The 72,028-nt window shown below is 30.2% G+C and overlaps 6 protein-coding genes and 3 non-coding genes across 10 annotated transcripts in view; 2 read left to right on the top strand and 7 right to left on the bottom strand.

Annotated features, from left to right (window-relative positions):
• LOC125859762 (uncharacterized) overlaps nucleotides 1–1,618 on the bottom strand; it is a 3,046-nt gene extending 1,428 nt beyond the window's left edge. Inside the window, exons 1-2 of the mRNA XM_049539578.1 lie at nucleotides 1,514–1,618; nucleotides 750–850 (exon numbers count right to left, since the gene is read on the bottom strand). Coding sequence (XP_049395535.1) covers nucleotides 750–824 — 75 coding nt within the window. The 5' untranslated portion in view covers nucleotides 825–850; nucleotides 1,514–1,618. The remainder of the gene's footprint in view (nucleotides 1–749; nucleotides 851–1,513) is intronic.
• Nucleotides 1,619–11,619: 10,001 nt separating this feature from the next.
• On the bottom strand, nucleotides 11,620–15,756 carry LOC125860083 (serine/threonine/tyrosine-protein kinase HT1-like). 2 transcript variants are annotated; one of them, XM_049539979.1, is made up of 5 exons: nucleotides 15,735–15,756; nucleotides 14,362–14,419; nucleotides 13,240–14,221; nucleotides 12,519–12,974; nucleotides 11,620–12,151 (listed from the first exon to the last, which is right to left on the bottom strand). In XM_049539979.1, exons 3-5 carry the CDS (start codon nucleotides 13,969–13,971, stop codon nucleotides 11,885–11,887), a joined length of 1,455 nt encoding a protein of 484 aa, XP_049395936.1. In that variant the 5' UTR covers nucleotides 13,972–14,221; nucleotides 14,362–14,419; nucleotides 15,735–15,756; the 3' UTR covers nucleotides 11,620–11,884. The 2 variants fall into 2 exon arrangements, with proteins under 2 accessions (XP_049395936.1, XP_049395935.1); XM_049539978.1 differs by lacking the exon at nucleotides 15,735–15,756 and adding an exon at nucleotides 15,468–15,686.
• An 11,851-nt stretch (nucleotides 15,757–27,607) lies between these two features.
• On the top strand, nucleotides 27,608–30,217 carry LOC125859309 (uncharacterized). Its single transcript, XM_049539021.1, has 3 exons — nucleotides 27,608–27,948; nucleotides 28,620–28,839; nucleotides 29,676–30,217. The coding sequence occupies exons 1-3, from the start codon at nucleotides 27,694–27,696 to the stop codon at nucleotides 30,116–30,118; spliced, it is 918 nt and encodes a 305-aa protein (XP_049394978.1). The 5' UTR covers nucleotides 27,608–27,693; the 3' UTR covers nucleotides 30,119–30,217.
• An 807-nt stretch (nucleotides 30,218–31,024) lies between these two features.
• TRNAF-GAA (transfer RNA phenylalanine (anticodon GAA)) lies at nucleotides 31,025–31,097 on the bottom strand. The gene has a single exon. It is a non-coding gene; the product is annotated as a tRNA-Phe (tRNA).
• A 358-nt stretch (nucleotides 31,098–31,455) lies between these two features.
• TRNAF-GAA (transfer RNA phenylalanine (anticodon GAA)) lies at nucleotides 31,456–31,528 on the bottom strand. The gene has a single exon. It is a non-coding gene; the product is annotated as a tRNA-Phe (tRNA).
• A 532-nt stretch (nucleotides 31,529–32,060) lies between these two features.
• LOC125859128 (origin of replication complex subunit 1A-like) lies at nucleotides 32,061–40,452 on the bottom strand. Its single transcript, XM_049538847.1, has 16 exons — nucleotides 39,580–40,452; nucleotides 39,334–39,469; nucleotides 38,757–38,909; nucleotides 38,517–38,657; nucleotides 38,278–38,429; nucleotides 38,098–38,197; nucleotides 37,857–37,979; nucleotides 37,619–37,780; nucleotides 37,476–37,533; nucleotides 37,209–37,387; nucleotides 36,968–37,082; nucleotides 36,748–36,818; nucleotides 35,124–35,219; nucleotides 34,764–34,840; nucleotides 33,896–33,979; nucleotides 32,061–32,491 (listed from the first exon to the last, which is right to left on the bottom strand). The coding sequence occupies exons 1-16, from the start codon at nucleotides 40,362–40,364 to the stop codon at nucleotides 32,428–32,430; spliced, it is 2,496 nt and encodes an 831-aa protein (XP_049394804.1). The 5' UTR covers nucleotides 40,365–40,452; the 3' UTR covers nucleotides 32,061–32,427.
• LOC125861047 (small nucleolar RNA snoR28) lies at nucleotides 38,772–38,849 on the bottom strand. The gene has a single exon (XR_007445918.1). It is a non-coding gene; the product is annotated as a small nucleolar RNA snoR28 (small nucleolar RNA).
• A 15,437-nt stretch (nucleotides 40,453–55,889) lies between the features above and the next one.
• Nucleotides 55,890–62,672, top strand: LOC125860114 (probable hexosyltransferase MUCI70). Its single transcript, XM_049540015.1, has 9 exons — nucleotides 55,890–56,983; nucleotides 57,693–57,935; nucleotides 58,052–58,262; nucleotides 58,452–58,561; nucleotides 58,646–58,845; nucleotides 60,404–60,507; nucleotides 61,302–61,489; nucleotides 61,616–61,815; nucleotides 62,119–62,672. The coding sequence occupies exons 1-9, from the start codon at nucleotides 56,734–56,736 to the stop codon at nucleotides 62,344–62,346; spliced, it is 1,734 nt and encodes a 577-aa protein (XP_049395972.1). The 5' UTR covers nucleotides 55,890–56,733; the 3' UTR covers nucleotides 62,347–62,672.
• Nucleotides 62,673–68,799: 6,127 nt separating this feature from the next.
• The window catches only part of LOC125859166 (1,4-dihydroxy-2-naphthoyl-CoA thioesterase 1-like), a 5,725-nt gene continuing 2,496 nt past the window's right edge, over nucleotides 68,800–72,028 (bottom strand). Inside the window, exon 5 of the mRNA XM_049538874.1 lies at nucleotides 68,800–69,148. Within this exon, the coding sequence (XP_049394831.1) occupies nucleotides 68,800–69,148 (349 nt within the window). The remainder of the gene's footprint in view (nucleotides 69,149–72,028) is intronic.

Raw genomic sequence — 72,028 nt, 5'->3', positions numbered from 1 at the left:
TTCAGAATGTTGGAGGAGTTTACAGCTACAAGTGAAGAAGCAGACTTTGGCGGAAATTAGATAGCAATGGCATATTTAAGGTGAACTCTGCTTACAAGTTATTGAACCAAGGAAACCAACAGACACAATATTGGCCATGGAAGCATATATGGAAGACCAAAATCTCCTTCAAAGTTGTCTGTTTTACTTGGTTATTGGCAAGAGAGGCTGTTTTGACACAAGAGAACCTCAAGAAGAGGAAATTCTCTTTATGTTCCAGATGTTTCCTTTGTGATGAAGAGGTTGAGACAGTTGGTCATCTATTTCTGCAATGCAGGATAACTACACAGCTGTGGAGGATTTCTGTTAGCCTTAGGAGCATTAGTTGTGTCATGCCTAACAAAATAACTCACTTGTTATATAGTTGGGAGGAAGCAGGAGTAGGAGCTGCAACCAGAGACAGATGGAGAATTTGTCTCAGCTTGCATTTGGTGGACAATATGGAAGAAAAGGAATTCAAGATGTTTTGAGAGCAAAAACCATAATCTACAGATGATGAAACTAAATTGCATTAGACTTTTTTGTTTCTAGTGCAAACAAATATACTTAGAGGATACTGACTCGATTAAATATATCCTAGGATATCAGCTTTTTCGATTTTGCTGTAAATATGGTTTCAGTGCAACTCATGTACTGACTTGTCAATATACACAAATGTTACCTTCTCAAAAAAAAACGACAAATTTAATTTAGAAAAGTTAACGGAATACCTCAGAATATGGCTCTTGGGCACGCTTGGCCTGATTAGAGCTGAACTTTTCATAGAACACATCCCACCATTCCATTAGCAATCCCTCCGGGGATTCAATAGCTAAAACAAATCACATAATTAAATAATACTACATTAGCACATCACCACAAATAAAATGATCAATCAATAAATTTGTCACATCCCTCCAATCTATTTTATGAGGGCAGACTTCTCTTTATAAACCGTTTTTAAAAAGAATTAACAAAATTCTATATCTACGTCCAGTCAATCAAACAACATATAAGAATTTTGAGTAATGAAAAACACACTTAAAAACTGTTACCTTTGTCAAAAAAAAAAAAAAACACACTTAAACTACAGCTTTTGCACGAGCTTCAGGTCCTAACTATCATTATTCCTTTTTTTCTATCTAAATTATCATCATTTATAAATTAAAACACATATCAACTATTCTCTTTCCCTATCTAAACCATGATAATAGTTCAGGTAGAAAAAGAAAATGATGCATAATTTGGGTATAAAACCCCAAAAAGGTGATAGACAAATTCTTTTATCCCAAGCACGAAGCATCCTGCATTCACGCGAGCCAACGAGATATGACCTAGACAATCTACCCTAACACAAACATCAATAAGCACCGATAGCTAATTTCACGGCTACCCATGAGTTATAAATCACACGAAAACAACTTTTAACAATTATAATCGTGATTAAAGCAAATAATCAGTTCAAATTAACCATAAATTTAAGAAAAAAACTTACCAACAGTATCGGGATTCACAACATTAGCTTCGATGGCGAATAACTCAGCAGTCAGATGCAACCCCTTTTTAACCAAGTAGTTGTAGAGGTATTTGTCCAGCCTGAATTTTTTTCAAAATTGAATCATAAACTGTTTAATTACAACTTTGGTCTTAATTTACTGACACAATTTGAAATATGTGATTTAAATTTTTAAATTTCGACATGAATATGAGAAGACATTAGAATTTGCCCCTCCACTATTTAAATTGGTTAAATGTATCCTTAATTAGACTTTTGTGTTTATTCAAGGTTTTAGAATTAATGAATTGTGTTTTATTATCAATATGGATTGTGGTGCACTGGTAGTAGTGTTTCACCCTTAACCAGAGGTCTCAGGTTCAAGACCTGCAGAACGTGATCCATATATAGTCGGAGCTCCAATTTGGACATCGGACACCGGATGAAAACCAAAAAAAAGAATTGTGTTTTATTTACTCCAAATATTAATTGGGGTCTTGTGTGAATAAATGGACTTTTAAGTGTTAAAATTATTTGAGAAAAAAGAGTTACTTATATTTACTTATTTAAATTTTTGACTAAAATTTAGTATTTAATATAATTTCACAAGTAGATAGTTTTTTTTCTATCTTATAAAGGTGGAGGAATTAGTTTTAATAATAGATCATCGTCTCAAATAAAGTAAACTAATTTTAATAATACCTTAAATTGAATTAAATTTAAATTTTAATAAGAGGCAAAGTTTTGAGGATTATATAAGGGAAAATAATTTTTTTTTTCACTTTATTAATATCGAAATTCATCTAATTTGTCTAGATTTGAATTAGGTTTGTAAGCCAAATTAACTTATAAAAATTATATCTAAAAAAAAAACACATTAATTTGATTAGTCGTGATAAATAAAAAGAAAAAGTATTTAATAGCTTGATTTCGTAATAAACAAAATAAACTAACAAATAAAGAGGCGAATAATAATTATGAGTTCGACCGCTTGATTTATGACCTATTATTTGAGCCTAGGCAAAAATTGAGAAATTGAAATTCCTTGATCACTAACAACGAAATAAAATAAAATAAAATAATCTTTTAAACCTTTTAAGTGTAAAAAGCTTGTAAAAAGAACATCAAATTTTTAAAAATAAAAACGTAAGTGACCTAAAAAATCTATTTATCTGCCAAAATTGAACATGTTTTGATCCAATCCAGAAAAGCTTGTAAAAAAAAATCAAATTTTTAAAAATAAAAACGTAAGTGACCTAAAAAATCAATACATCTACCAAAATTGCACATGTTTTGATCCAATCTAGTTATTAATCTGATCTGATTTAATCCGTTCAAATATAGCCAAAAAAAATTCTTAAAACTCCTAGTGAAAATCATTTTATTTTGTTCTACGTTTATTCTATATCACTTGTTTCAATCAAAACTTACGTTTTTTCTCCTATTTTTACAACATTAAAAAGTTATCAAAACACCATCGAAAGATTCTCTAATAAATATTTTTCAAGATAAAACATGTTTTTACATAAATTTCTTTGATTAGAAAAATCACTCAAACCTAAAATAATGGCAATGAAAAAAGAGAAAACAACATTAAAAAAATAATTAGAAAACAACTTTTACTTAGAAACTCACATTATTTGGGGATTCCATGACTCCATGATCCTTAAAGACTAATTTTTTTTTTAAGAGAATAGAGAAGAAAAAGAGAGGAAAATGAAATAACAATGAAGAAAGAGGAAAAATAAAAAGTGAAAATAATTTGTAAAGAAGTTAATAGCATGTAAAACTCAAATGGGTGTGAAAACACACAAACAAAAAATTAAGTTGACTTGAAAATAGTGATTAAAAAAAAAGTCAAGATTAAAACTAGATTTTCTTTAAAATTAAAGAACTTATTTATTAATCAACCAATTCAAATTACACCCTTTTTTTTTTCTCTTTAAGAATTTTCATTTTATACTTTTTTTTTTACAATGTGGAAATAATTTATATTATTCTTATGCCTCTAATTCGTAAATCCATTTGAGAATTTTAATCAATTATAGAGTTTTGCTTGTGAGATACAATTTTATTTCTAGATTTTTTAAAAAATTTCTTGACTTGAAATGGGGGGAAAATAATTTTTTAAGAGGGGGATCCAAGCGAAATCGATAATTTGAAAATGCTAATACAGATAAAGTAAACCGTAAATATATAATTACATAAAATACTGAAAGACCAATAACTTCTTTAAATTTACGAAAATTTAAAGATTAATAGAATATGATTGATAAAAAGGTGTATGTAGGCTATGTATCAATTAATTATGTCAATACGTTTACTTGTGGTTCATTGAGAGTCTTTTAATCTAGTTAGACTTATATGATCATTTAGGAAATATGAAGAATTTATAATGTAAGAGAAATTAATAATTTAAAATATTGTAAAGAGACTAAATTTTTTACCGGAATTAACAATACATATTTTTTGTTAAAACAACAAATATTCATCATTGATCTTATTTAACGAGGAATTAGTGATAATCATATTATCTATATGCGACTTAACAAAAATTAGTGACAAAACGTGTTAAGTCTTTTTTTTCTCAACGTAAGTTTGCTTGAATTGATGCAAAGTAGATTTATTTTTGCAGACAAAATTAAATAAAAGAACAGTCAATTCGTACAACTAAAGAGGAATATTGCAATGAATGAGTTCTTGTCTAATCATAAATTTAGTTGACAAAAGACAATATATTTTTGCACCTAAAAAAGAAGAAGCAATTTTCATTAAATGACCTCACTTAAACCAAAAAATATATAAAATCAATTCTAGTGATATTACCAAATTAATTTGTACAAATCCTTAACATCTATATATCTATATAAAGGAGGACCATAGACAAGGTGACGTGATACCTCTCTATGGCCTCCTGCCTCCATTTGCATTTAGCTTTTTTCTTTTCTTTTTTTTGGCTTTTTTTTAAAAAAAAAAATATTATATTATAAAAATAAATTACTTAAATTTATTACAAATAAATATTTTATTAATGGAGGAACATTTATAACAAAAACTCTTCATATTCTTTTTTTATTATTGTCTCACTTATAATAAAAGGAGAAACATAATTTATCTTATGACTTGCCCCCTTTAATTTTTACTTTTAATAATATTCATAACTCTCATAATTTTTATGTCCATAACCTTCAAACTTAAATTTGTAAGCTTATGATGTCTTATGGTATTCTTTTATTTTGCCTATAAATTCATTTTAGTTTCACAAAGATTCACATTCACAATTATCCTTTCTCTTTTCATCATATTGGTTTGATTTGTAACAAAAAGGAAGTACATGAAGATAAGAAATAAATATTTCATTGAAAAATTTATTTTTTATTTCCTTTATTTTTGTCTATATAAATTCGTAGTTGGTTTGTGAATGAAACTAACATGTAACAAAAAAAGTACATGAAGTTAATAAATATATCAGTCATATTTATTTTCAAGAAGATTCACATACAAAGTTATAATTTCTCTTTTTCATCATAGTTGTTTGTGAATTAACTAACATGTAACAAAAACAAAGTATATGAAGGTAAAATATATTTCATTCTCAAGTCTTTCTTTTTATTTTTATGTACTTAGACATGCTTTCTTAATATTTTTTTATGTTTGTATTATCATTCATCAAGCAAGTATGATTTTAAAAAATCTATCTAATTCTTAACAATGTGTTGTCTGTTTGCATTGCTCTTTCTAATAGTTAGTTTTCTGGATATAATATAGTTTGATTATAATATTTGTTAAAATCAAGAAATAATTATTATTTTGTATCGTTGGCACTATTGAAAAGATAATATATAAAGATATTACATATAGTTTAAATTTTGTTCTTTCTTTTGACATAATTACTTTTAATTGGTATATGATATTTTTTTTTATTCAGTTGGTTGAATATAATGAAGTGTTTGACATATGGATCAAAACATGATGACGGATCTACTTGCAAAGGAAGATGGTAAAAGGAAAAAAAAATGAAGCATAATTAGAGATTATTTTTTCACTTTGAATTGTATTAGCAACTTAGTTACTTTTGTTAGAATTTTTTAAATTTTGATTTGTATAAATAATATAGCTAAATGTATTATATTGTCAATGCTAATCATTTGATCCTTTATTATTCTACTTTTTCTTTGTTATGAAGCAAAATTAATATAATTATCTCATTTTAACAACAAAAAAAATTATGATGATTAGGAGTTTCATTTTTATTATAATTATTAAAAAAGTAATTGAAAAATAAAATATTATTTTCATGATGCCATTTTTTGCGTATGTAACAATCTGTTTTTGTCACCGTTCTTTTTGCTTTGAAATGTATTTATAATTTTTATGTAGTCACCAATTATTATATTTTGTCTGTTCATTTTTTGTATTTTCACCCCTTATTTTTATTTATTTATTTTACTAATAAAATCAATGCATAATTAGTAATGCATTTAATGTCTAATAAAATTATACATTTGAATTATTTATAACTCATGTCTCTTCATCTTACTTGTAACTTTTAATATTAAATATTATTCATAACTTTTGTATGTTTCATTTTTCATAAATCTTATAAATATTTATTTAATGTTTAAAAAATTATAATAAGCAAATATAATAATAAGGACATAATAAAAAAATCAATTTTATTTTGACGAAATCAGAGTTTGAATAGAAAATTAGTACTCCTACAAAAGATAGAAAAAATTAAAACATATAAAATATTTTCAACGTAATACAATATATTGTTATTTCAACATATTATCTCTTATTCTATTTACTTCACCACAGTGAATATTTTTCTATACTATATACATATACAAATAATAATTATATTTTATATATTTAAAAAAAATGAAAAACCCTATGATATCGCAGATGAAGAGAAATATTAATATTATCTATATATTCGATACTAACCTAAACATTACATATTTCATACTATTATCTTATAAATATTTCATATAGCCGCGCGATGCGCATATAATTTCACTAGTTTTTAAATGTGCAAATTTCTAATATGACATATATTATACTAATATTTTTGAGTTATAGCAGTAGATTTAGACTTTCAAGTTATAACATTAAAAATTTCAGGTTGTAACATATTATTAAAATAAAAAAGTATTTCTAATAATTAAAAACATTTGATTTGAAAATAATAAATTGATAAAAAGAAATTAAAATAAAACGTTTAAGAATGAAAAAATGAAAAAAAGGGAAATAGGGATGGCTTTTAAATTTGAATTAAATTAAGATAACTATTAATTAGCACGAATTAAGGAATTTCAAACTAATTAAGAATATTCAGTTTCCTTAATTCACTCCAATTTGTTAAAATTAATTTAAAAATCAGATTTTATCCATTTTTCTTTTATGTTTCTCTCTCTTCGTCTTTTCTTCCAGAAATTGAGACTGTCGACAATTTTATTTTATTTTTTTGTTGAAAAAACGTGTTTTTTTTTGTGATGGACAACTACGTATCAATATTAATTAAACATGGCGGAAGATGGATTGCTTCAGGTTAGTATTTTTAATTGTTTACTGTTTTTATTTGGATTTCAATGAAATAGAAAAAAATGAAACTGTAAAGCGTAACTATATTGAATGTGATATTTTTTTTTTGTATAAACAATACGTTTTGTTCATAATACTTATTATTTGTTGTGAAATTGTAATATTAGTGATTTTTTTGGTAAATTTCTGTTTTTTGGTAGTGGTTTAGTGAAATTATAATTAATTTGGTACGAAAGTGTATTCAGTAAGGTGAAAAAAAGGTTGTTTAGACTTTTGAAGAATTAGATGACAGTTGTTTTAAGTTAATATGAAAGTGTGTTAACTAGTTAGAAAAAAAAGTTATTTTAAAGTTTGAATATGTGTATTAAAAATGTTTTAAGTTGGTATGAAATTCAAAATGCTGTTATTTATATAAGTTTTATCAATTATGTATAAATTTGTGCGAAAGGAATGAACAATTTGGTATGAGAAATGTATAAATTTTGGTATAAATGATGATTGGATATATGAATGTTGTATTAAGTATGTATGAAATCTGTTGTATTTTTTTTAAAATGAAATATGTTTGTAGTTTACTGTATGAATGATTCGTGAATGAAAAAATAATGACAAGTATGTGTAATTTTTTATTTATTTATTATGTAAGACTAATTTTAGTTTTTTTAATGAAACAGGGAAATATGTTGATTTTCAGATGGAGGGGATTATATATGAGTATTCTAGTCTTTATAGTGGTCTAATAAGTGTGATAACATCGCAACTAATGATAGATGCTAATATTCACAATATAGAGATAAAATATATAATTAGTGATAGATGTCCCCCTGTTAGTATCCACAATGATATAGGTGTGCAGGTTTTTTTAGATCAAAAGAAATCTAATGTAGATTTCTTTACGAAATATCCATTGTGCATAACTTTGAAGAATATAGCAATAGATAATCAGGATTTTGTAGTTGTTGTGGATAGGAGACATTCTGATGTTAGTAGAACACTAACTAACTTTGATTTATACTCTAGCAACTCCATCCGCTTGATAGGAGTGAATTTAGATGGAGTTGTTGATGAGAATATTGATGAAGGAAATAGAGTAATCAGTGACCTTTCTAATTTATTTATAGCTGAAAACCAGATTTACAATGATAAAGAAACACTTATGCAGCAAATTCCTTGATTCCAAAACGTAATTCTGTACCATTTATTTTCACAACAAACATGTCGTCTCTGACATTTTCAGATTCAAGAATCATCAAATGTCGCAATAGTTGACATTGAATCTTTATGTGGTGTTTGTCATAAAATACACCAAAAGGTGTTTGTTCGAGAAATTGTTGAAACCTCTCTTGCCCAAGGAAATCCAATAGATCAGCAAAAACATTCATGTTTGTACATGAAGACCAGTGTGTGTATATCTTCCTTGCCTATAAAATAAAAATTGTTTATACTAAATTAAAACACACTTCATACAAATGTTATTCAAGTTTCATTCCATCAGTAACTATAGTTTTAAAATGTTTATAATTAAATTATATCATATAAATAAAAAATAAATCAAAATCATATAAACATTGATAAAAAATAATATAAAAGTATGTGGATACAAATATTATTCATGTTTCATACACATGCATATACATAATTTTAGTACTGCCTTATGCAATATTTATAAAAAAATTCACACCAAACTTATTCAAACATCATACCAGCTTCATTTGCATTGTTGCATTCATCAATCTATTTTCATAAATTTATCGAAATACGCTAACAATAATTTAACAATTTTAATACATTAATGGATAAATTGAATAAAAAACCTTCTTAATAGGAAAAATCCCAATTTCATATTAATATTATTCTAAATTTATACAAAACAGAGTAATTAAATAATTCATATCATATACAAAATTAATAGACCACCCCACCAATGTTAACACACAATTCATACCATTTCCCATACCAATATTGTATCAAAGTACATACAAAATTCAACAATCAAACATTAACCTCATATCCATACACATTTTATTCATATTTCGAACTATTTTCACACATACAAATGTTTCGAAAAAAACAATAAGCATAATGTGATATAAAAAATCACTATTTTGGCTAATGTTGAATAAAATTAAATAAAGTACTTACCCTAACAACTTTTTTGTGTTTTTTGGATGTTGGTTCTTCTGATTCCTTCTTTTTTGTTGTACTTCTTGTTGATGGTTTTGAAGATTGAGCAACTTCTACATTTGTTGTTTTTTTTCTTTTTTTCTTTTTTGTTTCACTAACAAAATCAGATTCGGAAGGGGTTTCACAAATTTTCCCCTTCCTCTTCTTCCTCTTTTGATTTGTCGAAATCGGCCTTTTCTTTGCTTCATTTTTTTTCTCTTTTTTATCTTTCAACCGAGATGAACCACACACCGCCGGAATTTCAGCCCTTTTAGGCGGGGGGGTTTGAGTTAATATATTGAAAGTTGGAACATGATCTTCATGAATATAAGTTCCTTCAACAGATCTGGCGCTCTTTCGAGGAGTTTCAGTGTGTTTCTTAGACATGTTGATGATGAGAAACGTAACGAGAGTGACGATTGTGGTTGTGAGAAGGATTGGATGGACGATTGTGAATGTGATGGTGGAGTGGCGAGGAAGATGAGAGTGAAAATTGTGAATATGGGGATAGTGGGGTGGTGGCGTGTAATTGTGAATATGGGGGTAGTGGGGTGGTGGCGTATAAACTGATAGACTTGGGTGGGCGGAAATTGTGATTGGTGTATGAAGTAATTGGAGTGTAACGGTATAAAAGGAAGTCTAATCAATGTAAATCCCTAAATTCTTGTAACTAATAATTACGATTTTAAAAAAGAACTGAAATTATATTAGCTAGCTATTAATAATTAATAATATAAAAATATAAAGAGATTAATTATTTTTAAATAAACCTGTAATTAATTTTTAAATAAAGTTAAATTTAATTAATATGTTATAATCCGTAAATAAACTGTTATAAGTAAGGATTTTTTAAGAATATGTTTAAAACTTGTAATATTGACCCTTAAATGTGTATATGGTGTGATTATGATTTTTTAAATAATACTGATAAATTGCACCATTTATTTTTTGCACTTACTTTATACTAGCATCACCAAGATATCTGTTAGATTGTAAATTATAAAATCCTCAGACACAACAAAAAGATCTCTTTTTTACTCATTGGTCCTTTTTTTAAACATTAAGATTTAATTTATTAAAAGGAAAAAAGGACAAATATATCTTCAAACTATCGTAAATGGTATGCAGATATCCTCTGTCATACTTTTGGGACATTGATGCCCCTGATGTTCAAAAACTAGAGCATATGTGCCCTTTACTCTAACGGAAGACTAAATAGGGACACGTGGCACAATCTTTTCCGTCGACCCAATATACAATAAATGTCGGGTCGGTAGATAAGATTATGACACGAGTATTTTCGTTAGTATAAAAAGGTATAAATGCTCTAGATTTTAGACAGCAGGGGCACCAGTGTCCCAATAGTATGACGAAAGGTATATTTCAAAATCGTGTAATACATTTTGAGAATACAATAAAGTGGAAGACTAGAGAAAACTTTAGCTACAATGCTCAATTGTTGTTGACTTAAGAGAAACAAAATACAAACACAGCTAAAAATTTCAACAAACAGTAACTGAAAAAACAGAAAACACATGAAAACATATCCTACAACAGATCAACAGTACAGAATCTTCAGTAGAGAAAATCAGAGAGCACAAATAAATATTAAAAGCTGAAGAAGAAGCATGAATGCAGCAAAGAAAGAATAGGAGAAGAAGAGAGAAAAAAACCGCAGCAGCAACAATGATAGCACAGTAGGAAAACAAAGAAGAAACATACCCGGAGATTAAAGAAGAGAACCAGAAAGTAACAAACCTTAGAGCTTCTTTTGGTTCACCGCTTTGCCCCCCTACTGTTGAAGAAGAAGTCATTTCTTCCACCTCAAGTCACCTCAACCATGTGAAGATTTCATTATATAGGGGGATGGTTTAAGTATTTGACTTTGAAATGCATGAATGTATTTGTAGCTGAACCATAGTATAGGCGTGTTAGGAGTAACTTATTCTAGCATAGACAATTAGGGATGTAACCTACTTTCAGAGAAGGAAAAACTAAGACAGGAAGAAGAAAGAGAACAAACCAGTGTGGAAGGGTTGTCGCTTATCAAAAGTATGTTGGGGAAGTGTATGATTCCCAAAAGCCCTTCTTGACCAAGTTATTTGCCATCTCGATGTCAACACGTCACATTCTGGGGTTAAAGATAGCCCAAAAGTACCACATACCACCAGAGGTGGAGGGGAAAAAAATAATTTTTAAGAGAAGTTAGTAATACAAAGTAAACCACTCTATCTTTATCAGCGAGAGTATGAAGTTAATCAGAAATGTGCTGCTGATGGCATCATTGAAATAGAACGTCAACAATACTAACACTATTTCGCTGATCACATCAGAATTCAAAAGCTAATTTTTCAAAGGAAAGAAAACATTGAAACAAGACATAAATACAATATTAATAATGGGTAAAGAGGGCTTTATTCCAGTCACGTTACTCCTAGCCATAGATAGGCAATTTGCAATCACACTCAAAATATGGTGATCATGTTCCATGTTATCTATCATGTAAAATTACAGAAGCATTTCACCTCAACACACACCTACAACCTAATCACGCATTAGTATAATGGTGAGGAGGCAGAAAAAACATAGCAGAACGGAACATAAACCTCTTTAATTACAGCGGGATTTGGTAAAGCTATCAAAGCTAGATAATCGAGGAACTCATGAGAAAGCCTTAGACTTTGATGAAGCATTTTGATGTGCAGATCCAAGTTTTTGGATCCAATGAAGAAATCCCTTCTTGTGATGAAACATTGAATTTTGTACTAGATTCAGAGTCCCATCATGTGCAACTGAAGATTCAAACTGCTCCAGTACCTTCACGATCTGCCAAAACTCAGGCCTCTTTTCTGGTTGCAAAGACCAACATTGTTCGATCAAAGTTCTCATGGCAAGAGGGCAGTCCCCAGGAATAGGTGGTCTCATATTCTGAAAGGTTCCAGAGACATTCTTTCAGAATTACACATAATCCCCTCCTTAAACTTATAGAGGGGGGGGGGGGAATCCTCTTTTTAAGATATGATGAAGCTATTGACAGAAACAATCCTTTGTGAGGGGGGGATGGGGTTTAGGGGCATGATTTTGTCTCTTGGCTAGTCATAGGGACAAAAAGGGTCATCCATGGCAAGGTCACAATTGTGTGCATCATCTTCCAGATGCATCAGCGGTCATAAATTATTTGGAAAAAGATAACATATGAACCAATGATACTTTTGTGCACCATGATAACTAAACATAAAGTTCGTAATACTAACTTCAATACCTAGAATAGATGAATAAGAAAAAAATTCAATACCTTGTTCACAACAGCAAAAGCAGCCTGTACTGGTGTCATATCTTCATAAGGAACAGTTCCGGCCACCAATTCCCATAAAATGAGTCCAAAACTATACACATCCACCTTCCGTCCATATGATTTTCGTTTAATCATCTCAGGTGCCATCCATCGGTAAGTACCTGGATCATCAGCCAAAAGATCACAATATGCTTCCTCACAAGCAATTCCAAAATCTGCAATTTTAAGGTGGAAGTTCTCATCGATAAGTATATTTTCTGGTTTGAGATCCCTATGAATAATGCCTTGTGAGTGAATATATTGCATCCCATGAGCAATATCCAAGGCCAGTGCAATTAGTTTTTGCAAGGTTAGGGACTTGTCCTCAAGCTTGTGAAGGTGTGCTCTCAAAGAACCCTCAGATAGATACTCAGTGACAACACAAAAAACGGGTGTCTTTCTGCATGCTCCTACAAACTGCATTAAGAGGTCATTAAAAACTAGATCAGAGATGATTTTGAAAACAAAAATAAGTTGCCAAAGTTGTGTTTTACCAATTTAAAACATAAAAATGGCAGCTGCCGAGATATTAAAAGAAAAACAAAACAAACTGATGCCATGGAAGAACTTCCATTTAAAAATTCTTTGTCAAGACCATCAAATACAGTAAGGAATGTATATGCAGAATGCAATATGCTCAAATTGAATGCATCAAACAAGAAAATTGATCATTGTTAACTACCTTTACGACATTTTGATGGTGGAGTTGAGACAAGAGAGTAACTTCTCTGGTAAACTGATTCTCCAACCGAGTTGCTAAAGCTCCATTTTCGTCATCATCAGGTAGTTTTATCATTTTCACAGCAACAGGTTCATCCCTGTATATTCCATGGTAAAGCTGACTATGCGCACCATGAGCAAATCTAAGCCCAAGAAATAGCTTGGAAAGATCAACAGTATACTCATCAGCTGTTTCTACAGCCGTAACCCTGCGCCCATTGTGATCAAAGTACTTTGTCCATGCAGAATCTTTCCGGTTCCGGCTCTTTGATTTGTCATTGAACTTCGCTGCTGACTTTGAAATAGCAGAACCGGAACTAGCTATTTTCTTTTCATGAGAATCTTTGAGGAACAACTTACCCACAATGCCCTTCTCATGTCCCTTCCTTTGAGGATGTGGAGTCGAAAATCTCCTCTGATCAGATCGAGCTTCCTTAAAGGTATCGGGAAGTTTGGTTTTCGGAAGAGGGGATAAAGCCCTCTGCTTATTTGTACTCGGGTTTTGCTGAATTTGCTTAACAGTTGGATCAGGTCTTGAATTAAGAGAAGTTGTTCCAGGTCTAGTTTTGGCACCTGTAATACTTCTAGGCTGAAAACTGACAGGGCTACTGGACAATCTAGCTGCATCCAACCTATGACAAATGGTATGAGAAAATTTCGTTCTCCTAATCCAAGAATTAGCTTCCTCGTCCATTGTTTTTCCGAAATCAGACTAAAAAACCTGGTAACTAGTACCAAATTTCTTCTCCTTTTCCTTCTTCAGTTCAGGAGGAGGTTCCAATTCGACAATCCCCTCAAATTGTCCTATCAGCTTCGCTATGTTTTCAAAAAACAATTTGTTCATACCCATCAATCAATAATCAACTCAACCTTCAATCCTATGTGCAAACACACACCATAAATGATCAATGACAGCCACAATAGACACCCTTCAAAAATGCCTCCTTCAAGAACAAATTGAACCAGATTAAACGAAATCTTTTTCTTTTTCTTTCTTCTTCAAAAAGAGTAAGCAGGTATAGGAAAAAACAAATATTTATCACCTTTTCATATTCATTCAAATCAGATAGGAAAAGACTATTACCTTAAACAGCAGAAGAAACCCTCTTCAGCTACAAAATCAAACAACCTTCCTTCAAGTCCTAGAAAATCCTAAAACAAAAAATCAACAAAAAAAGAAGAAGCAAAAAGTTAATAATACAAGAAACCTAAACAATATCAACAAACAACGAAGGGATGAAAACATGCTAATCTGAATATCAATATTAACAAACCCCCAACACAAATCACAATCATGAATCCAAACAAAAAAGAGAGACACACATTATCTTAAATCCAAAAAACAAACATACCCTTTCCGCAAAATCAGATTCTAAGTACCAAAAGGGTAAATCTTTCACAATATTTTTAAAAAAAGGATTTTCTATAAAAGATTCCATTTTTGTTTAACTAAGAAAGCTAAACAATCTTAACAAACAACAAAAGGATGAAAAGCACACTAATTTAGCTATTAAAACAAAGAAACATCAATATTAACCAACCCCATTAAACCCCCAACACAAATCATAATCATAAACCCAAACAAAAAAGAGAGACACACATTATCTCAAATCAAAAAACTAAACACACACTTTCTGCACAATCAAATTCAAGTACTAAAATGATAAAATTTTATCACAACATAAAAAAGGATTTTCTATAAAGATTCCACCTTTGATAAACAATAAAACAAACAACAAAGGGATAAAAGCACACTAATTTAGCTATCAAACCAAAAAAAAATAATCAATCTTTATCAAACCAAAAAAAAATAATCAATCTTTACAAACCCCATTAAACCCCAAATACAAAATCACAATCATAAATCCAAACAAAAAAGAGAGACAACCATTATCTTAAATTGAAAAAATAAACATACCCTTTTTACAGAATTAGATTCAAGTACCAAAACGAAAAGTCTTTCACATTAAAGAAAAGGATTTTCTACAAAGATTTCATTTTTATTAAACTAAGAAAGCTAAACAATCTTAACAAACAACAAAAGGATGAAAAGCACACTAACTTGGATATTAAAACAAAGAAATATCAATATTAACAAACCCCATGAAACCCCAAATACAAAATCATATTCATAAATCAAAAAAAAAAAAAAAAGACACCCATTAGCTTAAATTGAAAAAATAAACATACCTTTTTTGCAAAATGAGACTCAAGAACCAAAAGAACAAATCTTTCACAATATGAAAAAAGAATTTGCTATAAAGAATCCATTTTTGATAAGAATTCCAATTCTCCTCTCTTTAATGTTATGTAATATTCTTTGAGTCATTGAGATAATTTAATGAGAGAGGAGAATAATTCAAATCAAAATCCATTTATGACTAAAATTCCATATTCTAATAGGTCTTTGTTTTCACACATATATAAAAAACAAACAAAAAAAGTACGTTTAAGTACGTTTGAAGTTTTCGATATGGACCCGGTTTTGTTGCATGACTGAAGGAGAGGTGGGGTGGTGGGGGTAGGGTGGTAGGAATCGGGGTTGGGTGAATTTTATCTTATATCCGATGTTCGATACATATTATAGTCCGATTAAATTCAAATCTATGCAAATAATTTCTAATAAAAGCGACTTCATACCTGAGAAATTCAAACCCGAACCCTGATTATTAATGATGAAATACTTACCACTCTGTCATAGTCCAAATTAGTTAAATGAAGTTAATAAATTAGGAGTAAAAGATAAACTAAAATAAAATTGCATATTAGTTACCTTGAATTATGCCGTTTTGTCTTAATTTATGGATAGACTTTACGTTTAAATTTATCCAAAAAAAGAGAAGAAGATATATTTATGTATTTAGAAATAAATTTGAAAATTATTTATTTTACACTTATGAAATTATTTTATAGTCAGGTAATATTTATGATTTATTTAAAAACTCTCATTTTCTACTTATGAAATTATTTATAATCATATTAATATTTATGACTTTTTAAACCACGAATTTTAGAAGTTTAATTCTTCTTTTATTAATTACGTGCATATAATCAAACAATGCTACATAAAATGGAAAAAAGGCAAGGGCAGAGTTTGAGGAGTTTATTCAAACTCTATTATCAAAAAATTATGTTATAGATATAAAGTTAAAATATTTTTTTATAGATATAGTGATGTTGAATTCCATTAATCTATATGTTTCGTTTTATATATTTTGATTTTTTAATTAAAAATTCTGAATTTGCCATTAGATACCAGGAATAATCATCACGTAGGCATCATCTGGTCACTGGTTAAAAAGAATTGTTCATATATTGATTAATAATTAAGATTTGTATAATTTTAACCAACAGTGACTATGGTATATCTATTTATTTTTTTTAAAAGATAACGTCAAAAATACGGCATTATTCCCTTACTGGATTTTTGTTGAAAAGATTATTCAAAAAGTTGAAACGAAATTTTAAATATTTAATTGATCAACAAAATTTTCCAAGAATCCTGTGAATAAGTTGAAATAAAGACAAAAAAGTGGAAAAAAGGAAAAATAAAATTAGGTAGGAAGCATATAGCTGTCACAATCTGAGAATTATTAAATTACGTATGATTTTAAGGAAGATTGAGATATTTTTTAATATTATTTTTAACTTTGTTTTTATGTAGAAATATGATTAAAGGTACGATTAACTAGTACGGATAAGGAATATTAATATATCGTCGATGGATATGGTACACTGAATGATGTTAACTTTTTTTAATCGAAGATCTTGATTTTGAGTTCACGATATGAAAAAAGATATTGGTATGGAGTTAATTTAAATTAATCAAGCTCTAATACAGATAGATATCAGACATCAAATACAAAAAGAGAAAATAATTATATAGTTATTATTTACTTTGTATTTTTTCTTTATGAATTATCTCACTATTTTTTTAGCAATTTTCCTGATGTGTTGATTTTAGTCTAAATGTAAAGCGTACAAGATGGATAGATGAGATCAATCGCCGTTTTTATGAAAATAAATTAGTGTTTAAAATAAAAAAAATATTAGGAGTGGTTCCTCTTATAATGGATCTTATGTGATTTAGATTCAAACTTAACGAGCAAATAATACATTATACATTAAACTAAATAAAATTGCACAAAAAAAGAAATCAAAATAGCAATAAAAGTAATTTATATATACATATTTATAAGTTGAGCCGTAATATTAGAATGTGAAAACTTTATGAGTTCAGATTTGATATTCTACCACATATCTACATCTCATTTAATTGATTAATGTTGAATTATTTGTACTTATTTGGCGGATCTTTTAATTCATATATAAAATTTAAATTAAATTTATTAGGTTCAATAAATCTAGAACTTATTCATCGTATACATTCTTAATTTATGAGTTTAAATTTTATTGACATAGATTTGTTCTCGACTTATCCAAATGAATTTTCCCTCTTTGTTAAATATAAAGAGAAAATACATAATTACCCCATTAAACTTATACCTATTTTTCAAGTAGACACTTAAAGTTTGAGAGAGTCTTATTAACCCACAAAACCATTTTCAACTAATATAAATATACCATTTTGACAACAATGTTAATCTCAAACCCTGCGCGTGTGTTCACTCTCAAATGAAATAATATTATTTTATTTTATTGCTTTCCATTAATAAAGAATCGGGTAATACCCGAACCATTCACATATTAACCCTCAAATCTAATCGGACCACCCATTTCACTCTCCTCTCTCTCCTTCTTTTCACTCAAACTACTGTGAAACGTCTTCTTCTTTTACGAATCCCACCATGACAAGAAACAATCAATTGCAAATTAATGAAAAGCAATGAATAAAATTGATGTTTGGATATCAATTGGTCATGGGTGTTGATTCAAAAAGCTTATTCAACACATTTTGTATTTATTTTTGGATTACCAAATTCAACTTGAGCATCTAAATCTGGGTCAATACCAGCAAAAACATCTCTGAACAAAGTTCTAGCACCATGCCAAATGTGTCCGAAGAAGAAGAGCAAAGCAACCTTCTTCTGCCAACATCTCCATACTAAATAGATTTGGAAATTCTGCCACAAGTGGTTGAAGAGTGGTTTGGGTCTCGGGCAATGTATAGCTTAAGTTGAGCTCGTACCAAACAAAAAAGGAATAAGTTTCTAATTTCCGAAATCGTCTTAGCTAAACCTATATAATTCCACTTTTTTTTTTCATTTTTCCTTGCAATTTATAATGCATTAAGGGGACAAAAACCAAAAACTCTTCGCTGAATGTGGCTCATAACCGGTACCTTCCTTTGTTATAGAATTCCACAGACAAGATTCTATAATAACTTCCAAACCAAAGAAATGCAAGATGAGAAGGAGCTTTTTACATTACGCTTCAATAGAATGAATTCGGTAAGGGTAGAATAGGCCCTATGATCGATCGAAGGTGCTGTGCCACTTGAACTCAAATCTATCTGACCTTCAATCCATTTTTGTCCAGCCATCAATTGTTCATGGGTGTTGATTCAAAAATTTATTCAACACATTTTTCATCAAATCATATACTGCAAAAAATGGTCATTCTCTAATGGCTTCAATTTTGTTTAGATCTTTAGAAATGTTGACATCTAAGTTGCAAATTCATCAAATTTTGCTATTTAAATTATGGGTAGCTTTTGTTGTTGTTTCAAATTGGATTTTGGCTAAGAGACTCAATTGTAACTGGATAACAAAGTCTAACTCCATCAAAAAATCATCTTTTTGGTTCGTTACCGGGGAAGAATTTCATCAACGACGAGCTGATTTTCTCTGCGACAGCGGCGATATCTGATTTCTTCTCCTCGTCCTTGGCCGATGGGGGTGGCGGTGGAGCAGTGAGAGCTTCTTAACAACTATTTCAACTCCGCTAAAGCCTTTTTGCTCAGATTTTGGAAGTTCTTCAACTTTGTTGATGTCTTCCTTAAACAAAGAAAATGCAATAATTGAGGGTTCAAATTGGCAATGCCACGCGTTATTTTTGCATTGGTTTGGAGCTAAATTTTAGTCATTCGCGCACTTCTCAGACGTGATATCACAACCTATATGAAAATGGGTTAAAATGGTGTATTTATAATGATTGAAAATGGTTTCGTGAAGTAATAGGACATTCGCAAACTTTTAAGTGTCTACTTGAAAAACAAGTATAAGTTTGATGGGGTAATTATGTATTTTTTCAAATATAAAACATGACAACTTGAAATCAATTTTAAGTAATGGATAAATTATAATTTGTTACCTAAGCACCCATTATTTTTTTACAAAAAAATTAAGAAGATTCTATTGATTTTTCTATTCATATTCATATATATAATAATAATGGTATGCAACTATGCATAAAAGTTAGCGGCTCTAGAGATAGGAATAAAGCAGTGAAATGTAAATTTTGAATCTTAAATTCAAGTTTTTAATTTCGAGTTGCGTAAATTTTGGGACGAAATCAATTTTATTATCAAATATCAAGATGTGAAATTAATGTCAACTTTCACTTTTATAATCAAAATTTTAATTAACACAATATTCTTTGAACGTACGAAAAAAGTCCAATATAATGACTCTCTCGTCTAAACCTCTATTTGACCGCTATTGTTTTTTAAACAAATATATTTTAAGTAAAATGATCCAGCCAACTTCTTAACTTTTTTATCATATTTAAATGATGTTCTCTTTAAAAGTCAAATGGATTTATTATTTTTATCAACGTGTGTCCTAATTTTTTTTTAAAATGTACTTTCCACGATTTTTTGTTCAACTTGAAGTATAATTGTTGATAATTTTGGAGGAAAAGTCAAGTTTGAATATATATATAATATGGTCAAAGATCATGAGAATGGAACTAAATATTCCTTTAATCATGAGTAGCATGTCTTAATGAGCATCTTGGGATCTTTTGTTATTATTTTATATTTTTAAATAGTGGAACAAAATAACAATGATATTAGTTAGTATTTAATATGAAATAGTTTGAATTTTTTTTTGGAATTTTATTATTTTTAAGAAACATTTGATACGTAGGTTAAATTATCTAAGAATTATAGTTTTGGAATTATAAGCTCAGAAGGGATTTTGACCGTTGAGGTTATGGAATAAATTAATCACAAATTGGATGAAATAAAATAGGATATTTCATGATTAAATCTATGATAAAAAATTATATTACGTTTGATTGATAGTATAAAAGTTTGAAAGCTCCCTACTAAATTCATTCAGAAGTCTTACACTTATCATTTTGGATAAGAGTGGAAAGGAATTGATTTCAATCATCTCATAATATCGCTTGACAAATTTATTTATTCAAAAGTATTTGGTATTCAAAGTCTAATGATTCTAATTAATTAGATTGCTTAGACTCGAAATTTAATTCAAAAGAACGGATGGATTTCAATCATCTTAACAAATCCTTTGCTTGGTGAATCATTTTTATTTAAGTATGCAACATATGAAGTCCAATGAACTCGACTTATTAATTCATTCCCAGTAAATAGATAAGTCTATAGGTATTCATAAAAGATTACTCCATTAAATTAGATCGGAGATTTTTATTTAGAAGCGAAAGAATCTCAAATATATTTTCTCCATAATCACTTCGATTCATCTCCTTAATGAAAAATCGTAATTACACCCTAAAAATTTCTACTAATAGACTACAAGTGTCATTCATATATTTGCCTCACTGTTTTAGCAATGACTTCTTGGATTATGGAAATATTAGCATAATTTAAGTTATACAAAAATTAAGTATTATGATATGTGAGATAAAGTGTGAAATAAGAACACGTAATTCATAGTCCATGAATCTGCTAATGGGCCCAAAAGAGCAAACGGCCCATAAAATGTTACCGAAGAGAAAAAGCCCAAAACGATCATCTAATTAAGAACCATAATACGTTCTGAAATTCTATATAACGTTTTGGACAATTCTCAAATCATGATTTTTACGATGAAATTAGGATCGATTAAGTTCATTTTTCTCGAGAATTATATTGATTTAGGATTAAATTACATTTTCTTGATACATTAACATACAAAGTTAATCCCATTTTAACTTCATAAACTTACTATTTGAAGTCAACTATTACAGAAAATTATAAGAAAAATTACCAAAATACACATTTTATTTTATCATAATCTCTAAAATTTCAGATCATTTTTTTTTTAAAAAAAATCCCCTTTTGGGATACATCATTCCTTCTCGTTAATACATCCCTATCCCTCTTGATACATTCTTCTCCTCTCTGATACATACATCCCCTATGTATTTAGATGTCATATCCCCTATTTGATACATCCCTCTCCTCTTTGATACATCTTTCGCCCATGTATCCGGATGTCTACTAATGTATTCGAAAGTCCAGTGATGTATCCGAAATTCATAAATTTTAAGGGACTTTTATAATTTGAAAATGAGTAGGAAAATAATGTAATTAGCACCTAACACTATGAGATTTATGTATATGAAATTATATGTTTATTGTTTTATCTTTTTACTCATTTGCTTATGTAGGTTGTGTTTGGTGTGGAGGAAAATATTTTTCAATTTTCTCATATTTAGTTGGTAGTTTTTGGAAAAATATTTTCAATAAGTTGTTTCGACAATGACTTCCTTAGTGAAACTAATCGGGAAAATAAATTCTACAAGCGACGTTCTACATTGTTGTGTTCTCCCACCCATCATCCCCTACCCCCACACCCTGTAGCTCCCATCCTCATCATCCACACTCCTATCCCATCCTTTTCTCACATATTATATTTGTTTAGATTATATATGCATACTTTTAAGATTATATTTTTTACATGCGTATCAAACATAAAAATAAATTTGAAACCTACTTATTTTTGAAGAAAATATTTTCTTTCGCAAACCATCTTCCTTGAACACGCCCAAAGTCATTGGTGTTGAGAATATATATTTGTTTATAGTCGATATTATCAAATCAATTAAGATAATTGTAGGACCGCGACTACTTGAAACTTACAATGCACTTTCATATAAGTTGCAAACACAACAATGATGAAGTAATATATGTATATTTTAAAATTTAGAAACTGATTCTCTATCTTCACAAGATTGAGAGCCCGTTTGGATTGGCTCAAAAGTCGGTCAAACCTACTTTTAAGTCAGTTTTTGACTTCTAGAAGTGTTTGACAAATATAAAAAATAACTTAAAATAAGTTACGAAGTGTTTGGCAAGGTAAAAAATGACTTAAAATAAGTCAGAAACCAAAAGTAGGTCTCCCCCTACTTTTTATTTTTGACTTAAAAGTCATTTCAGTTTGACTTTTTATTTTTAACTTAAAAGCTATTTTTTTAAGTCAATCCAAACAAGCTCTGAAAAAAATATTTGTGTATATTTTAATCCTTTCAGACCCCTGCCCATTTATGAGATTACATAAAATATGTCATTTTNATTTGCTTATGTAGGTTGTGTTTGGTGTGGAGGAAAATATTTTTCAATTTTCTCATATTTAGTTGGTAGTTTTTGGAAAAATATTTTCAATAAGTTGTTTCGACAATGACTTCCTTAGTGAAACTAATCGGGAAAATAAATTCTACAAGCGACGTTCTACATTGTTGTGTTCTCCCACCCATCATCCCCTACCCCCACACCCTGTAGCTCCCATCCTCATCATCCACACTCCTATCCCATCCTTTTCTCGCATATTATATTTGTTTAGATTATATATACATACTTTTAAGATTATATTTTTTATATACGTATCAAACATAAAAAAAAAATAATTTGAAACTTACTTATTTTTCAAGAAAATATTTTCTTTTGCAAACCATCTTCCTTGAACACGCCAAAGTCATTGGTGTTGAGAATATATATTTGTTTATAGTTCGATATTATCAAATTAATTAAGATAATTGTAGGACCGCGACTACTTGAAACTTACAATGCACTTTCATACAAGTTGCAAACACAATAATGATGAAGTAATATATGTATATTTTAAAATTTAGAAACAGATTCTCTATCTTCACAAGATTGAGAGTCCGTTTTGATTGGCTTAAAAGTCGATCAAACCTACTTTTAAGTTAGTTTTTGACTTCTGGAAGTGTTTGACAAATATAAAAAATAAGTTAAAATAAATCAAAAATGACTTAAAATAAGTTATGTAGTGTTTGGCAAGGTAAAAAATGACTTAAAATAAGTTAGAAATCAAAAGTAGGTCTCCCCCAACTTTTTATTTTTTGACTTAAAAGTCATTTCAGTTTGACTTTTTATTTTTAACTTAAAAGCTTTTTTTTTTTTAAGTCAATCCAAACAAGCTCTGAAAAAAATATTTGTGTATATGTTAATCCTTTCAGACCCCTGCCCATATATGAGATTACATAAAATATGTCATTTTGTAGCATATTTTGTTATATAAATAAATAGATAACTTGTAGGCCATTCAATTATAAAAAATAATTTATCAAAATCATTTATATTTGTTTTGTATTAAGAAATAACTCAAATTAAATTACTCTAGTCACAAAGTCATATAGCCAAAAAGGAGAAGGAAATTAAAAATGGAATGCTAACTTACAAACGTTTATTGAGTTCACTTGACCCTAATTTAAAATTAGTACTGATTTTTCCTGAAAAATGTAATATGATGACTATAATTAATAATAAGGATAAGTTAGGAACTAAATGTAAAATTATTTATTGATTTTATAAAGTGGACAAGTGTCGTTGAACATTCCAAAAATAATATAGTAGATAACTATTATTGAACGGAGGGAGTGATTAGTTGTATTTTATTTGATGAACTTTTAATATATGTATATAACATTCGAATCAAAATTAACATATTCAAATAAATCCGTAACTAAAACTCTACCTCTGCGATAAATTATTGTACTTTTTAGCTGGAAGCTGCGGCGATCAGCAGACGCAAATGGGCTTCCTAATCTGCCAGCTCTAATTTTCATATATTATGTTTAGTCACATGAATAATTTGTAAGTACTAATTTAATCTTAAAATTATTTTCTTAATATGACCAATTTGGCAAAGTTCGAAAATACTCTTATCATACTGTGATATTGTCTGTTCTAAGAAAAAAAATCGCACGATTTTCTTCAAAAGGTTCTATATGTACTATTTAGAGTGTCAATCTATCTTATGGATGACACATAGTGAGGGGTCGTTTGATAGTTAATTAATATTATACAGATATAGTAGTAATGCACAAATTAATTATGAGAAAATTTATATATTATTTTATTCAGGTATTAGTTATAACTTATACATGAGTTAGTTATTCATGTATTAGTTATTTAGTTATATGATTATTAATTATTTCATTTTCTATATATCCTGCATAAAATAATACAAATAAATTCTCTCGCAACATATATATTTATTAATTATGCGGGTTTCTGAATCGCAAATCAAACACCATATTAATTTTATATATGAACAATTAATTACCTCCTAATTTTCAACTATCAAACATGATAATGTATTTATATTAAATTTAATACATGCATAACTCACTTCCAAACCAACTATCTAACAACCCATTAATTTCCAAGACCAACTAATGTGAGACATCGTCCGCTTACTCAACAATCTCCTACTCGAATTAAGTTCTATCTAAACTATCACCTCATAGACTCATGTAGAGATTAATCATTTGTCATTCATATCAATCAAATATTTATAGATACTAAAACCACTAGTTTTTTTTTTTCATGTGTATCTCCAAAGTTATCGTAGATCAGTAGGCGAAAACGACGCTAAATTGATTCTTGTGTTATTACGTTTTTTATCTTCATACTCATTTTATCGAATCATTAATTCAGGTTATTGTTAGGCTATACCAAAATAAAAATATTTTTATAATCATGATGTGATATTATTGCATGATTAAATTATTTGAAAAGGAGTGGATAAAAATAGTTAAAGACTAATTATACAAGGATATAAGACAGGACAATGAATTATGAAAATGATAGATCTTGGCATATTCTTTATTTATACCTAATTTTATCTTTAATTATTCATCAATCTAATCTTGTATGACTAGGAAAAAATAATTGTAAACTTAAAATTCCAATAATGCCCCCTCTTATCACTCTAGGTTTCTGTTTTATCCATGGGTAATTTCGTCAATATGTTTTAAAGCAAAAAAAACCATTGGCTTGATGCCGCATATATATATGGTGTAAAGAAGATTCCTATATCAATTATCAAAAACCCTACTAAAAACCTAATTTATCTCTTTGTAGGGTATCCCACAATTTGATGTTAGGTGAGAAAATTGTGAATCGATCTGAACGATTGAATGAGATTTCTTTATCCTTTTATTTTGGAATTAATAAAATTTCTTATATAAAAAGATAATCCTTTGTTAATAATTAAACATCACGTTAATTTAAATTTATCAAATCAATAAATACGGAATGTCGAGTGGTTATATAAATGAAGTTGTTAAATGGTTAAACAGGATGGACCTAGGGGTGTACATGACCGGGTTGGCTCGGGTTTTTCAAATATCAAACCAAACCATTTGTGTCGAATCTTTAAATCTATAAACTAAATCAAATCAATAAACTCGGATTTTTTTGAATTTTTTTGGGTTTTTCGGGTTTTTCCGGTAAAGTATTCATACAAACATATATTTTACTTGTACTTCAAAGATTTCTTTAGTCCTACCAAAATACAACCATCTAAGGTGTTTTTTAAGAAAATAAACAAAATATGATATGAGAAATGACACTAAAATATCCAACAAAACAATAATAATAATGAAATCATGTAAAACAAATATTGCAAATTAACAAGTCATAATGAAAATGATCATAATTTAAGTACTAAATCATGCTAAAATAAGTTTAATGAGTATTAATTACATGACTAAATATTAAAGAAAATTAAAATTAGATTATGTATTTGAATTGTCTAAACCAATGTAAAATCAAAGAATAAATATTCAATATTATTGTCATTCTTAGTGTTGAATTGATTTCCTTTTTGCATTAGTATTAATTTAATTTTGATTTAAGCTTTATTATAATTACCAACATGTGTGGACTATAATCTTTATTGAACCATTCAGAATTCTAAGTTTCAAACTTGAAATAATATATTAAAAGATAAAAACTATGAAAAAGTATAAGAAATATTTAAAAATTATATCAAAGTAATTTTTTTTATGTATAAAACAAAATTTTAAATTTTTATATATAATGTTGGGTTGATTTGATATCGGGTTGATTTTTCTTAGTTAAAACCAAACCAACTTAAATATAGTCAGGTTTTTTTTTCAATACCAAACCAAGTCAAATCAACCACTAGTCGAGTTTTTTTTCTCGATTTACGGTTTGGTTCGGTTTTCGGTTCAATTTTGTACACCCCTAGATGGACCCTCTCTTTTGGATACATATGTGGAAAAAAAAATCAAGAACCTATATTTTTTCATGAGTCAAGGATTTGAAGCAATTTGAATTTTTGATCGCGTAATATTTTTTATATTGTCAGTTTTGTTTTAATAACGTAATTTACTATATTTACTTAATGTTTTAATAACGTAATTTATTGTATTTACTAGACCGAATCTACGACATGCTAGTAATTTGGGATTTCGATCGATCTCGTACGCTTACTCTTTTGACTTTTTCAATAAATAAGCGTTATGGCCCAACTCTGATAAGAAAGGAAAGGAAATAATCTTTATTTTATGATGTATTTTTACATTCAATATAATAAAATTGAATTGATAATTTAAATAGCGGGTGTGTGGATAATATTTTGATAAAGTTAAAAAAAAATGAGTATCTACCACTCGTAAAAAATACTTCAGCTAGCTAGGTGCCAAACTTTTTCATCGATGTGAGTGATCTTTTGGGGAAGATCAATTTGTCATCTCTAATTTTATTCATTGAACGATAATTCTACCATTCGAACCAGTTGGATCACTAAGACTGACTTTTGTTCCTACTAAATTCTTGAGTCTTCCTGTCAAGCTCCTTTTTGCCTTTGCACTCTTCAACCGACAACATGAAACCTTTATACATCCTTTGATCCACACACTTATATATTAATTTTTGATAAAAGATGTCAGATTAACCCTTTTTCGATCTTTATAACCCTATCACTGAGTTTAATTGAATCTCGTTCGTCAATAAATTGCATTTAAAAACCAGAAGGAGGACAATACTAGACTAGGTGAAATATTTTAGGGAAAAAAAAGATAAAAATAGTCGACATGGACTGACGTGGATCCTTGCTGTTTTGTCCACTTAATTTTTATTTTTCCCCAAAAATTCTTGGTAACTATATAAAGCCATTTCCCGAATTAAATTTAGTCACATTACAAATTTATAAGCTTCTTATTCTTATATATATTTAGCTCCATTTAGAGAATTAGGATATTATTATGGTTAGTTATGGCTAGAAGAACAATGAGTCATCGGATTTTAACGTGCGATAAGTCGGAAATAGTAACATTTTCCGGCGACCCCGCATCGATAAATATTTCCGATACTATTTTTGGTTTTCTCAATAACGAATCATTGAAAAGTATTCGTCTCGATTTTTGTGATGAAAATGAAAATGATGATGATGATGAAGGCGAAGAAAAAGATGAGTCGGAAAATGTTGAAGATAATCAATTTTGGGAAACTCAACATCAGCTTTTACAAGTAAGTAATTTCAGATATTCAATTTTTTTTTTTTTAAATAAAATTTTAATCACAAATTAACAAGGGGCGCAAAGAATCCCGCACATTAATCAGTAGAATGTGTGATGTGAAAAGTTTGCTCTAATGTAGTGTTTGTAATTGCTATATATCACGGTTGAAGCTCGTAACCTATAATCACGTAGAGGTAGATTTTAATGTTGCTCCGAGACTCTAGAATCAAATTAGAAATAATATAAAGGGTCTTGTTTTGAAATTTTTCTATTTCCTAGTTTTGCTCTCTCGATTAACAATAGTCTTCATTTCCTTGCATTTCTCCTATCCGATAATTAATTACTTAACGGCCATTTCATTAATTAATTTTTTTCGTAGCTAATTTCTCCTTTTTAAATTAGTTAAGTTGTTTTCAATAATAGGGAAGCTTGATTACTACGAAAAATAGAATAATAATTTGTCGGCTAAATTAAACTGATAGTATAAAGATTCTTTATATTTTTCATGCATATAACTTAAAGTCCTATTATTATGTGATGATTTTATACTGATTTTCTTACATAATTGGTGTAATTTTATAAGATACAATTTATTCTAGTTCTCAATTTATGTTATTAAATAAAGCTATTTGTAATTATATTTTTAGTAATTTGATTATGTAAATATTTTTATTTCGTTAGGGTGTACTATATCGGACTACTTCCTTAGAATCACAAATCCGAAGCATTACAAAGGAGGCAATAAAAGAAGGAAATGGAATTATATGTAGTTGCCGGAGAACGTCGGATGACGGTTGCAAGACCTGCCTCATGAAGGAGGTTTGCAGCCGTCTGCAAATTGCAGGGTTCAACTCTGCAATTTGCAAGTCGAAATGGAAGAACTCTCCAGATATTCCATCAGGTAATTTCTTCTTTTTTTAAAAAAATAAAATTCTTTTTAGTAAAGAGTTTAAGTTATATATACCGATGAAGTAATGAAATTTTAAGCCTAAATTATATACATTTGTTAATATGTAGAAACTTTATATAGTTAGTGAAAGTATATATATGCTATCAGGCAGCATCCTTAAAATGTGAGATTTATAATCTTGAAAATAAGTAAGTAATTTGTTATAAAATGTAAAGATGACTCGATCACGTGAAAATTTCTTACACTATTAATGTACTTAATTTAAATAAAACCTATTATAACAAATTATTTACCACTTATTTCAAAGCTATGAAGCAACACTAAATATAAATACCTCTTCGTAATGGAAGTACGTATAGAAACTTTAATATATTTATATTTTTCTTTAATATGATTGGAATAAAGAGTGATCTTTTATTAAACCTTAAAGATCGATTTAAACTATCAATAATCCGGAGATCTTAACCTTTGATGGAGATGAAATGATAACTTATTAAAATCTTTTAATAATAGTGTATAAAATGACAACTTTATATCTACATCTAGAGCTTTTAACTTACTATATATTAAAATAAATAATTTTATAACTGAGAATGACATCCATATAAAAATCTCTTTTAATGTATGGTAATGAACCAATTACATAGTTTTGATATTTCTAATACAGCTGAAAATGACTTGTTTAATTTGTGGCTATCCACCAAGGACAAAATTTATGACAAGAACTTTTCAGACACATTTTTTTATTCACTCAAATATTATTTTTATGAATATATTAAATTTTGAATAACTTTAACGATCTTATTAATCATATGCATGTTATACAGGTGAACATACATTTATAGATGTGATTGACTCATCAAATCCTAAAAAGGGAGAAGTAAGAGTTATCATAGAGCTAAATTTTCGTGCCGAATTCGAAATGGCACGAGGATGTGAAGAATACAACCGATTAGTAAAAAATTTACCAGAAGTATTTATTGGAAAAATCAAAAGATTGCTATCGTTGATCAAGATTTTGTGCGCGGCAGCCAAGAAATGTATGAAGGACAAGAAAATGCACATTGGGCCATGGCGTAAACAAAAATACATGCAAGCAAAATGGCTTAAAACCCGCGAACGTGTGGAGGCGGCCAAGTTAACATACTCGTCCTCTAAGGATGAGTATTCTAGTCGGCCGCCACCACGGCCGAGGGCCTCCATGCTCACGGTCGATTTGTTGGAAAATTTCCCTAGTTTACATCTAATAACGACAGTTGAAGTAGTGTGAAATTTTGAAAGAGAAACATTATTATTAGTATATAAGTTATATTAATTGATGTATACAATTGGGAAAAAAAAATATATACTATAATTGTATTTTGTTCTTTTTCTTTAGGCTTTTGGGGGTTGGAGAGTTTTTTTTTTTTTGAGAGAGTTTGAGGTTATTGCTAGAATTTTAATTTACTCCTCTTTAATTAAATAATTACCTTGTTTTCTATTTAAGGAATAAATCACATAATATTATGGCAGGATACTATTTTACCACTTGACCACTAGTGTTTGGTATTTGTTTTATACAAAAGTTTGATTTTCTAAAATAAAAATAGTGCTCGAATGAATAAGATTTCTCCGCTTTTTAATTAGAGTTTTTGGATACAAGCCTAAAATATGAAAAAATCATGATGGGAGCACTTTCCCTTTAAATGAGCCTTACACTGTACAAATTTAAAGTAATTAGTAAGACTTCAACATATATAGATATCGAACGGCAAGTGAAAGAACAAAACAGAAAGAAGAGGAAAGTGGTAGGTAAGATAAGTTTTCAAGCTTAATTAGCTTTTGAAACACCATTATCAATGTGGCAAGTTTGATCAACTTTTCATTAATTTTGAGTTTTTAAAAATAAAAAATAAAAAATAAAAAATAAAATCATATGAGCAAAGCAAAATGATTAAAAAGGCCTTTAAACATAATTTAAGGTTTTTATTAGGATAGTCTAAACGGAAAACATAGTTTACAACCAACTAGAAGTAGGGTGGGATGGATGAAATTACCTCTATCATTAATTAGAAAGATTTCGGGTTTTGAGTCATAAGATTAGAACCTCACAGAAGAAGCGTTTGTCTCTCTTTTTATCCCACCTTACACAAGGGATGAATTTGGTTTAGTCGGATCATAAATTTGGACAAAAAAATGCGGTGAACGTGGATCGAACACGTGACCTTCAGATCTTCAGTCTGACGCTCTCCCAACTGAGCTATCCCCGCAAGTGTTCACATTATGGTATATTTGCTTACTTAAACTAAGTTTTCTGTTACTTCTTTTTGCATATGCTAAAATGAAAACTAATACAGTAATCATTTTGATTTTACATATCTACATCAAACATATCATTTTAAGCAAACAGAATTCCTTGCCGTAAATAAAAGATTCATTAATCGAGAAGTTATATATTCTTAGCGGATTTAAAATCATCATGGAGCTCTTGTAGTAATATTGATCACACACAATTTAGTTGTTACGTATGAAAATTACAGAATATGCATGTGTGTTAATCCACTATATGAGTGAGAGCTAGTTGAAAGAAAATTGATTTAATTGGGATGAAAAAACTCTTTAAAAAAATGCGGTGAACGTGGATCGAACACGTGACCTTCAGATCTTCAGTCTGACGCTCTCCCAACTGAGCTATCCCCGCAAGTGATAACAATTTTATTATGTTAAGTATATAACATTTTGATCCAACTCCATAAAATTCAAAAGCTTATATTGACAACAAGAATTCTATGTATTATATTAGTTACTAAACAGAATGTGATGCCAACCTAACCCAAAACTGGCCTACTATGATGGTCTGAACTGAGGGCTTATCAAAAACAATATTTTTTTCTTCTCAAAGTAAGGAATAATTATATACACATCATCCACTTTTTTTGCGATTAGTTGCTTTTATCTTGTGAATGACATAGATATGAAAAATATTGGTTACAACAAGTTGAGAGCATTTATTATGTGACTTAATTATCATTGTACTAACAACTCTAGCAAATAACCACTTTTTAGTCCTTAAAATTGAAATACAATCATAATAAGTCTCAAATTCCACCAAGACATTAGTTTTCGCCTTGTGGAATTTGAAACTCCGTGACAATGGCTATTTTTCAAAAGCAAGCTATCATTACGCTTCTAAAAAAATGACGAGAGTAACACAATGAAATTTTCTTTTTTTTGATCAGGTTAACAGTATTAATCACAACGCCGAAATCGGCAGTATACATTAAAGTAAAATAATGTTAACAAGAAAGTACAGGATTGTTCTAGTGAAGAATCTTGATTGGGAACAAGGATGTGAAACCAATTAAGGAAAAAGATAGCAAACAAACTCAAACATCCACAAGTCACTTGTCAGCTCGCATGCATCTCGACTGATATCTGCTACCTCGTACTAACACATGTATTGTGCAACTCTATCCAAAAAAGCTGCTTGGACAGTGAAAAGAAATCGCCTAGTGCTTTTTTGCCTCTTGAGCATGAGATCTCATCATTCTTAATCCAACATCACTGACTTCTAAGCCACACTCATGGGTGTTTCATGAGTTATAAATATCGAGCCAACCACGACAACTCCTTGCTGTCTTTAAGGGCAAATGAAACATCATCACTGCAACAAAAACGCAACGAATCAGGACAAAAGCAACCATTGCAAGAGTCTGACACTTGCCAAGTGCTGAAAGGTCGGAAGGTGAAGTAAAACTCTCTTCATTTTAGAAACTCTAAGTGAAGGTTTCATCCTAACAAGGCCTCGTATTGACGAATTAAAACAAATAAAACATGGGTATTTACAACAATACACAATAATCTCTTCAAAATGCCAACAATTCAAGAGTTTATATGATGTACTTTAAACTACCAACACTTCAAAATATATATAAGACAGAGTTTTACTTCAAACATATGATCTATGACCCTTCAAGGTGGCTCAGTGGTTTGGGCTTGAGACTTCCATGTTGGAGGTCTCAAGTTCGAAACCCCTTGCCAGCAAAAGCAAGGGGTTTGCCTTCTGGGTCGAGCTCGTCGCACCGGGCTTGCCTAGGGCGGGCTACCTCNNCTCCTATGTGGTTTGCGAGCTATTGCATACGAGCGGGGGTTTTACCCTGTGCGCACCCAAAGGGTAGCGGCTGCGGGTTTCCCTTGTCATCTAAAATAAATAAATATGATCTATGGAAAGAGTAACAAGTTATTCATCCTTCGTATCCTCTCCGAAACATTTCTTTCCTAATAAAAAAACCATCCATAGTCTTAATGTTGAAGATTGTAGTATATAAACAGAAGTATAAGCTTTCGTAAGATGATTCACACAATTAAGATCTTGAATTCAAGTCTTGTAAATCATATATAACCAAAATGCTTAAGGCCCCAAAGAAGAATCAGGCATGCGGTTGAAACCCATAAGTAGGGTTATTCCTTATACTGAAAGCATTTTAATGGCGGGTCACACAATTCAACGCTTAATAATGCTGATGAACAGAAGTATAAGCTTTCGTAAGATGATTCACACAATTAAAATCTTGAATTCAAGTCTTGTAATCATATATAACCAAAATGCTTAAGCCCCCAAAGAAGAATCAGGCACGCGCTGAAAACCATAAGTAGGGTTATTCCTTATAAAGAAAAGCATTTTAATGGCAGGTCACACAATTCAACGCTTAATAATGCTGATGAACCCCAATCCAACTTAGTGGCACTTTCGCTAAACAAGGAAAGCATGGATGAACAAATTAACCAGTTAGAAATCCCATTCGCCGAAAGGATGAGTTTCATTCTAAATATCTTGACCGATGGATTTTTGAGAGTATCATAAAAAAGTTACCCCAACTTGTTTGGAGCTGAGGCGTAGTTGTTGTCTTATCAGTAAAAAGTTGTTATTGTTAGGACCTCTTTAGGCACACATGATTATGTAAATTTGATTATTTGGGATTAGATTCTACACCGGCATTTTAGTTAAAAGAGAAAATTCAGTTATAAGGTTTGTCACATACAGCTGAGGAATAATAAAGAAACTTACCTTGGAAAATTGAGCTGTAACTTTTGCAGTTTATGCTTCACTCCAGGTTCACATAGAAGTATTCTGCATTCACCAAGCTTGCATCTACCACCAAACAAAATAAATGAAGGATAATTAACAAAGTGAACTAGAATTTCCACACATGTGCCGACATTTTTGAAGAGTCCGAGCAACATTGATTTCCAGTCACCATTCACTGGCATCAACTTGCTATCCATATCAACAATTACATCTACTTCACAACATTATGAGAACAGGATATCAAAACACAGAACTAATTTGTTACGATGACAGCCTAGTGTTGTCAAAGTTGCGCTTAAGCCCTAAAAAACAAGGCCCAAAACGTGTTGAGTGCCGCCATGCTTAATGTGCGCTTCAGTCTCGTCATCGAGATTCTAAGTCATACTTTTCCTTGCCAATGAGCCTCTTCTGAAGAGCCGATACTAAACAATTGAAATATCACTTTATTGTAAAAAAAATAAATCAATTTCTTTGTTCATATGTGTGTCATTCATGCTTATAATTATTGGTCTTAGAGACTAAATATATATATATATATATTTGTATTTTTGTCTCCCTTAGCACCTTTTTTCATTAAAGCCCACGATTTATTTGCACATAAATCCCCAACGGACCTTAGAGCTTTTTTGCTTTTGATAACACTGCAAGCCTGTGTCAAGGTTAGGAAATGGGGATTATCCTACCAGACTTATGCTAAGAAATCAAGACTTGCCGCACACAATATACAAAATAAAATAAATAGATAAAAAAAATACTACAAAGTAACAAGGATTTTGGACTTCATTAATCCAAGGTTAAGAATTTATAGCTTGATAATTTCAGGAAGCTAAAGAATATTGTGGCTTACCCAACTTTTAAAAGCATATCCCATCCTGGAAATTTTTCACCATTGCTTGTACAGAGACAGGAAACAGTTATTGCCAACTGCATTGAGAAAATTATTTCAGGGAGCAAACTTAAACAGAAACCAAGCTAATGTATAGGCCAGAAGATTATATATAAGTGCATAAAAACCAAACCAGAAGAAAGAGTAGAATCAAAGCGGGCAGACTTTTAATTGAAAAATAGTAATCGATTATAACTTGTGTTTTCTTTTCACTACAAAAGATGCATGATTTCACTACAAGAGATACATGATACATCAGTAAATCATAGATGCCACACAAGAGGCAGGTGAGACTTCAAAAGGCAGAAGACGGGAAACTACCTTGTCAAAGGTGGTCTCGCTCATCCCCGTCTTGTGACCCTCATAAACCATAGCTGCCAAGAAAATTTTACTCAGCTTGGAGCTGCTTCTCATCACCTACACAAAACAAATAATTAGACATATTGCAAGCACTATGAAAACAAAATCCTTCCTCTTCTTCTCCCCCTTATAGCCAGTGAAAACATCAGCTAGCACTTTGTTGCCGCATCATTATGAATCAACCATAGAGAAAAACAAGAGCTAGTCCTAACATGATTTCACTAAGAAATCATTGGAGTTCCCATTTTGTACTAAGGGATGGTCAGCGCAAGTCCTTGGTAAAATTCATTTCGAAACTTACATGTATGCAAGAATACTCCCATTTTTCTAGCAATTAATAGGATTTTAACCTATGGAGACCTCCAATTTGGACACCCGAAAACTTTTGGTGAAGCAGATGGGACAATAGCAACAGTAACTTGCTTCAACCTCAGAGCTCTCTTGGCTGAACTCTCTATGCCATATTGTTATCTATAGATCTCTTTGGCCAACACCTAGATGACCAATACCAACCCCCCTGATCCATCTGCCTTCCTAGCACTCTACCAAAATTTAGATCATCTTGACCATGAAAAAACCAACAGAATTGCCTTAAACCACCCAGATAGAAAAATCTTCCCTTCTGTTCAATACCCATATTATACTGCCATCTCTCAAAACCCAGCTCAAAGCCACAACTCCACGAATCAGCTAAATAAATTATCCTGCGTCAACCTCCAGTGGAACTGATATTCTCGACCAACATGGGTCTTTTTTACAAATAATCGTGGTGCATGGACGAACTTGCACGCACGTCGACTAGACTAATTATTCCACAGGATACCTGCTCTACCTCCCACTAGCAACAGGTAACAGGTAACATAATCCACCAAGGTTTAGACAACAAATAAGAACAAATCACCTAGTATTTATTTGTCTCCGCTGAGATTTGAACTTGAGGCCTCATGGTTCTCCTTCCACTTCATTGACCACTAGGCCACACCCTAGGATGCCATCTTTCCTTTTCACCAGCTCAAGGTACATCTTTCCTCTTCACAATCAACTTCTTCACCAGCTCAATTTAGACATCTTTCCCCAAAGTTCCAACAAACTTTGACTGTCCAAATCACAACGAATTGGAGCTTTACTACGAGTGGTACTGTTCATTCACTGACACCCACTACTATGGAAGCCAAAAATGCTTCTTCTCTCATCCCTGAAAGTTGTGTACCTGTCCTATAGAAATGACTTCGATCATTTCTCATATTGTATTGGAAGGTTGTCTTATCCACCTTCTTGTAATTTTTGCTATATATTTACAGATAGGGGTTATGCCTAACCCACTTGGTGGTTTGATATTTTTCTTTTTTTTAAAAAAAGCAGAGGAGAAAATTTAACTATTTTTTACATTCGCTCTCTACCCACCCCCGCAAGCGGATACCAACTAGTTTGGGCTTGAGAGTAGTGCAAGACAAAAAAAGGGAAGATCAAAAGAGAGTGGACTCTTGGTTGTTAGCTTGTTGATATCTTGTTATCAACAAGATAAGTCCCCACTAGCTAAAATGACTGTTGAAATTACATCACAGGGTGTTCCTTTTGGACTTACTTGGATATGAGGAGCCTGGAACATTTCCTGAATGGCTGCTTCAACATCTGCCATTCTGACAAGCATTTTACCTGAAACATACACATAGACAAGTAATCTGTATAAACCTACCAGGGATGTTAGATGTTCAAAACCAGAATGAATGTGTATTTCTTTCTAATGGAATTCCAAGTATTTCTTTCTTGCCACTAATGTCTACAAAGTTCGACGTTTAGGTCACCTGCTGCAGCAGAATCGGGAATTGGTAGCAATTTCTTAACACGATAATCTGCAAGTTCCGCAGCTCGCCTACATATTTCTAGTGCACGGCGTGCATCACCTGAAACAGCTGCCACCTGGATTTATGTGTAAAGTGGGCATTGCTTTAATAATCAACTTAAGTATCAAGCATGTGAATGGGATGATTAGCATCAACTAATAAAGATAAATTCCTTGTAGAGGTGAACCACAGAAGGACCAACCTTCCTTGACGCAAATTCAATTGCAGGTTTTTCGAAGGCCTCAATTCCATTGAGGCGAGTTAAAATAATTTCTTGAAGTTGCTGATAGTTATAGGGACCAAAGCAAAGTCTTTGAATGCCCATACGACTTGAAATCCTCGGAAGCAACTTCTCCGGAAGATCCATAGTATTTGCAATACCTGTTGGTGAGAGAAGTTCCCATTTTATCTTCACATGTACTAACTAATACAGAAGGAAGGAAATGCTGATAGCAAATTGAGCACACACCTATAACAATCAGTTTGGAATGTGGCTTGGTAGGCCAATCAAGAATGTTATATAAAACCTGGATATAAAAGGAAAAAACTCATACATATGCAATTTGCTTGTTTTGATATTTACTATTGTGGATAGAAGGATGCATCATTTACCGCTTGATTTCTGGTAACCAGGAGATCCAGTTCATCTATAAGTAGAATACAAGGCCGGTTTTCCTCTTTGCTATGTTCAGCAACATTGGAAAACCGCTCATTCAAGGAATGAAGAGCCTTTTTCCAACCGACCTTGTGCCCATTAAGTGCTTCATAAATAACCTGAAACAGTCAAGAGAAACATTTCAGAGAACAAAGATATTTTCTGCATCACACGAGAATTGCATTTCATTCTTACACTGTAAATATTCTCGGGTGAAGCCAATTTTAGGCCATTAATCTCCACAAAACAATAAGGTTTAATGCTCCCTGCATCAACTTCACACCTTAAACTCCTCATTACTGCTAATACACTCATTGTCTGCATCACAGTGCAGATGAAGGAACAAATCAGTAATGTCAGACCAGCCTAAACATAGAAACAATATATGACTGCCTTATGCTATCAGTCAAGTGCATTCTCTTAAGCCAATAGATACCTTTCCTGTCCCAGGAACACCATGTATGTAAAGGCATCTACCCAGGCATTGATCATCGCATATGGCACCTTTTACGAATGTAGTTATCTCTTCCATTTCTCTGAAGAGAGCACTTATTTGTCAGATAAATACCGAGAAAATTGCATGAAGAATTAAGATTGCACCTTAGGAAAGACATACTTAGTCCTACAAGGTAGAGACTTGGGTAAAGTTGCCAGCAAAAGGGTTCCTTTTGCTTTCTCAAGTTCAGTAAGCTTATGAGACCTCACATGTTCTGGTATCTTCTTTGCACCAATCTTTTGTAGTCCAAAAAAGCGACCCTTTCTTGAATTCTGCACTCTTACACAAACTAATTAGCTTTCTGCTTTATGCAACATGAAGAAGTGAACTATGAATCTGTCAAAGGACAAGTTGTATACCGCAGCCAAAGGATGAGCTGGAGATGGTCTGGTTAATAGATTACTTAGTTTTTCCCGTTCATATTCTACATCGTCTTCCCCGTCAGAGTCTTGATCTTCGCAAGAGTTCCAATCCCCATCATTCTCAGCTTCATCATCATCCTACCAAATGAGAAGACAGCTTATTAATTTGGAATATTTCATCAGACATGAGCAAAAGGTTCCACAAATATCATCAAAAATTATTTTATAATAACATACCACAGCATTATCTTCAATCTCAGAAATGCGCTTGAAACTATGCCAGTGGATGTCATATTCATATTCACAAAGGAAAACATCATCTCCACCATTTCTTGCCTTCTCAAATTCTTTTGGAGACAAAACAAAGCAATGCCTGATGACAGATTCCATCTGCAGATAGAATCGTAGGCCTTTATTAACAGATGTAATTGGTCACTTACTCGTAACATATCTAATCAATTCAGACCGCCAGATAAGCAGAAAAATTGAAGCTTTGGCTCCTTTCCGTTGGGGTGAGAGTCTTATCCCACTAAATTCGTTATAACATCCAAACCCCCAAAAGTAAAATCTTACCACTTGCATTCTCTCTCTTTTGAGAACTCTATCAAGAACATTACCCAATGATAGATCAATACATTTACACCTGTCTTTTGATTTTGGGAAGTTATCAATCAATTGAACTGATCAACAGGTAAATGACATTTTCTACCATAACAAAAATTACAACCCTCAAGCAGCAAAATAGGTGGCATATAACTTCCACAGTGAAAAACATATACATTGTAAGACAGATAAGAGAATACCACAATATTACCTCAACATCAGCAAAATCATTAGTCCGATAAAGTTCTCTCCTTAAGTTATGTGGCTGTCTTCTTGCATCTGTTTCCTCAGGAATAATATACCAATGTGCCCGGAACCAATATGTACCATCCACTTCTTTCCATATACTATAACATTGATATCACAATTAATCAAACATCACGATCCCTGATAGGCAAAATCAAAGAAACCACAAAGAGTTTTTATAATTAACATACAAAATAGAAAGCTCATATACCTCTCAATACGAGCCGCCCACAGATCACTGTCAAGTAACTTTTCCTTAGCAGTCCTTACCCGTTTCTTCCCCTTGGGTGGTGCAGGCATTTCCATTATTTTCCCTAATTTCTTCGCCTCGCAATACACACAAATCCAATCCCCTTCAGGAACCTCCTGTAAAGGTGGCTTCAAACACTTCAAATGAAACCCTCCTAAGCATTCATCACACTCAATCATAATTACCCTCCCTGCTGGCTTGTAACAAATCCTACATTCCTCCACTTCGGGATCCTCATTGTCCGAACCAGCATCTTCTCTCCTCTTAACATATACATCATCCCCCACACCAAACTCCCCCCCATCAAAAACCACTTTTTTATAATACACCCTCTTCTTACAACTCCTCGAAACACTTCTTTTCTCAACACCCACATTTTTTCTCTCTACACATTTCCTTTTCCTCTTCGATTCAGTAAGTCCCGGTGTTAAAACAGGGGTTAAATCAGCAACCTTAGATTTCCTTCTTTTAGCTGAATTGGTACCATTTTTCGGAGTAAAGTTCAGAGATTTACCTCGTCGGGCAGAAGTTGGAGGCGATAGAGGCGGCGGCGCCGGTGTTTGAGGGGTGGAGCTAAGGCGAACGGAACGGCGGCGATTGGTGGGGTTTAGGGTTTGTGGGGTTTTAGGGTAAATAGGATCTGAAGGAGATGAACTGGAAATGGAAAGTGGGTTTTGCTGCTTAATGGGTGCTGTATTAATGGATTGTTTCGATTTCTTCTTCGGCGTACTTTCACCAAAATCCATCGAAAAATTCGAGAAAAAAAATGGATTTTTGTGAATTGTAGCTACTTCTATTACAATATTTTGAAGAAATGGGAACTTACATACCTTCAATATTGAGGAGCATTTTATACACTGTTCCTTGGCTTTTGAGGGGGAAGAAGAAGCACAGAGGTCAATGCGAGAATGGTAACTTAGAGCTGAGGAGGAGTGATACTTTGTGCTTATGAGGTTGTTCTTGACCGTTAGAAGTATATGAAGTTATATCTTTTATCACTTAGGTCCATGTTAGTTTATATTTAGAGTTTGAAGAATAGGATATTAGCTCAGTTAGTTTCTTATATTAGGCATATTTGATCCTAGAAATGTCATACTTGGTATGATCTTACAAATGAATTTTAGAGAGGAGTGGTATTTTGTGCTTACGAGGTTGTTCTTGACTATTAGAAGTATGTGAAGTTGTATCTTTTGTCACTAATTAGGTTCATCTTAATTTATGTTTAGAGTTTGAGAACATAATATTAGCTTAGTTAGTTTTTTTTATATTAGACACATTTGGTCCTAGACAAGTTTACAACAATATACTCCTTGTAATTTTATAACTGGGATTGAGAGAGTTGTGGTACTTTGTGCTTACGAGGTTGTTCTTCACCGTTAGAAGTATATAAAGTTGTATTTTTGTCACTTAGAAACATCTTAGTTTATGTTTAGAGTTTGAAAAATATGACATTAGCTCGGTTAGTTTCTTATTTTAGACATTTGGTCTAATACAAATTTACAACACATACCTCGTGTAATCTCACAACTGAGGTTTGGAGAGGAGTGTTACTTTGTGCTTATGACGTTGTTGTTTACTGTTAGAAGTATATGAAGTTATATCTTTTGTCACTTAAGTCCATCTTAGTTTATATATAGAGTTTGGAGAATATGATATTAGCTAAGTTAGTTTTTTTTATATTAGACAGAATTAGTCTCATACTAGTTTACTACAACATACCCCATTACGATCTCACAACTGCGGTTTGGAGAGGAGTTGTACTTTGTGCTTATGAGATTGTTCTTGTGACCATTAGAAGTATATGAAGTTATTTCTTTTGTCACTAGGGTCCATATGTTTATGTTTAGAATTTGAAGAATATGATATTAGCTCAGTTAGTTTCTTATATTAGACATATTTGATCCCAGATAAGTTTACAATAGTATATTCCGTGTAATCTCACATTTGAAATTTGGAGGGCAGTGATACTTTATGCTTATGAGGTTGTTGTTGATCGTTAGAAGTATATGAAGTTATACTTTTTGTCACTTATGTCCATCTTAATTATGTTTAGAGTTTGAAGAATAAGACATTAGCTCAGCTAGTTTTTTTTTTATTAGACACATTTTGTCCTAGACAAGTTTACAATAATATAACTAATATAATTTCATAACTAAGATTTGGGGAGGGTTTTACTTCTGCTTATGAAGGTAAAGATGTTGTTTATGATAAACCCTCAGATCAAGTAAAGCATACAGAAAAATAAATATGCAAAACAAATGCAGTAGCAAAAAATCAAGACGAAAACATGAAAGAACGTAATAATAACAATGCCAAAGTAAATAATAACTAAAACAAATGAAACATTAGACAAGTTTGTATCAACTTTTATCTCTTGGGAAATATTCTCAGCTATGAGTAATTGAAAATCCTTAAAAAAATTCCTTAGTTTTAACCTTAGCATTAGTCTCCAAATTTATTTAGGAAACCAATAGCATACTGGACATTATTAATGAACTTGTATGAAGTGACTTTAGTTCAACTAGTTAGATATAGGAAATAACTTTTTTATTTCATATAAATAGAGATAAAATACATGTATCTCTTAGTTATTTTTTAAAATCTCATTTATGAGATTACGCTAGAATATAGATATAATATTGTCGTGATAGCTTTGAAAATCACGTTAAAATTACTTAACTAATTTCAGAATTCGTTCAAATTACTCGATCATCTTTAAATTGTTTGTTTTTCTATCCCAAATAATAGTACTAGTTAAACAAATTTGATAATCCAACAACAAAAGGAGCTATGTTAATTGTTTGTTTGTTTCAATCTTTTTTAATTGAAAACTATCTTTTACCCATCACAAGATAAAATAAGACTGCATACATATAAAATAATACATACACAACTTTATTTCTACAATGTGAAAATAGATAAATTATTTTTATTAAAATTTCAATTTAAATAAAAAATATATATAAAAATAACATCTTTCAATTGTCAAAAATTCTGTAAAAAGAAAGAAGAATGTAATTAAAATATATCTTTCAACAATTATTTTGTCACAAAATAGAAACTGTCTCACTTATCATGTGTGTGGACATATGAAACTGCCTTTGTATAATTGTTTCACCGACACCCATAGGAGCACTACAATGTTACCTTCATCATTTGAATGTGACAACTTTCTCGTATCTGTTTCGTTTTATTTTATGTGATGTTTTTCTTTCAATTTCTAAAAAAGAGTATCGTTTTAATAGTTATAAACAATTTTACTTTTATGACATGATAATATAGTCATATCAGTCACATTTATTAGAAAATGATTTACCCTATTAATACGGGATATTCCGTATGAATCCTAATTCAGTCAAGCGCAGTGTGGATAAAGAATACCGATGGAAAACCACAATAAATAATGTCTATCGCTTGTTTTAGACTACAAAGTTTTTAAAAAAATTATTTTATCCATAATTGAGATAAACAAATTTTTAATTAGCCATGTGATGACAACGAACTGGCACCTTAATTAATTTCACAAAATATCCAGGTATTCAAAAAATTAAAATATTATCTAGAATATTCAAAATTTACATATATACACAAGTCAAAATTAAAAAAAATCATCTTATATATACGATATAAATTTTTGCTAAAAGAATTCGCATAAACACCCTCGTCGGACCCTAAACTTGTCCCTGCATATATATATAGACAAGCAACTAACATGGCCTTTCAATATTGTTTCTTTGTTTTTGTAGACATAGTGTTTGTAGGTCATTTCTTAGGTTTTCTAATGCCTTTTTGTTGTCCTACCATAACTAGGGGTCACTATAACAAAGATGATATATAGCTACGAAATTATTAGCTACGATATAAAATTCGTCACTAATTATTTATTTTTAGTGATAAAAATTACTTTTCGTGCTTAAATATATGAGACATATGCTTTTAGTGACGAAACATAAAAGTTTGTGGCAAAGTTTTGTCCACTAAAATTTTCCACCAAAAAATGAATTGACGCCATTTATTGAGTACTGTCAGTCACGAATTTAAAGTTACCAGTGACACATTATTTCGTCACAAATGATGTATCTAATTCGCAACAAATTATTTTTTGTCTTAAAATTAATTTATTTTTGGACACAAAATAATTTCGTCTCAAAAAATATGTTGTTACAATAGCGACAAATAAGAGTTTGTAGTTAAATATTATAAGTTTTAGCTATAAAAAATTAGATTTAATTGTGACATTTATTTTCGTCACTAATAATATGAACAATTGGTGACAATAATTTTATTGTCTCTAATCAACCTATGATTTAGTGACAACAAAAAAATGTCACAAAATATGTAAGGTGTTAAATAGTGATGACTTAGAATTTGTAGTTGAATAATTCAACTATTTGCTACGAAAAAATTCATAGCTATATACAAAATTTTCTTTGGCTATGATTGTTCATAATTAGAGAATTTCATAAATGGTCCTTGAACTATTGAAGTAGGTCTAAAATAGTCCCTTAACAATACATTTATCGGTCGATTTTGTAAAAATAAAAATATCCAATTCATCAATTTTCCTAAATTACGCAATTATAAAATGCATCATTTGAAAAACACAATCTAGATTATAAGTATTGTGAGTGGGGAGTATTCTACCACTACATCATAAATATTTGTTGGATTAAGACATTTCATTTTTTATTTTATACACTTTCATTGATAAAGAGTATAGAAAAAATAATTTCTCAAACTTTGATGCTTATTTTTGTGTGTGCCTATCGATTTTGTGGTGGGTAAACAATACAGACTAAGTCGATTGATTTACTTCTCTCTAAAAATACATACATAATTAGTAGTGATTCCACGTACGTAGAGCAATTATATAGAGATACTATCGACTTAAGACTTTGCAAAGATGTGAAATATTTCATGGATTCTATTAACCTTTTTCATCCGTGTGAAAATTGAAATAAACTAAAAAAATGAAAGCACAAATGAAAGAAATTAACCAACTAAGATTTTGAATATATTATGATAAAGTACTATAGTTGTGAGTATCAATGTTTTTTTAAAAAATTGATTAACTCATCGAATCGAACCAAGTATTAGATTTCTTATAGTAAAATCAAAAATTTAATTTTATATAAATTTATAATTGTACTGAATAATTTTTTAATATCATAATTGCACTGACTAATATGATATTGAAATCCTATCTTTTCAAATATACATTGTTTTAGTTTTAACAGTAGAAAATAAATTGTTCTTAATAAATTATTTTAGACGTCTTCTCATAAAATCAAATGTTTTGAACCAAAACAAAAGCTTTAGCAAGGTTCTACCAAGCATATTAATAGCTTTGAAAATCTTGATGTTTTACTTTTTCGTGATAAATATAATGCCATTTGATATTGATTTGGTTCGACTATTTTTAGTTTTTTATTTTTATTATTATTTGATTCAGCTATTTCTAGTTTTTTTTTTATTATTATTGTTGTTGTTATTATTTGGTTCGACTATTTGTTGTTGTTGCTGCTAATATTAATATTGTTATTATTATTTTTATTACTATTCGTGTTATTATTTATTATTATTATTATTATTGTTGTTGTTGTTGTTGTTGTTGTTGTTGTTGTTATTATTACTATTATTATTCTTATTATTCTTATTATTATTTGTTGCTATTATTATTATTATTAGTATTATTATTTATATTGTTATTATTGCTATTTTTATTATTAGCATTATTATTATTATTATCATCATCATCATCATCATCATCATCATCATTATTATTATTAGGCCAAACACATATACAGCCCCTCAAACGTGTCCTCATTTTTCATTTTGGCACTCCAACTTAGCCTTATTCCATTTTAACCCTTGAACTCCATTTTTTCTGTACCATTTAAACACTTATACTAATTTTTATGATTTGTTTTTATTTATGTTCTTCAATTGCAATTTCATATTTTTTAAAAATAGACGTGTGCCTGTTAATTAAAAAAATTAAACATTCGCGAACGAACATAAAAATTTTCAAACAATAATATTATTTTTTTGATATTTCTCTATATTTTTGCCTGAAAATAAATTGACGAAAGTTCTTTGATCTTCTTTCTTAAACATTCAATTAAATTAAATAACACTACTTAGTTATTTTTTCTTATCATCTAGGCTATCTAAATTTAACGCAAACACTCACTTTTAATTTTTAATATAAATCAATACAAATAAAAAAAACTCATCTTCAAAAAGACTCGACTAACTTTGTTAATAACACTACTAAAAAAAGACTCTTGTTCATTGCTAATAATACTACTAAACAATGTTAAACTCGACTGACTTTGTTAGGTTGTCGGTGATTTTAAAGAAAGAAAACCAACACTATTTCGTCGGTTAATTTTCACACAAAAATACATAACACTCTTAAAAAGAAATTATTATTTTTTAAAAAGAATTATTTTTTGTTAATTTTTAATTTTTTAACTAAAATTAAATGACACATATCGATTTTAAAAAAAAGTTACAATTGAAGAATATATATAAAAATAGTATTTCGTGTTAAAATGGAACATAAAAAATGGAGTTCAAGGGTTAAAATGGAACAAGGCTAAGATAAAGTGCCAAAATGAAAAATGTGGACAAGTTAAAGGGACTGTATATGTGTTTGGCCTAATATTTGTTGTTAGTATTGACATTATTATTGTTATTGTTTGTTATTATTGTTTGTTATTATTATTTTTTATTATTATTTGTTATAATTATTTGTTATATTATTTCTTATTATAACTTTTATTATTTTTATTATTATTATTATTATTATTATTATTTTTGATTATTGTTTTGTTATTATTATTTGTTATTCACAATTAATTTTTATTTAATTTTTGTTTCATATGTAAATAACGAATCTGCAATTTTAAAGAGATGATGTATACAATTAATTTCATAAATGGGAAATAAATATTTGAGAAATAAACAAGTACGATGTAAAATCAAAATATATGAAGAGGTTTTACCAAATCGTCAAGGTATATATAATTTCTTGATTGATTTTTTTTTTAATTATTATTATAGATTATTGATTTATTTTTATAGGTATTTATAACTAATATTACATTTATCTTTTGTTAAAGATGTAGACACGTAAATTTTGACCGAATTTAAAGTTTTATATCATTTTAAGTATTTAATATTTTTAAAATTTAAATTTATGGATGTATCTTACTTTTAGTAAATTTATTTAAAAAATATTTGAAAATGACAAAAAAATAGAGTCACATTTTAATGTAGATTAATTTTAAAGAAATGAAATTTATAAAAAAATGTTTCTTTTTATTTAAGTTTTAATAAATAAACTAGCATTTCTTAATTATAATTTATTATTAGATACTTAATTCTTGTTAGTTTAAAAATATTTAAATAATATTCTTATCATTATATTATATTATATTATAAATCCGAATTGAAATATATACAAATTTATATAGTTTTAGGATTGTATGGAAGGATGTATCCTTTTATCCAAGCAAGGGGCCTGTCACGTGGATAGCAATTTAAAATAAAGGCATAATACATATATTGGACCCTAAACTTGGCTTCAAATTTTAACTTTGACCTCCAACTTTCATAGTGCACAAATAGGCACTTTAACTAGTATAAAATAGAACAAATAGACACACATGTCCTACATGTCATTTTTTGTCCTACGTGGTGTCCTACGTGTATTGTGCCATGTAGGACTCATGTGTTTACTTGTTCTACTTTATACAAGTTAAAGTGCCTATTTGTGCACTATGAAAGTTGGAGGTCAAAGTTAAAATTTGAAGCTAAGTTTAGGGTCCAATATATGTATTATGCCTAAAATAAATTCTATATGATAAACATATTAATTCAGATCCAGGTGCATAATTATAACCATGTGTTTTAACATTCAATGTTAAAGCATCAAGAATATTAACATTAGTTAAAATAATTGCAAATTAGGCTGAGTATTAAAATATACAGGACCATATGTCACAGTGGACACTTGCAGGAATTTATAATATGTAAAATTATTAATGATATTTTTAGAGAAGATTTCTCTATATATGATTATGAATAGGATAGCCCCAAGGATATCGATAGTGATAATTATTACAGTGATTATTACGATATATCCGAATAAAGCAAAATGCTATGTGTGCAGGATGGACCCTCCTTTGATTACCAAGGGCAGAGGTAAAAGTAATAATACAAAGGGAAGATCATCCCAGGGATCGTCCAGACTATATCAGAAGATACTTTGAAAAAAGCAGAAGATTTCCTTCACAAATTAAAAAAAAAAGACAAACAGTGAAGCTGCCTCTACAGTAGAGCCGTCATAACCCGACACCAACAGTAGAAACATTGTTCATCGATAGTAGATACACTGTTAAGGGAACATATGGGACCCACTGTTACTAAATATTTTTTTTTCTATATTATATTAATGAAAAAATATATATAAAAAAGAAGCTAATACTATCCTACACTACCCCACTCACCCCACTTCTCCCATTACCCCCTCACACTACACACACACGACACATGCACAAAACACAATTATAGAAAGATTAAAAAAAAGAAAAAGAGAAAACAATCAAAAAAACATACAGAAACTCACGCACCCAAATTCCAAAACATACACTCTTTCCTTCCAGCAATACTAACAAAAAAAAGCAAAAATCGTTTAGCGAAAAAAGAAAGTTGAGTTCGGGATTTTTATTCGTGGTTTCTAATTTGTGGTTCCAGTTGTGGTATTTTCTTTGTGAATTAATTTTCACAAGAGGTAACACTTAATCCTTTTTATATAGTTTAATGTCATGCAATATATTGAAATTGTTAAATTTTATATGTGTTTAAACCATTAATATTCGTTGATGTTATAATATGAAGAATGTTCAAATCTTTCATATCAACTTTATGTTTAGATATTTTATATCATTAGACTTAGTGCGAAATTGTTATAACAAACCTTATTTTATTTCAAGTTTAAACAACCCATGATTTATTTCAAGTTTAAGTAAAACTATTGTCTACGTTTATTCTTGCTTTTATATTTTGATTCTCTTAAGATGATACATGTATTTATGGCTTAACAAACTGAAATAATGAGAATAATTAATAACAAATATTTATTATGTAAGATATTAATTTTAATTAATAGATTTTTCTTTTCATTTTAATAACTAAAAAAAAAAAAGATTTTAGGTGTCCATAATTCATAACATGTTTATACTAATGTAACATGTGTAAAATTTGTATGGGAAGAAATATTATTTTAATTTATTTTTATTTTGTGTTCTTATTGAATCAAAACATAATTTTTTCATTATATTAATTTTGTTAAAAAATAAAAAGAATAAAAGAAGAAGAGAAATAAAAAAGGGGGGGGGGGGGGGGGGGGGAAACCACACACGCCCTTGCCCAAACCCTCCCCCACCCCCACCCAAACCAATATCTCTACTATCTTATTTTGATATTAATAGAATAAAATTAAATTTTAAATAATCAAGAAATAACTAAATAGAAAATCTATTATAATTCAAAATCTCATAATAATTTCAGTCTTAAAAGAAAGTTACACACATTCTTGAATGATTTAGATTCTATATTTTTTAAATTGTATTTTCACAAAATATGCCTAAGAGTTAGAAAATTTGCCCTAACTTAAAATTTTTGAAAATATTTTTTCTTTATATGAAAAACACCAAAAAAGACCCACTTATTTCATATTTAAAGCTTCATAAGTTACGTATAGCTGATTCTCATTTCGATAATATATATATATATATATATATATATAAATCTTTAATTTTTGTGACTTTAAAAAGTTAAAAGGTTGCTAAAAAGTGAGAATTTTTTTTTTTTAAAAGTAAGACTATCAATTTGAAATGAAAAGTATTGCTATATTATAGGTTTTACACTTGCTTAAATTTACTTTAACAATAGAGTATCAATTGTCAATAAATAGTGGAAGTGTAATTGTTTTTTTTTTCTAGTATCTTATAAGGTGGACCCCATGACAATTTGCATTGCTGGTTTTCAGTCATCGATTTTGATGGTTTTTTTTTTATCTTCCAAGACAATTAATTAATTTTAAAAAGGAAAAAAAATTAAAAGAATCAAAATAGGAAACATAAAAAAAAAAACTTTCTATTCAGGTGGTTCAATCACACTGATACAGAAAAGAGAAAAAAATCTTCCTTTTTTTCTTCTTTATCTTCTTCATCTTCCTTTCCTTTCTCATCTCCCACGTTCAACTTTAAAACAAATTATAGAGAGAAATGAAAACAAAAATTGAAAAGAAATCAACAAGAAAGGTCTTTTCTTTGTATTCCATATTCTTTAACCCTATATTTACATAATCACTGGTTAATCTTTAATGAATATGTAGATCTAACTTTTATTGACTATGCTTTATTATCATTTTTCACACTCTGTGGTTCAGTAATTGATCGGAGACTATACCATATAAGGCCTAATCACAACTTAGTCTTCTATTTTATTTTTTCTTTATTTAGGAGACCAATTGTTAAAGGTATGAACTTGGTACTATTTTTATGGTTTTATGTGGTTTTTATATTTTTTTGTTCATTTTGCACTTATAATTTTACTGGATTGTAGTTTTACATTATGTTTTAATAGTTAGCAGTTTCATGAATGATGAAGTTTATGTTGCCATATAGAGTAGTTTGTGATGATATACTTCATAAATTTTCACTTGTGTTAAATTTGTAATGATAAAATTTATATTGTAAATTAAAAATTACTTATAAAATTGGGCATTACAACATATGAAAGACAAATTATGTTACATATTTTACTTTTGACTCTAATATGAATATCTCAATTTAAATCTTTGTTTTATTTTCTCTTTCTTTTTACAGGTATAAAAGGTGAGAATTGAAGCAAGATTGATTGCAAGCTATGTGTCACCACATTATTGATACTTTGAAAGGAATTTTTACTTATATGTCTTTGTTTAATATTTGATATATTTTAGTTAGATTTTCTTGTCATTGGACATATTTTACTTTTATTTAAGGAGTTTGTAATGAGATATCATTCTTTGGTATAATTTTAGTTATTTTATTATATGATCATGGGTGAATTTTGATACAAATATTTTTGTCATTAAATAAATCAATTCATCACCACTTGATTACTTTCGGTGACAAAAAATGTATTGTCATAGTACCCTTTTTTGTTGAATATGAATAATTTTTTTTTATTTTGTGACAATTGTAATTGTCACTACTTATGATAATATTTAGTGACAATATATGCCGTCGGTAAAAGCAACACTTTTAGTGACAAAATGATAGATTTAATCACAAAATTATTAACCTTTTTTATAATAATAAATTTGTCCCTAATTTATACATTTAAGGACAATTTTTTTTTTGTATATAAAACATAGTCTTTAGTGGCGATATTATATTTTTTCATCTACGAAATACATATAACTTTAGAGACAATTGATGTCGTCCCTGATTGAACTAAATAATTAGCGAGTCGGTAGTAATAACCTTTTTAGTGACAAAACATACTATTAACTACAAAAAAAAAGTTACAATTTTTATGACAAATAAATTCGTCACAAATGTTTATGCATTTGGGGACGATTTTTCTTTTTGTAGTTAATATATTAGTTTTAGCGACGAGGCACTAAATCGTCTTTGTATACTTTTAGTGACACACGTTTAGTGACGACTGATTGACGAAATTTTTTTCGTCACACAAAATTTTTAGTGACAAAACATGATTTATAGATGACGAAATTATTTGTCCCTCATAATCTAATTTGTTGTAGTGATTCGATTATTCGATTTGGATTTTTTGATTTTGAAGAAGTATAACCCAATTCAAATTGAAATAAATTTGGTTTGATTTGATTTTTCTCTTTTCGTTTTTTTTTTTAGTTTGGTTATTCGGTTATGTCAATAATTAGAAACATAATCAAAGTTATATTTGCAATTTCAAAAAATATAAACATATATATACAAGGAGTAGTAATAAAGTTGAATCTCTTAAATATACTTTCTAGTATAAATCACAAGTAAAATGTAAAACACATACTTAAAAGTTTATCAATTATAGATGTCCAAACATGAAACATAAACCAAATCATAATGAAAGAAAATAACTAAAAAGGGACAAAAGTGGTTAACTCCAACTTAATTTATTTATATATAATTCGGTTTATTTGGTTTTTCAATTTTTATTTTTCTAAATCCGAAACCAAACCAAAAAACTAAACAAACATAACAATTAAATTATACACAAATTATATAAGATCGTGAATAAGTAGTTGTGCTTGTGCAAGATCTTAAGTTATCAAGTGTTGTATGTGCGCTCAGTTTAAGACTAAAAACGGAACAAGTCAACTTATAATTTTAGTCATGTCAAAAAAATTTGCAAAAAGAAAAAAGGTAAAAAAAAGAAGAAGAAGGCAGAGGCGNAAAAACTAAACAAACATAACAATTAAATTATACACAAATTATATAAGATCGTGAATAAGTAGTTGTGCTTGTGCAAGATCTTAAGTTATCAAGTGTTGTATGTGCGCTCAGTTTAAGACTAAAAACGGAACAAGTCAACTTACAATTTTAGTCATGTCAAAAAAATTTGCAAAAAGAAAAAAGGTAAAAAAAAAAAAAAGAAGGCAGAGGCGTTCAAACACAATAATAATGTCATCTAAGAAAAAAAAAACATTCTTGCTTAGGCACATAATTAGCTTCAACTTACAAAAGTTGGTGGCTAGTAGGAAACCATAACAAACATATCGATCTAATTGTTACTCAATATACTTTACTTATAAATCGTAAAGATATTTTTTATGATTGAATATAAAGCGTCTATAAATAATTTATTAATCCTGTTGTCCAATTCAGGATTCGTCGCCAATATAAAACTACCTTAATTATTTTGTCTTCTACTAACCTTAAAAAGAAAAAATCATTCAATTACGTAGATGTTTAAAGAGATTTGCATATCTAAGCAACAAAAAGTAAACAAAAAGATTTTGATCCAATTCAATGAACTCAAATAATATACTGTATTAATTTATTGGCTGTCTGAAACTATTTGTTTACTTTAATCAATAAATAATTTTGTGTAAAAAATGGAAAGAGGATAGCACAAAGAGAAATAAATAAATTCTTCTAATGTTTGTAAAAAAAATAAAATGTTTTAATACTTTACATTTTCTTTGTTAAAAAATGTATACATCATGACTCATATTTTTCAGAGAATATTATATAGTGCAAAAATAGACATCTGTCCCAAAAACTAGTAATTAGACTAATGATTTTTATTTTTTTTCTATATTTCAAGAGGTCAAAATAAACTTGAATCTTGAATCTGGTTGTCCACCAAACATATTTGTTTATTTTCCAATTCTTTGTGCTGGCAAGTTGAAAAATTATTTTATATTATAATGTCTATTTTCTAGATTCCTTTGACATTTTGATGATACATCTGTGACAATAATATATTTAATGTAATATATAAATTTAAAAAATATGTAAAATACATGTATGTAATGATGCATATCTTAATAAGCTATTAACTGATGGATCATTGAGTCAAAGAAAATATTTTCAAAGTAAAATTGCAAGAAAAATATAACAACAAGATACAAAATAAATGAAACAATATATATAGTAATAAAAATTAAAGAATAAGAGACTATACATGCGACTACAGTATAATACTACTAATAAGGAAAATATGATAGGAGGAGGCTAGCCCCTGACCTTATTCCACCGACAATATTCAGCTATTTACTTACCTTTTATTCTAATTCTCGATCTTCGAGCCTTTTTTATATAGAATTATGTACTCAGTAACTTGAAGCTGAATAATATGATAGTCCGTAAAACTATGTTCCACCTTTTTTTTATCCTCATGAAATGAAAAGAATAAAAAAGGAAGTATATGTTTCAAGCTAATTAAGACGTGATTTATAACATATAAAAGTTTTTAAAAGGGGAGATTTATAAAAATAACATAATCTTTTTTATAGGATCATTTTCTTTCATTTAAATTGTTAGTAGGAATATAAAATTATTTTCCTTTTTTTCTTCAAAATGTCCACATTGTTTGAAACCTTTACATTTAGACAATGACTTTATTTGCTTTATATTGACTACGAAAAATACTTTCATAGAAATGAAAAGATGCCCAAATAGAAAAACACAAATAATTTGACTAAAACAATATCAAGTAATTGGTTTCGTGGGATAACGTGAGATATTTAAAGATAAAATTTGAGATTAAATTTTATTTTTCATTTAGTAAAAAATTTATCAATGGAATAATTAGTTTTAAGACTATATTAAGATAACTTTATCTCAAACCAAATGATCCTTATGTTTTATTTCAGCTAATTTTCTAAAAATAAAAAAATAAAAGTTACTTTTATTTATTGTACATTTTTGGGACCCTTAAAATTTAAAAAGGACACCTTTTTCTCTTCATATTAGTTTATTTGTTTCCTTTTATGCTTAATAATTATTAGGCCATTTTTTCTGCCTTCTTTCCTTCTATATTGTTGATAATAATGATATTTTTCATTAATATGTGGACACATAGCCAACAAGTTTGAAGGATTTGGTGACTTTTTCCTATTTAAGGCCTTGTTAATTTATTGTCACATTCGCAAACATGTTAGACATATTGAAGACATGTAAAATTATATTTTTATCGAACGTTTACGCCAAATTAGTAAAGGCAAGATATAATGAATCATACAAATTTTATTCTTTGATCATAATTAAATGTATGTATTCTCACTTTGGTTTTTAACTGTCAAGATTAAATATTTTGTTCGAGGAGTAAATATTATGTTTGAGTAGATATATTTACCAGATAAATATAACTTCACAACAATAATAATATATCAAATGTAATCTCATAAATGAATTTTGAAGATGATAGGATGTGCGCAAAACTTGTCGCTTTTGGAAATATTTTTCCAACAATCGCTACCTTTATAGTTGAAATTGATCAAGTTTAAACGTTAAAAATTAATTGTTTATAAATAAATACACATTTAAATAGAAATTGAAATTAATAATAAATGCCTTTAACTCCATCACAAGCTAAACTTGCAAGTTAAATAAAGTGTAAGTGAAAAAACATCGTTAATTACGTGATTAATAAGCTAAGCCGTCACCTAACAACACTAAATTATGTTAACAACAATGTCAAAATCGTTAATCACTCCGCCCTTTATACCTTGTTTGGATTGGTTGTTACAAAATTGTATTATCCTAAATTATTTTAATAAATACTACAATATTCGAATATATTATATTGTTTTATGTTATTACATAATGTCATATATCATCTATTTGGAAGATAAATCTATTGAAAATTAAGGTACAATATTGAGCTATCGTAAAATATGATTCTTTTACTCTAGACAGTAAGTAAAGATAAGATGAGAAAAAAAGAAGCGAGGTAACATGGTGATCAGATCAAATCAATCGTCGCATAGAACATCGATATACAATGATGAATTTAATCATACGATATAATAAAGTTTAAGTAATAATTATCAAAACAAATATTGTATTTAAGCATAATACATAAACTAACACCCAACTTGACGACAAGTAACCACTTAACTTTAAGTATGCACGTCTAGACATCTGACATCTCAAACTCCTCAACTCATTTTTACTGTATCAATCGAATATCAACTTACAAAATGATTTCCCCACACTTTTAAAAGTTACGTGCCACATCAATATTGTATGTTCACATGACACAATAAAAATGAATCGAAGTATTTAATTATCCACTAACATCAAATTAATGTGTCTAGATGTTGAAATGCTTACTTATCCGCTAACGTTAAGTTCGAGTTTTTTATTACTATATTAGCGGCCAAAAATAAGCTGTCCATCCAGTTATCACGCGCACATGGCGCATGAGAGCATTCATCAATTATATATATAGAACAGTATAAATAACACTAAAAATTTTTCAGAAAATATCTTACATAAAAATGGAAAATATGAAAAAAAATAATATTAATTACTGGTGAACTGTGATCTGAGATTTGATAGGTTTCACTAAACCCTAGAAATCATTTCTCAATTTCAGCATCATTTGTAATTTATTGCCATTGCAATTTTGTATATTTAAGGTTTTTTTAAACCAATTTTGAGTTATTGGATTGAATTGTAAGTATGTATATATAGATTGTGTTCTTTCTGGTTTTTGGATTGTTTGTATTTGAGACTTGCTTTGCATTTTTTAGCATTTAAGAGTTTGTATTGACAGTTTTGGTGAAGTGGGTTGTTGTTATTAGATCGATAATTAAGCAGGAGGGGATTGATTGTAACTCTAGAGATTGTTTGGTTAATTGGGTTCGGTTTTTCTTGGTGAATTTTTTGGCACATTTTTTCAAAAATTAGATTGACATTGCCAGATTTGTTTTGAGCTGATTTTGTTAAAGTGTTTGGAGTTTTGGAGGTGAATTTAGTGCATTTTTTGTTATTAGATTGGCATTACGAGATTTGTGTAGTGAGGAGAAGTTTCTGGTGTTTTCTGATTTTGTTGGTTGTTCCAAGTTTGGAGGTGAATTTGGTGCATTTGTATTAGATTGGCGTTACTAGATTCGTGTAGTGACAAGTTTCTGGTGTTTTGAGCTGATTTTGTTTAAGTGTTTGAAATTTGGAGGTGAATTTGGTGCATTTTCTATTAGATTGGCATTGCCAGATTTGGTGTAGTAAGAAGATTCTGTGTTTTTGGGCTGATTTTGTTGAAGTGCTTCCAAATTTGCAGGTGAATTTGGTGAAATTTTTATTAGATTGGCATTACTAGATTCGTTTAGTGCGGAGAAGTTTCTGGTGTTTTGAGTTTATGTTGTTGAAGTGTTTGAAATTTTGGAGGTGAATTTGGTGCATCTTTTATTAGATTGGCATTACAAGTTCTGGAGTTTCTTAGCTGATTTTCTTGAAGGGTTCCAAATTTGGAGGTGAAATTTAGTGAAAAGATTCAAACTTTAAGAAGATAAGTGAAACTTTTTTGATGTGGATGAGTGGAGGGGGCAATGAGAGGTGAAGTTTTAGTATTGAGGGGACAACAATGACTACAGGGTCATTGGGTCTTCGTTCTTCAGGAAGTTATGGTTCTTTGCAACAACAACTATTTCAGAATAGTTCATCACCAATCCAAACAACACCCCCTATTCCAAGAAAGCCCCCAAAATTGTTTAAGGAGAAAGAGGGATTGTTTCTCTGGATCTGCAAATTCGCCCCTCGAAAGAATGTTGGGATGTTGCTACTCTGTGTTGTTTCTGCTGCAGCTTTTCTGTGGGTCTTGTATGTTGGCAAAGGTTTGGTCTCTACACTTTGTAGTTTGTACATTTGCCACTTTTTTTGATGTGTCATATTGGTAGGACTTTTGGCTCCAACTTTTAGTTTAAAGTGGCGTAGTATCCATAATTCCATACTAGATCATGTCAGATCTTTTATGCTGACCGGAGTTAGCTATAGTTTGGTGTTCATGCAGTTGGAAATACTAAGATGGAGAATTTGCTTATGAAGTAGTAATTCAAAATCGAAAATCTTTGTTTTGTTATTTCTTAAGAGTTTATCGGAAACAACCTCCCTACCTTGAAGGTAGGGGTAAGGTCTGCATACACACCACCCTCCCCAGGCCTCACTTGTGGGATTACTCTGGGTACGTTGTTGTTGTCATTTCTTAGAGTTAATGCTATAAGAGCTTTTGATAGGCTCTTATGTGGTGTTATCTGGTGGTTTATAGTGTTTTAGTTTGTAAATATTAATTGGCTGTCTCGAAATTCATGGCATTTTGCTTGTATTTCCGACATTTTTACTTAATGAGGAGATTTTCCTGATTTGTCTAGTTTACACTGAAGAATCTCAATAAACACCTGTATAATTCAATTTTCTACTTCTGTTATTAAGGGAATGTTTTTGATTCGGCTGTTCCATACGTTGGTGCTTGTACATTTTGTACATTTTCATCCCTCAAATCTTCTTTTCTGCTTCTGAATGGCCAATTTTTCAACTCATTTTCAGGTGAAGTTGCAGCAGAACAAAGTAATAGGATGTTTGCTCCAGAAACTGTACATAAATATACTTTTAGGGGTATTGAGTCTATACAAAAAAATAATGTTGGCCAAAGTGCGTCAACCGTCCAACCTCCTCCTCCCCCTCTTCCTCCTGTATATTTCAAAGGATACACTCTTCCCCCTGGAAATCCATGTGAAGGCTTCACATTGCCGCCCCCGCCAGCAGATAAAAAGAGGACTGGACCACGGCGTAAGTTTGAAAGTCCTTTAATACTCTGAAATTTTTCTTCTTAAAAATGGATTGAAGGTCAGAAATATAAGTACAAAATGCTGGACCTCAGTTTTCTTTTTCTTTTGTTTTATCAGCATGTCCGGTATGCTACCTTCCTGTTGAACAAGCTATTGCATTAATGCCTGATGCACCATCCTTTTCTCCTGGTGTTAGCAATTTGACTTACATCCATGAAGAAAATCAGAGTAAAACCGAGTTTGGAGGTTCAGATTTTGGTGGATATCCTTCATTGATTCAGAGGAATGATTCGTATGACATAAGAGAGTCAATGAGTGTGCATTGTGGGTACGATGCTTTCTCTTCTTGGGAGCTTTATGAACATAAAACTTCACACACTTTTTTTTTTAATTCGAAATTTGAATGCCTTTTCCCTTAATCTGTTAATTAGATCGTAGTGATAAAGATTACTGCAATTTTCACAAGATCCTCTAATTTACTGTATTCTGTATTTTCTGTTCCACATCCAATTGACAGTTTTGTCAGAGGAATCAGGCCTGGACATCAGACAGGTTTTGACATTGATGATTCTGACCTTCTTGAGATGGAGTCTTGTCAAGGTGTCGTGGTGGCATCGGCAATATTTGGTATTGATCTTTCAGTTCATTCATTGTTACATTTCCATCTTGTACCTGTTGGATTGTAGTTTTAACAAATATACTCTTGATTAGGGGCTTTTGATTTGATACGGCAACCAAAGAATACCAGTGACTATGCAAAGAAAAATGTCTGCTTCTATATGTTCGTGGATGAGCAAACAGAAGCATTTTTGAGAAATTCAAGTGAGCTGAATAGTAGCATGAGAATTGGTTTATGGAGAATTGTTGTTGTTCATAACCTACCTTATGACGATCCGAGGCGAAATGGGAAGGTAAACGTTCGTAGTGGTACATTGCCTATTTAATAAGAGTTGGATTTTGCAGGCATAACCAATAGGGTACTTGGTACTTTTCAGGCTTCTGAAAATAAGAGTACATTGAATGCATTGGAATTTTTTTGGTCAACTAGATGGCAAAGTAAATGTTAGGAGTGGATAACTGCTGGAGTTCTTAAATCTTCTAGATCGATGCAGTCATATATTAAGCCAGTTTCTCTGAGTTGCTTAAAATAAATGTATACAATCATATTAAATGTTTATTTGTGAAAATATTTTGAAAAAAATGAATGCAATTATAAGAAAGTGGCGAGTTCACGATAACCTTGAACTCGTCATGGCAGTGTTATGATTATTAGAAAAATTCATTGCACATTACGCAACTACGATGTAGTTAGCTGAACTGCTTTTGCATACAATTTGTTTCTATAAACAACTCTGAGTATAAGTATATGAAGGATAAATTCAGGTACTTCAAGCTTTCTAACAAGTGCATCTCTTCTACCTCCTTATCCTTTAGTCAATGCTATGTCCATGGAATAGCCGATATCTTTTCCTACTCAGATGTGAAGTTTGAATCCTCATCCAACTTTCCACCTAAATGGAGACTTTTGCATTCGAGATCTTGCAGTCAGCAGTCTGAACAGGCTCTTGGGCATTTTTGTTACCTTTCTAGAAAAGAAAGAAAACGAAAAATCTGAACAGGTTCTTGGTTCAATTCTAGATGAATTTATTCATGGAAATATCTAGAGTTCCATTGTCTACTCTAATGAGCAAGCACACAGTCCATTTGTTGTCAAGGTTTTCTCAAATTCTTGTTTGATGCACAAACATACTATTCGTATTCTAGCTGCAGAAGGCATTTTATCTTTTACTTTGGCTATGCCTTCATGATATTGATATCATTTCTAATTTCTTTCCTATTTTTATCACCTTATGGAGAAAGAGACTATATAATGATTTGATAAGTTACTTTAACAATCTAAATCCGACATCTCGTCTGTTATCATAGTTTGATCTACAATTCTGGGAAGTGTAAATTCCTATTTGTCTTTGTATTATGTATTTCATCACTTCTTGGCATATGTAGTAGTCTTTCTTTATCGCTGCATTAGGAATTACCTTCTCTTCTTAACGGAAAGAGCAACAGGATCATTAATACTCTTCCCCAACCAAATTCTGTGGTTGAGCTCAACTCTTATCGGATTCCACAAGTTTTTTTATATCCATTCTTCATTTGATAGTGGATTCTTTCATCTTGTTTTTATCTGCATGTCAGTCTTCTAGTAGGGAGGCTTTGTGCATTTCTACCTGGATTAGAGTAACAAATCTATCCTGCTTTTTATTCCCTTTCATTTGGAACTTGCTGTTGTTTTTATATTTCTGTCCCATTTTTAGCCTTTTGGTACAATCAGTATTTCACCGTGCTGTGTATATGATCATGACACTGTTATCTGTTTTGGTTAGCCAATTTACTGTTTGGAAACCAAATCATTCACATGTTTAAGCTTAGTGGTTATATAGATTCCTTGACCTATATTTGTTGCCACTGCAGGTCCCAAAGCTTCTACTCCACAGGCTTTTTCCTAATGCTCGTTATTCTCTATGGATTGATGGAAAACTTGAGCTTGTCGTGGACCCATATCAAATACTTGAAAGGTACATCTTAGACCCAATCCACTTGCCCTATATGCAAAACGAAAAGTCATAGTTGGCCGCCATTTCCCCTTCTATGGGAGTATGGGTTAACTTCTGTCTCTTGACCAAAGACACCGGGTTTCTCCTTTAAACTTAAGTGGTACTGATACATCCATGTATATGGCCTTCTAGTAGGGTATAAGTTATGTTCCTTTTAAAAAAGAAATAAAAACAAAATAATGTTTCTTGCAAGTCTATTTTAGGACGTGTTCCCCAAAGTTCTCTAACCAAAGTTGACTATAAGAAGAATACAAGCATCTTGTGCTTGCCCAGATGGAGTGGTTCTTATTCATAGCAGCATTTGCATGTTGTTTTTAATAAGCGAAAAATGGTTTTGTTAGTGTAGCCTTCATGTGCTTAAACAACATGTTTACAGAAAAAGAAGAATATAGATGCCGGTGGAGTCTACAATATTGGAGATAGTTGTTGCTGCCCCAAATTTGGGGACTCTTAGAATGTCAGTCTTACCCATTGTACCAAATATTCAGGGGGTCCTCCAAGAAGGATTTTTCAATCTACAACACCTTACCAATATGAGAAACTCGTGCATGAACATAGCTCATTGTTGTATGACAGTGTAATGTCCAGTGTGTGAAAGGGCTGTGTTGGACCTATTTATCAGTGGTAACTATCATAAGGGAATTCCTTCGGTTTAGTGGTCATAAAAGTTCACAAATGTTGATTGTTGACTTGTTGATAGAGATTTGCTTTTATTGTTCTTCACAAGTTGATTTCCTGAAGTACTTCAATGTCAGGTTCTTGTGGAGAAAAAATGCAAGCTTTGCAATATCAAGGCACTACAAGCGTTTTGATGTTTTTGTAGAAGCAGAAGCGAATAAGGCAGCTGCAAAGTTTGATAATGCTTCCATCGATTTCCAGGTTGACTTCTATAAAAAGGAAGGACTAACTCCGTATTCCCGGGCTAAACTTCCTATTACAAGTGGTAAGTGTGTGGTTATCTTTTTTTTCATCTTTGTTACGTTCTTCTTGTAATTCCTCCCCACTCACCACCTTAATGTTGCCACCGATTTCAGTTTGATAACCATGTTAACATACTATTTATATGCAGATGTCCCTGAGGGATGTGTAATAATAAGGGAGCACATTCCGATCTCCAATCTCTTTACTTGTCTTTGGTTTAATGAAGTGGACCGTTTTACTCCAAGAGACCAAATAAGCTTTGCCATTGTAAGAGATAAGATCATGTCAAAGACAAATTGGACTGTGACTATGTTCTTAGACTGCGAACGGCGTAACTTTGTGATTCAGGTGATCTTCATATCTTTACCTTCTGGATTTTCAGTTTATAAGTAAAACAGAGAACATCCTTCATGCACTTGGTCACTTGATGATTCGCGCAAAAAATTCATTATATGCTAATTCTTGCGCCTGATATGGTTCAAGTAGAAGAACACACCATACATAATTGCTATCACTGTTCGACATAGTTGAATTAGATGAACTAATAGTAAAAGCTACTTGTCAAGATGAGCTTTTTTGATGTACTTCCTGCATGCTGCATACCAAACTATGTAAATGCTTATTTCTGTCATTTTCTGTTGCTATCTGCAGGGGTATCACAGAGACATTCTTGGTCGCCTGACTCCACCTCGTGCAAGTATAATTGTTCATCCTCCACCTCCTGTAATTCTTGAAACCCAGCATACCTCACCATTTGTTCCAACATCAACCGTCATAACCACTCCAATCAAGAAGATTCCCACGAAGCGTGGGAGAGAGAGGAAATCCAGGCGTCATAGAAAAGTCATTGCTGGAAATAAAGATCCTAATTTCAATTAAAATTTTTGATATGAGCTCAAATTTTATTTTTTTCCTTCCCTGTTTTCAGTATATCAAATCACGGGGTTAGGAACTATGAAAGATGAATGTTATAGCTGTTGTTTCCAAAAAAAAGAAAAGGTCAGTATTTAAGTTCTTCATAAGATTCTTTAGAAAGTGTCAATTTTGTCTAATTTTTTGTTGTATATATTGGAGTCTTGGTATGTATTGTCATAGCAATTTCACACTTCAAATTTCCTTCTCTAATCACTAGCTTCATGTACTATTTCTTCTCATAGAAATGTTGATTCTGAAGCAAAGATGAAATTCAATTTCCTTTATACTGATGTCTGTTGTGTTGTTACAAGTAATTTTCGAGAGTAGCAATTTGTGTTTGACAAATCAATTTGCAAAACACTTTTGCTAATAATAGCGTTGCAATTTGTGCTTGGTCGTCAAAGTTTCAAAAGTGCTTATGGGAAAATGTTATTGTTTATGCTTCTGAAATTTAGGCTACTGGCCGAGGGTCTACCAGAAACAACCTCTCTATCTGTCAAGGTAGAGATAAGATCTGCATATACTCTACTCTTTTCAGACCTCACATGTCTATACTGATTATATTGTTGTCAAATTTATGCTACTAAAAAGTATGTATTTCCCCCTTACGCTCTAACAGTGGCGAATTTAGAGCCAAAAAAAAGGGCAATCGCACCCGTGGTCTCTTCGTAAAATTAGATATTTTATATGTATATTTTTTAAGATTTTGTATAATATTATATTCTTGCACCCGTACTACAAGAAGTCTAAACGGTCCACGTGGTTAAATGTTGAGCTTTTGACCTTGAGGATTAAGGATCAATTCTCACTTCAATACATTTTACTTGGTGCACCCATGTTCGAAAAATCCTAGATTCGCCTCTGCGCTCTAATATACGTATTTTTTTTAGTACAAATAACATAGATTATAGATGATTATGCACATATTATGGATGGATTATACATATGTTCTATTATATATTCGCCAACTATTTTTATTTTAAACTACTGAGTGGATAATATTAATTCTTAAAAAAAGACAAATACTTTTGTCTTTTCACAAATTTGACCAAAATGGAATATGGTTTGGGTTCATTGAACAAATAAGACAACATGCTAAGATTCTAGTGTTGATTTGTCATATCAAGACTATTATGAGCTTCACATGCATATATGGCCTATGTTGTTGATTGATCATTGAACATGTTTTTTTTTTAAGAAAAAATTTGAAGCAACAAATTTGCATAACTTTCTACTAGATGTTAAATAAGTTTAATTAAACTCATCGCTTTCTTATCGATTCATAAGTACATATACAAAATATTCTTGGACTCGACTATGTCAAAAGCCCAACAATAACTTCTTCAAAGATTAATTGAGGCAAAAGTGGTGGTGCACCACCACCAAAAATCACGATATTCTTTGACTTTGGAGGAATTCTTATCAAGTTGAATCTGCGTAAAGACGGCTTGAGATAACATCGAGGCGTCATGCTTCAACACCAATGAAGAAGAAACAAATAATGAAAGTATATCCATGTTATGTTGCCTTCATCATTTGAAAAGGTTATTGAGACCTATTTTCAAGTACACACATGTGATAAAAAAATCATATTCACATATGAAGATCTTCTTTGAGGAGAAACATTGCATAATCGTCTTTTGTATATGGTGGGTCATGTGCTAAAAAAGAGGGTAAATAATTATAACATAACATTTTATGCCTTATTTTCTCAGCTCCTTCTATTTAGACATCTAAGAAGGTTTTTTTTCAAATTTTCAACACGTCATGACCTTTTTAAAAGACAAAAAATAAAATTGTGGGTCGAGAAAAGAAAAATAGAGGAGGGGATTAACAATGTGGAGAATCGAACATTCACTGATAAAGCTAAATTTTAACTTAAACGGAAAGGGTAATAATGTTATTTAAACAATAAATAAGAAGAGACTAAACTTATACATAAATCGCATTCGCCGAATGCGTTTTATGACTTATTTTCTCAGCTCCTTCTATTTAGGCATCTAAGAATGGGTTTTCAAGTTTTCAACGCCATAACCTTTTTTAAAAATACAAAAATAAAATTGTGGGTCGAGAAAAGAAAAATAGAGGAGGCGATTAACAATGTGGAGAATCAAACATTCATTGATATAGTTAAATTTTAACTTAAACGGAAAGGGAAATAATGTAATTTCAACAATAAATAAGAAGAGATTAAAATTTATACATAAATCGCATTCGCCGAATGCGTTTTATGCCTTATTTTCTCAGCTCCTTCTATTTAGACATCTAAGAAGGTTTTTTCAAATTTTCAACACGTCATGATCTTTTTAAAAGACAAAAAAATAAAATTGTGGGTCGAGAAAAGAAAAATAGAGGAGGGGATTAACAATGTGGAGAATCAAACATTCACTGATAAAGCTAAATTTTAACTTAAACGGAAGGGGTAATAATGTTATTTAAACAATAAATAAGAAGAGACTAACCTTATACATAAATCGCATTCGCCGAATGCGTTTTATGACTTATTTTCTCAGCTCCTTCTATTTAAGCATCTAAGAATGGGTTTTCAAGTTTTCAACGCCATAACCTTTTTTAAAAATACAAAAATAAAATTGTGGGTCGAGAAAAGAAAAATAGAGGAGGCGATTAACAATGTGGAGAATCAAACATTCATTGATATAGTTAAATTTTAACTTAAACGGAAAGGGAAATAATGTAATTTCAACAATAAATAAGAAGAGATTGAAATTTATACATAAATCGCATTCGCCGAATGTGTTTTATACCTTATTTTCTCAGTTCCTTCTATTTAGGCATCTAAGAAGGTTTTTCAAGTTAACAACACCATGACCTTTTTTTTAAAGACAAAAAATAAAATTGTGGGTCGAGAAAAGAAAAATAGAGGGGATTAACAATGTGGAGAATCGAACATTCACCGATAAAGCTAAATTTTAACTTAAACGGAAGGGGTGATAATGTAATTTCAAAATAAATAAGAAGAGACTTAAATTTATACAAAAATCGCATTCGCTGAATGCATTTTATACCTTATTTTCTCAGCTCCTTCTATTTAGGCATCTAAGAAGGGTTTTTCTTATTTTCAACGCGATAACTTTTTTAAAAAAAGACAAACAATAAAATTGTGGGTCGAGAAAAGAAAAATAGACGAGGGGATTAAGAATGTGTAGAATCGAACATTCACCTATAAAGCTAAATTTTAACTTAAACGGAAGGGGTAATAATGTAATTTCAACAATAAATAAGAAGAGACTGAAAGTTATACATAAATCGCATTCGCCGAATGCGTTTTATGTCTTATTTTCTGAGCTCCTTCTATTTAGGCATCTAAGAAGGGTTTTTTCAAGTTTTCAACGCCATAACCTTTTTTTAAAAAGACAAAAAATAAAATTGTGGGTCGAGAAAAGAAAAATAGCGGAGGGGATTAACAATGTGGAGAATCGAACATTCACTAAAAAAACTAAATTTTAACTTAAACGGAAGGGGTAATATGTAATTTCAACAATAAATTAGAAGAGACTAAAATTTATAGGCATAATACATATATTGGACCTTAAACTTGGCTTCAAATTTTAACTTACTTTCAAGTTATATCATTAAAAATTTCAGGTTATAACAAATTTACAAAAAAAAAGAAATGTTTTTATTAATTGAAAAAAACTTTTTTTTAAAAAAAAAAGATAAACGAAAATTTAAAAAAAAACGGAATTAGAAATAATANGGCACACAACAGTGAAAAAAATGCTGAAATGACAACTCTACCCTTAATTAATTTTTATTTTATTTTTAGTTCTAAAATGACGTGTAAAGCGTTTAATTAGTTGGCAGCCATTGAGTGGCTCACTAATACACGTGGCAGCGTTTGCATTTCACGCTCTTGGCTCCAAAAATCGCGTGTTTATTTATTAAAAGGTTGGATAGTTAAAGTGCTTGTTTGTGCACTATGAAAGTTGGAGGTCAAAGTTAAAATTTGAAGCCAAGTTTAAGGTCAAATATATGTATTATCCCAAATTTATACATAAATCGCACTACGCCGAATGCGTTTTATGCTTATTTTCTTAGTTCCTTCTGTTTAGGCATCTAAGAAGGGGTTTTCAAGTTTTCAACGCCATAACCTTTTTTAAAAAGACAAAAATAAAATTGTGGGTCGAGAAAAGAAAAATAGAGGAGGGGATTGACAATGTGGAGAATCAAACATTCATTGATATAGTTAAATTTAACTTAAACGGAGGGGGAAATAATGTAATTTCAACAATAAATAAGAAGAGACTGAAATTTATAAATAAATCGCATTCGCCGAATGCGTTTTATACCTTATTTTCTTAGCTCCTTCTATTTAGGCATCTAAGAAGGGTTTTTCAAGTTAACAACACCATGACCATTTTTTTACAGACAAAAAATAAAATTGTGGGTCGAGAAATGAAAAATAGATGAGGGGATTAACAATGTGGTGAATCGAACATTCACCGATAAAGCTAAATTTAAACTTAAATGAAAGGGTAATAATGGAATTTCAACAATAAATAAGAAGAGACTGAAATTTATATATAAATCGCATTCGCCGAATGCATTTTATACCTTATTTTCTCAGCTCCTTCTATTTAGGGATCTAAGAAAGGTTTTTCAAATTTTCAACACCATGACCTTTTTATTTAAAGACAAAATAAAATTGTGGGTTGAGAAAAAAAAATAGAGGAGGGGATTAACAATGTGCAGAATCGTACATTCACCGATGAAGTTAAATTTTAACTTAAACGGAAGGGGTAATAATGTAATTTCAACAATAACTAAGAAGAGACTGAAATTTATACATAAATCGCATTCGTCGAATGCGTTTTATGCGTTATTTTCTCAGCTCCTTCTATTTAGGCATCTAAGAAGGGTTTTTCAAATTTTCAACATCATAACCTTTTTAAAAAAGACAAACGATAAAATTGTGGGTCGAGAAAAGAAAAATAGACGAGGGGATTAACAATGTGGAGAATTGAACATTCACCGATAAAACTAAATTTTAACTTAAACGGAAGGGGTAATAATGTAATTTCAACAATAAATAAGAAGAGACTGAAATTTATACATAAATCACATTCGCCGAATGCGTTTTATGTCTTATTTTCTCAGCTCCTTCTATTTAGGCATCTAAGAAGGGGTTTTTTTCAAGTTTTCAACACCATAACCTTTTTTTTAAAAGACAAAAAATAAAATTGTGGGTCAAGAAAAGAAAAATAGAGGAGGGGATTAATAATGTGGAGAATCGAACATTCACCGATAAAACTAAATTTTAACTTAAATGGAAGAGGTAATAATGTAATTTTAACAATAAATAAGAAGAGACTAAAATATATATACATAAATCGCCTTTGCCGAATGCGTTTTATGCTTATTTTCTCAACTCCTTCTGTTTAGGCATCTAAGAAGGGTTTTTCAAATTTTCAACACCATTACCTTTTTTAAAAAGACAAAAAATAAAATTGTGGGTCGAGAAAAGAAAAATAGAGGAGGGGATTAACAATGTGGTGAATAGAAAATTCACCAATAAAGCTAAATTTTAACTTAAACGGAAGGGGTAATGTAATTTCAACAATAAATAAGAAGAGACTGAAATTTATACATAAATCGCACTATGCCGAATGCATTTTATGCCTTATTTTCTCAGCTTCTATTTAGGCATCTAAGACATGTTTTTCAAATTTTCAACGCCATGACCTTTTTTTTTAAGACAAAATAAAATTGTAGGTCGAGAAAAGAAAAATAGAGGAGGGGATTAACAATATTGTGGGTTTATAAATTATATTAATTAATTAAATTATAACCAATAGTTTAGTGCCACGTAATTAAAAAATATTTAAATAGTTTAAATTTAAAACCGTTAAATAAGTTGTCAATTTTGGACCCAAAGGTGGATGACAAGGGCATTTTGGAGCCAATAGGTGGATGGAGGATAGTTTTGTACAATTTCCAATACTTCGAGGGTATTTTAGGTCTTTTTCCATTTTAAAATTCTAGGTTTTCTTTAATGAACAAATTCAAAACGATTTCTTCCATCCTAACTTATGTGATGCATTTTATTTAGGCATGAGTTTAAAACAAAAGTTTTTTACTTTTAAAATTTATGATCTTTAAGATAAAATGAGAAGTTGTATTAAATCTTATATTGAGCGGATAATTACATAATTTTGAAATAACCAAATAAGCACTAAAAGTTTTGATCGAATTCACAACAAGCAAAGTGTACTCGACTCAACTCATTAACAAACTTGATTGAATTCGAATCGACTAGGTAGATTAAACATAAACTCTATTACAAACTCGAATTGACTCCAACTCAATTGCAAGCTTAATTGAATTTGATTCCACTCGATCAAATCAACACAACTCTATAACAAGCTCGATTGAACTCGACTCGATATCCAGACCTAATTATAACTTGGCATACTTCTTGATATTCACAGCAGTATCTTTGACATTTTTTGGTATAGGCATGTTTGTCTTGATAGTAACTCTTGATGAAGAAATCAAAATTCTTTCCCCTAAATTTAAAGAATTTTTTTTCCACAAATTCACTTCCCAAACATGAATTGATTTTCCAACATTGAGAGGTTTAGCCTCAGCATATACAATTTCACCAAGATTTGCACTTTTTAGGTGGTGGATGCTGAGGTGGACTCCAGCCACCCTTCCAAATCCGGACGCCACGTGGGCGCCCATGCAAGCCAGAGACTCGGCTACTAGAGCTGAGACTCCACCATGCAACACCTCAAAAGGATAGCTCCATTTTTTTCTCTCTTTTTATCCTTTTTTTTTTTTTGCTTCCTTTAATTTTCTCTTGAATTCTTGGAAATGATGTGGGGGGATTGGAACCAAAAATGAGTTTATATAGAAATTTATTTATTGGTTTTTTGGATTTGTTTTCTACTTTTACAAAAAAAAAAAGGGATAAAAAGAGATTTTTTTTTTAATAATTAAGGAACTTGATGATGTAATTATGTTTTTGTTTTGTGGTTGGTACCATTTTTTTTTTAAGATAATAATGTCTGAGTCAGTTTACACGTGTATATTTTATTACTTCTTTTCTGAAAAAATGGATAAAGATAGAATAAAAGGATAAGAATACATATTATTTTGTTTTACTAGTCAACTTTAGCAAATTAAGAAAATTAATCTCATGTGTTTATCCTTTTTATTATTATGTAACCATTGTCCAAACTAATTGAAGTATTATTTGTCGATGGATAATAGATAGCATGTGAATGTTTTTATACGATTTCGTTAATTTTGAGAGACGGAAGAAATTAGATTAACAGAAAAAAAAATTCAAAAATCAAGACAAAGTGGAGGCCGATCGATTTAAATTGTTAAATTATCATTAATAAAGATAATTTAATAAAATAAATACTTAATTATTATTTTTCTAAAAAAATGTAAAATAAAAACGAATATATACTATGGTGATTATGATAATGTAAAATTGTATGTAGTACATATTTTGCTTGGTGGTTGGCCACTTTTAGGTGATACATTTAAAGTTCCTAAAAATAGAATATTAACTTATACAATCAGAGCATATATATATAGTCACACATTTATTTCTTTCCCTGATTTATCAATTCATCATATTTAATAAAAAGCTATTAAATTGCTAGTGGCAAAGGTTGCTTACGTTATCAATATATAAAAATTGAACTCTAATTTCTTTTGGTCGGTGTAATTAAACTTTGATAATGTATACGTAATCTTATTCCTTTCTTGTGAAGGTTAGAATTTCTTCGATAGATTATTGGCTCAACTCTCAAGTAAACTAGGTAAATAACATTTATAGGCATATTGTTATTCAATTTTAAATCAATGGCAGAGTCGATATTCTTGTTAAAATAATTCAAAATGTAAAAAAATAAACACACGAAGAATTCGATAAGACAATATTTATTATATATATGCATTTAAGAGACAATATATATATACTAAAAAATAACATTAAACATACGAGTTTCGAAGTTTTCATCGAAGGGGGTTCGAAATCGGATTGCACTCATTAACTCATGTGGTTCCGCCCTTGTATCTAATAGGTTTATCTCAAAATATATTAGTTATTTGTAGTTATTTTTTAATCGACACGATTGTGTAAATTACTTTTTCGTGATAGATTCATGGGACTTACGCCCCGTATCTTGGAGATTACGCCTCGCCCCATACCGTATAAAATGACTCGCCTCGCCTCACGTCTCGCCTTTTAAAACACTGGTGATAAATATTGTTCAATATTGCTTTTTGATTTCTAAATACTCTATTTATTAATACCCACTTTAAAATCCAATTAATTCGAATATCCCACCGCAATTCTTGGTGGTTGTATAATTTAATGTCTTAGAAAGTTAAGCTTTAACATTAAATCATGCATTTTTCAAGCTGTAACTGACTTTAAACTTATCCACTAATCCAAAAACTTTCAAAGACTTTTTTACCATTAAAACCTCATTAAAGTAATACTAGATAAATTAATAAGCTCTTTAAGATATACATGTCCCTAATTACTTGTTCACTTTTAAATTAACACATCTATTAAGAAAATAATTAATGACATAGTGAGTTTATCATTTTATCCCTATTAATTATGAAGTGGATGAAAAGTTCTACATTTTTCAAAATAAGTAGTCCTTTAATTGAGGGTATAATAGATAAAAAGAATTTGTCTTTTCTTGATTTGTCAAAATGAACAAGTAATTAGGGACAACTATAAAAGAAAAAATGGACAAGTAATTAGGGACTTTCTTCAGGTCCCAATTCGGGTCAATGGAGAAAATCATCAATTTCGATAAGATAATATATTTTCAGAAGTTCTACATTTTTCAAAATAATTAGTCCTTTAATTGAGGGTATAATAGGTAAAAAGAATCTGTCTTTTCTTGATTTGTCAAAATGGACAAGTAATTAGGGATAACTATAAAAAGAAAAGTGGACAAGTAATTAGGGATAGAGGGAGTAATATTTTCTTCAGGTCCCAATTCGGGTCAATGGAGAAAATCATCGCTAAGATAATATATTTTTAGAAGAGCGCGCACACACACATAGATATATAGTCCCGTTAATAGTATAAATTAATATTAATCCTTTTAATTACAAATATGTCTAAGAAAATTTAGTGAAATATGATTCTATTTTTTTTGTAAAAATTTAAATCTAGTTGAAACTCATCTCTAACTTTTCTTATTGCATCTAAAAGTTCCGGTGTTATCTTTTCGAACTACACCATAAAATTTTGACTAGAGTTTTAGATGCTAAGTGTTTCCTTATGCGTAATTGGTTTCAAAGGTATCGTATCAAATTCAATTTCACCATCAACATTGTTTTTTCCGATAGTATCCACAATTTCTTCTAAGCTATGAACCTATGAACATGTAACATTGTTCTAAATATGATATGTGTTTTTTGAACTGCATCATAAACTTATTTTTATGTAAATTTAATAAATATGATACATAAATTAGTAAGATGCACTGATTTTGACGTAGTCAAAATTAATCTTCATTGAATCTCAAAACACTCTTTAAATTAATAAATATTAATTTATCGATTAAATAATACCTCTACAATAATAATATTTCACGATCCCACCTATATTAATTTAGTGAGATTTTACTGTATAGTATAT

This window comes from Solanum stenotomum, chromosome 3, assembly GCF_019186545.1.
Source record: "Solanum stenotomum isolate F172 chromosome 3, ASM1918654v1, whole genome shotgun sequence".
In the NCBI taxonomy this organism is placed as follows: Eukaryota; Viridiplantae; Streptophyta; class Magnoliopsida; order Solanales; family Solanaceae; genus Solanum; species Solanum stenotomum.
This window is presented reverse-complemented; position numbering and strand designations above follow the sequence as displayed.

Excerpts from the sequence above, each read along its gene's own strand:
- LOC125860083 (XM_049539979.1), bottom strand. The coding sequence starts at position 13,971 with ATGGACGAGGAAGCTAATTCTTGGATTAGGAGAACGAAATTTTCTCAT. Across the intron at positions 12,975-13,239 it reads ACCATCAAAATGTCGTAAAG|TTTGTAGGAGCATGCAGAAA; the intron begins GTAGTTAACAAT and ends CTCTTAATGCAG. Across the intron at positions 12,152-12,518 it reads CTTTTGCTGTTGTGAACAAG|AATATGAGACCACCTATTCC; the intron begins GTATTGAATTTT and ends GGAACCTTTCAG.
- LOC125859309 (XM_049539021.1), top strand. The coding sequence starts at position 27,694 with ATGGCTAGAAGAACAATGAGTCATCGGATTTTAACGTGCGATAAGTCG. Across the intron at positions 27,949-28,619 it reads CTCAACATCAGCTTTTACAA|GGTGTACTATATCGGACTAC; the intron begins GTAAGTAATTTC and ends TTATTTCGTTAG. Across the intron at positions 28,840-29,675 it reads CTCTCCAGATATTCCATCAG|GTGAACATACATTTATAGAT; the intron begins GTAATTTCTTCT and ends CATGTTATACAG.
- LOC125859128 (XM_049538847.1), bottom strand. The coding sequence starts at position 40,364 with ATGGATTTTGGTGAAAGTACGCCGAAGAAGAAATCGAAACAATCCATT. Across the intron at positions 39,470-39,579 it reads TGGGCGGCTCGTATTGAGAG|TATATGGAAAGAAGTGGATG; the intron begins GTATATGAGCTT and ends TCAATGTTATAG. Across the intron at positions 37,980-38,097 it reads GTGTTCCTGGGACAGGAAAG|ACAATGAGTGTATTAGCAGT; the intron begins GTATCTATTGGC and ends ACTGTGATGCAG.
- LOC125860114 (XM_049540015.1), top strand. The coding sequence starts at position 56,734 with ATGACTACAGGGTCATTGGGTCTTCGTTCTTCAGGAAGTTATGGTTCT. Across the intron at positions 56,984-57,692 it reads GGTCTTGTATGTTGGCAAAG|GTGAAGTTGCAGCAGAACAA; the intron begins GTTTGGTCTCTA and ends ACTCATTTTCAG. Across the intron at positions 57,936-58,051 it reads AAAGAGGACTGGACCACGGC|CATGTCCGGTATGCTACCTT; the intron begins GTAAGTTTGAAA and ends TTGTTTTATCAG.